Raw genomic sequence first — 72,089 nt, 5'->3', positions numbered from 1 at the left:
ATGATCTGAGCGTCATCATTCCGTAGTGACTCTCCTCGCCCGGCCACCACGCCCTCCTGTACTATTCGGCCCATAGAATGGAGGCCTCCCTGTAAAGAAAAATAGGAGGGAAGCAATATAAAAAAGGAGAAAGAAAAAAAAAGAGAAAATATATATACATTCATTCATAATCATGTGCATACATATCACTACACTAGGTTATACAATACTCACCAGATGATGGGCGTGACTTAAGTCAAGCCGCACGCAGAAATACTTGGATAGCTCCACGAAATTTGTGCAAGTCTAGGCAGGCTTCGATAGGCAAATTAGGATTTGATCTATGGGCACATGCCCCGCTACGGACTGCGGTCTACGGCATTATCAATGGGCACAGGCCCCGCTACGGACTGCGGTCTATGGGATCATCAATGGGCACATGCCTTGCTACGGACTGCGGTCTATGGCATTATCAATGGGCACAAGCCCCGCTACAAACTGCGGTCTATGACATTATCAATGGGCACAGGCCCCGCTACGGAATGCGGTCTACGGCATTATCAATGGGCACAGGCCCGCTACGGAATCCAGTCCACGGCATGAAGCGACTGCAGTCACAAACTCTCGGACGAGTGATAAAGCCCAAATATCAAAGCGACTGCGGTCAAAACCTCTTGGACGAGGTCTCAATTCCAACTCTTGGACGAGTGATAAAGCCCAGCTATCATCAACGAAGAGCACCTGCGATCGATGTAGAGATTAAGGTCGAACGGTTAATTTAGAGATATGCGAAACAAGCAAACGCCTGCGATCGATGTATAGATTAGGGTCAGATGTTCGATTTGGAGATCTGCAATACAAGGAAACGCCTGCGATCGATGTAGAGATTAGGGTCGAACGATGGATTTGGAGATATGCAAACGAAAGGACGCCTGTGATCGATGTATAGATTAGGGTCGGATGTTCGATTTGGAGGTCTTCAATACATGAAAACGCCTGCGATCGATGTAGAGATTAGGGTCGAACGATGGATGTGGAGATACGCAAATGAAAGAGTACCTGCGGTCGAGATAAAGACTAGGGTCACTAGAAAAAGCAACTTTACATGCGGTCGAGATAAAGACTAGGGTAACTAGAAAAAGCAACTTTACATGCGGTCGAGATAAAGACTAGGGTCGCTAGAAAAAGCAACTTTACCTGCGGTCGAGATAAAGACTAGGGTCGCTAGAAAAAGCAACTTTACCTGCGGTCGAGATAAAGACTAGGGTCGCTAGAAAAAGCAACTTTACCTGCGGTCGAGATAAAGACTATGGTCGCTAGAAAAAGCAACTTTACCTGCGGTCGAGATAAAGACTAGGGTCGCTAGAAAAAGCAACTTTACCTGCGGTCGAGATAAAGACTAGGGTCGTTAGAAAAAGCAACTTTACCTGCGGTCGAGATAAAGACTAGGGTCGCTAGAAAAAGCAACTTTACCTGCGGTCGATGTGAAGACTAGGGTCGCTAGAAAAAGCCATTTACTTGCGGTCGATTTAGACTAGGGTCGCTAGAAAAAGCTATTTACCTGCAGTCGATTTAGACTAGGGTCGCTAGAAAAAGCCATTTACCTGCGGTCGATTTAGACTAGGGTCACTAGAAAGAGCCATTTTACTTGCGGTCGATTTAGAGACTAGGGGCCCCAAAAGGAGCGTTCGCCGGCAGCCGATTCAGAGGCAAGGACGGGACAGCCAAAGTGAAGATTGAAGACAAGATAGGAACTTGCGTCATGGAGATCAGGTATTTCTCCTCCCACTCTATAGGTGTCTTTTACTTTAATATATTTCGCATTGCATGTGTTGAATTCACGAAAAGAGGTTTTCGAAAAAGCACACATGTCACTGCCAAAAATAGAAAGTAGGGGCAACTGTAGACACCGGGGTCGGAGGACCGATGAAGAAAAATTATAAAAAGGGATCCAAATCAGTCGATTGAAATAAATGATGAGTCAATAAAAAATAACAAATAAAAAAAAACGTTGTTCGAAGGAACCGTGGAGACCGGTTTGATCGAATTCGGAAATCGAATCGAGATGACGGATGAATCGGTTCCGCGAGTGAAATCTTAAATTGTCTCGCCGAGTTCGGGGTATTTCACGCCCTTTTCTTATTAATTTCATTACTAATAAAATCTCGGGACGATTGAGCGTTTTATTTTGGTATCCGAGCAATCCAAAAAATATATATGGTTTTGTAAAAAGATCGATTTTATAAAAGCTAATTTTATAAAATCGGTTTTGACGAAAATCATTTTCGATAAAAATCATTTTTTAGTTTTGGTTATTTTTAGGTGTATTTTATTTAGTTAAACTTTTTTATTTTTTTAGTATATATAAACGCGGCCCCGTCGGGGGCCGGTATTTACGTCACGGGCCGTTGGACGGCCCGTGACGGGGCTGGGCCGCCCAGGCCCAGCCCCCTGCACTTGGCATTCGGCCAAGTGCATTTTGCTGCACTTGGCCAAATGCCAAGTGCAATTTTAGTTTACAATTTATAAAAAAAAAAAAAAAATTAAAATCAAATAATTATAATAAGTATAATAATTATAATAATGAGTCATTAAGCCAAATTAGCTTACCCTTGGTTCCAAGTCAAGAGTAAGTTAATTTAGCTTTGCTTGGAGCCTACCCTTAGGCTCCAAGTAAAAAAAAAACCTTAATTTTGGGGCTCCATTTGCCTATAAATAGGATGGAGCCCAATGCATTTTGGGAGAAGAAAATTGGACCCGAACCCCTGGAAAAATTCAACGAGACCCGAATTCTCCAAAAAACATAAAAAACCGACTCAAAACACAATCAATCGACTTGATTTGGATCCCCATTACCGATTGAAGAGGTAATAATCTGAGGAACTAGACCCATTTAATTATTTATTGCATTTTTGTTGTTTAGATCTAGTTATTTACTTGTTTTTTACACTTTTATTGTTTAGATTTGTTAAGTTAATTTTTCATTTTGCATTTGAACAAGTATTTAGTTTTGGTTTTGAAATAAAAACTTCGTTCGGATCCCAATACGAACCGTGACCCGATTCAAGGGTAGTTCGGGATCCAAACGTCGTAGATCCGTTGTTCTATAAACATTTTGAACCGTTATTTTCAAGAAAACGTCGTTTTAGAATCCCCCGTTACAAACAATGACCCGATTTGGGATAGTTTGGGGGCTAAAATGATGAAATAGAGTAGATCTAAGGTTTTTCATCAAATCTGGAAAATATAGGAGCTGTTTCTGTAATTCTTCCGTTTCTGTCGGTAAAGGCAGTTTAGCGACGGATTTTCCGTCGGTAAAGCTGCTGGAATTCGAAAAAAATGCCTTTTAACCCCATTTTCTTAACCTTTTTGATATTTGGTCCCTGATATATGTATATATAATTATGTAATTATTTTATTAAAATTATTTTGGAGGTATATAACTAATAATTATTTATTATATATTTACTCATTTTGTGTTTGGGTATTATTTATATTATTCTAACTTTGTAAAAAAAAATATATATATATATATATATATATGTATATATAGGTTTTCTTTAAACTCATTTAAGCTATATCTAATTAGTATTTTTGTGGATTATTTGCTTGGCCCATTTGGGATAATTAATAAATGCTTTTGGGTTATTAGATATTATTTTGGGTATTGATATTGGGATGTACATTTGGGTGGGTTAATTTCCATATAGTTATTATGTAAAAAATTATTTTGGGGTTAAATGCTATTTTCTTATTTATGAACCTTGTTCATTCTTTTTTTTACATTTGTTTTATTAAAATAAAAGTGTATTACAGTAAAACCTCTATATAGGAATACTCTATATAAGAATAACCTCCAATTTGTTATAAAAAAATTCGGTCCCAACTTGGGCCGGTTATAAATAAGAATAACCTCCCAAATGTTAATTGTATACATAATCCAAGTCCCACCTTTAGAAACTATACCTCTATATAGGAATAATTATGTAAATAATGTATATATGTATTAAGGATTTAAACAAAATTTATTAAAAAATTTAAAAATTATTGAGATTAAATATGAGTTGGCACACAAATTCCAACTTTAACTATAAATTCTTACCATTTTCCCATAAAACTCTTTTCTTTATGTATTGGAAACTAAACTCAAAACTCTTCCAATTCTTTATTGTTGTTAAACAACGTTGCATAATTACTTTTTGAATAATAAAAATTAGAGAGTTCTTATTGTTGTTAAATTTATAAACTTTAAGTGTTGATTTTTTTTTTGGGTACCAAACTCTATATAAGAATAACCTCCCAATTGTTATACAAATTGTCCGGTCCCAAACGTATTCCTATATAGAGGTTTTACTGTATATCTAGTATTATTTTCATTACTATTTTTACCTATTAATAATCATAATATATATATCTTCTCTTTACCTCATTCTTAATCTATAGGTATAATTACCATTTTTGCTAAAAATGTATATATATGTATATATTCATTCTTTTCCTTTTGACATCTATATGTATATATTTCAAATGTTTTGGGTTGGATGAATTTGGATTTAATTTATTAATGGTTGTCATTATATTCAAATGAAGGATAATTAAGTGAAAAAGGAAAAATAAAAGACAAAAAGGAGTTTAACTTATTTGTGTAAATTAAAGCTTTTCTAGATATTCCCAAAGTGTAAATAATGTTTTCTTGTTGTTTTTAAATCGTTTCTAAAATATCACGTGTTGAAACCTTAATTCGTTCCAACGACGGATTAAGCGAACCTTGTAATTAAAATTGCTTTTGTGAATAATGAAGTTTTGAATTGTTTTCCTAACTAAATGGTTTTTGTACAAAATAAATTGACTTGTATGCTTCACCACGCTTTTAGATTAAAAACGTTTTCTCAACGTTTTCAAACGCTCGAGTCGTTCCAACGGCTATTCGAGTGAACGTCATTAACGGGGTTTTGAAACGTGCCTAAATCGTTCCAACGGCGATTAAGGTACGAACCATGTAAATAAACTCGTTTTTGGGGAATGAGATTAGCGTAGAGTTAGTGTATAGTCTAAAGCATAAAATCACACTGTGAATAAATCAATTCTTTCTTCTCCCCCTCTCTCCTATATACTTTAAATTTATGCAAAATGGGTGATTCTTTACTAAAATGGCTTTCGAATAACATGCTCAAAATGGTTTTCAAAGCGAGAAAGAAAAGGTTTCAAATGAATTTTAAACTTAAAGAAATATGCGATTAGTCCGTTATCGCCTAACACGTTGAGTAGGAGGCTGGTGGTTCATAACCGGGCGATGTCGGGGTGCCTAGTAGCCTTTCTCCGGAAAGGAGCTAGCCTTCTCGGCTCGTACCTAAGTTTCTCGAACCCTCACCGGTCTCCCGCAAGGGATCGGTGTTCATTTTCCCATTCGTGGGTGGCGACTCTTCCATACTCCGAGCTCCGGTCCTGCCGAGCAGCTTGATGCCACGATTGGTTGCTTTCGGTGCCAATCATCGCTTACGTCGCCATGAGGTGTCCACCCCCCGGTCCGCCCGGGCGAGGCCGTTCGGCACCTTGTCTAACAGGAGGGTAAGTAGGGTTAATCGCCTTGAATACAAGTGACTCAGATTAGGTTTTTATTCAATAGACCTAATATTCTATCTTCATTATTATCGTTCATACCATGTTCCTTCGGATAATTGCATCTAGTGAAAGATCAATTAGGAGTAGTTTAACTTAATTAGGGGTAGAGTAGCTTAATTAGGCATAGAATAACTTAGTTAGAATCAGATAACTTAGTTAGGATTAGTATAATTCAACCTAGGAGTAGATTAACTTAATCAAACAAACTCAAAACCCCCTAAGCCTAGATAACTCCTGAAACCAAGTAGCTCGATACTTGCAGAAATAAATCCTGTGGACGATAACCTGGACTTAACCAGAAATTTATTACTTGATAACGATGAGGTACACTTATCCCTTAGTGAGTCTTCATCCCAACTTAGGTGAGGGCGCATCAATCATGACCGTGCACACAGCTTTATCCGTAACCGATACGTACATGTAGAGGTCCTCACCTTTCATCGGCCGACTCATCATGGGCGGCTCCGTGAGAAACCGTTTGATCCCTTCAAAGGCCTTTTCACAATCTTCGCTCCATTCGAACGCCTTTTGCTTTTTGATGACCTCGTAAAAGGGCTGACATCTGCATGCTGAACAAGAGATAAACCTGCCCAAGGCTATGATCCGCCCATTAAGGCGTTGCACTTCTCTGATGTTCCGTGGTGCTTGCATTTCTAGGACAGCCTTAACCTTATCAGGATTTGGGCTAACTCCTTTTTGTTTGATCATGAACCCTAAGAATTTTCCATACGTCGCACCAAAAGTACACTTCTCTGGGTTCAACTTAATATTGTGGCGTCGGAGTACGTCCAGCACCTCATTCACATCATCCACGTGCTTTTCGACGGTTGTGCTTTTAATGATCATGTCATCCACATAGACTGAGTAGTTATCACCCTTGCTTTCCGCGAATATTTTGTTCATCATCCGCTGATAGGTAGCTCCTGGGTTCTTAAGCCCAAAGGGTATGACTTTGAAGCAATAAGTGGCTTGATGAGTCACGAACGAGGTTTTAATTCTATCCGAAGGCTCCATGGGAATTTGATGGTAACTTGACTTCACGTCTGTAAAGGAATACATTGCATGCCCGGCAGTTCCATCCACGAGTATGTCAATACATGGCAAAGGGTAGTTGTCCTTGGGACAAGCCTTGTTAAGATCTGTAAAGTCGATACACATGCGGTAGGATCCACCTGCTTTCTTCACCAGAACGACGTTCACCAACCATTGAGTATAAAGTACCTCCTCAATGGCATCCGCCCGTTGGAGCTTGGTGATCTCTTCTTCTATCATCGTCTGTCTTTCAAGCCCATGGTTCTTCGCTTCTGAGCTACGGGAATTGCATCTTTATCAATGTTAAGCTTGTGAGTGATCACGTCTGGACTGATCCCAGGGAGGATCTCATCCTTCCAAGCAAAGACATCTTCCGACTCATGGAGTACCTTGGTGATTGCGTCTTTAATTTCGCCCTTGAGCCCCTTGGCCATTCGCACCTGTTTTTCATCCGCCACGAGGTACATTTCTGTCTCGCCCAAGGCCATTGTGACGAGCTCCTCCTCATCCGCCTCCTTAGATTGAAGGCGAATCCTTAGTGAGGCTGAATACGTCTCCTGAGCCACCTTTTGGCTCCCTCTGATCATTACACCTCCTTTGGCCGTGGGGATGTAAAGCGTTAAGTGGCATATGGAGATAAGGGCTGCTGTTTCGGAGATAAAGGGCCGTCCAAGGATGATATTGTAGGCTAACTGACCATCCAAGACAGAAAATTCCAGTTCACCTTTCCCAACCTGATCATCGTCTGCAAGCTCGCAATCCAGAGTGACCTGGCCTTTTGTCTGGATGGTGTGTCCTGTCACTCCTAGGATATCTACCACAGTTGGCTCCACTTGGATCGGATCAATCATGAGTTTGGCAAAATCTCCTCTAGTGATGACATTGCACGAACTTCCAGTATCAATCATCACTCTTTTCATCTCCCAGCCTTCCACCATCATAGTGACGACCAATGCGTCCGCATGAGGACAGATCTCAGGACCTACATCAGCAAAGGGGCGATTTAACTATGTCCTGTCAAGAGCGGTGGTCTTTGCCTTCTTTAGCATTGGTTGATATCCAGGTCCGCCTGCTATGACATTAATGGTACCCTTTCCTTTCTTCTTTGGGTCCTCTCGGGATCTATCACCATCTCCCTTCTTGCCATCATTTTGGATGAACCGATCCAATTTGCTTCTCTCAATGAGACGCTCGATTTCCCGAGCCAACTCCCAACACGCATCGGTGTCATGGCCATTTTTCCTGTGATATTTACAATAATTTTTAGGATTTTTACCAGTATTAGTGTACTCCCCCCCTTTTGGTTCGGGGTATGAAATGCTCCGTTTGTGTTGACTGTTCTCGATCCACATAAGTACTTCACTTTTAGAAGCATTGAGAGGCGTGAAAGAGGTGACAAATGCCGATTTGTTCTTAGAACTTTTTCGCCGACCTCTAGAGGAGGAATCCTGGTGCTTGTCCTTTTCTCTATCTCGATGGCGAGAATCGCCTCTGTCCCTTCTATGAGGAGATAGAGATTCGCGGAGAATGTCATCCACCTCCATAAAGTCCTTGCAGCGCTCCATTAGTTCTGCCATGCTGGTAGGCTTTTTGCGAATTAGATCCTCCTGCAAACTCTTACAAGTGGTATTTTTTACCAGAGATTCCACTGCCATGGAGATATCTACATCCACAATTTGTATACACAATTTGTTGAAGGAGTTTATATAATCTCGAAGGGATTCATTCGCCTTCTACTTTAATTCAAAGAGCTTCCTGGATTTGACCACTGGAGGGATACAGCCAGCGAATTTAGCGCAAAATTCTCTGCTTAGTTGGTCCCAACTATCAATCGAGCCAGGAGGCAATGATTGGAACCATCCATAAGCGGGACCTCCTAACGTGGTGACAAACATTTTGCATAGCACTGGCTCGGTTGCACGATTGAGGCGAAGCAATATTCGGTATTTTCTAACATGTGCCTCCGGGTTGTCAGCACCTGTTTATATAGCGAGATTAGGTATTTTAAAATGCTTATCCGTCTCCTCCGCTTCAATCCAAGCCGTGAAGGGTGAATCACGATTGGCGAATGGGTTATGCCTGGCATTCTCCTCATTCATGCGGAGCACCGCTGCTCGAACTCTGTCATCAAAATTCTCCGGGTCCGCCCTTGGGCGACCCCTCCGTGGAGATCTGCTTGGGGAAGATGACGAACTGGATCCCGAAGACGGATCCGAGGGTGATTGTCTGTCATGTCCGCCTCCGCCTCCATGCCCGCCTCCACCGCCGCCCCCACCTCTTTCGCCTGGGGGAGCTTGACCGTTATCTCCTCCAGCGCCTCCTGAAGGAATATGCTCATTATTTCCCTGGTGTGGTGGTGGTGGTGGCAGCCCACTTGGATGCGGTGTGACTACTGGCCTTTTACTCTGCCTACGTCCAGTAGATGGGGGTGACCTACCTCTACGAGAAGATCTCGGTTTTCGGGGCGAAGGTGATTCAAACCGTCTACTTTTCTCCTTTCTATGCTTCTTATGCTTCCGCCCTTCTGATGCACCTATGGAGGGGTTTGTCCGTGGTCGCCTTGGGATATCTGACCCGCCTAGATTAATCCTCTGGCTAGTGGATCCGCCCGCCAAAGTTTGAGTGGTTCTTTGACTCCCTCCCGCGCCAGCAGGAAATAACTCTTGATTGATCGGTCGTTCTCCTAACGTCGTCGTGGTGGTTACCATGGATTCCGTATTATGGGCTTGGAGAAACGAAGAATTGTGGGCGTTTGGTCCCAGATTCATCTGAGGCCAAGAAGATATCGTAGATGAAGGCGCTAGGCTCCAAATCGGAGGAATGATCATGAACGACCTTAGGCGATCGCCCATTTCAGAGCCAAATCTTTCCCTTATGGCTTCCGCACACATGTTGATGAATGCGTCTGGGGGCATACTACTTTCAGCTTGTGTTGTGGGAACATTCGAATCAGTGCGGCCAGCACTCATTATTGGCGGTGTTTCAATCCCTGAGGAGGGGTTATGATCTCCATTTGTCATATTTCCTATAACCGTGAATGAAAACCCTTTATTTGTTAAAGGATTCCACGCTCACCGCACCAATTGATGACTTGGGGAAAAACGGGGAAAAACCTTGATCGGAGCACTTCCTTGGGAGGCACCGTTGGGATCGGCTAGGGACACTCCGATGCCAAAGTCAGTAATATTTCTGAGAATAAACTGTAAGCACGAAAGTAGAGAATCTGTAAGTGTACCTTGATTGCCTAAGGATGTAGGCTATATATAGCTTGGAAGTCGTAACCTTTGGGAACCAGAAGGTCTCCATTAATGCTCCATTAATGGTGGTTATGAGTTATCCTTAAACTGGCGGTTTAGCTAATTGATAGCTCATTAATGGCCTTTATGGCCGACTCGGCTTCAGCTGTTACAGTGACGAATCAAGTTGATGAGGAGATCCGCCTTATAGGTTCGCCAGCGGACCTCTTTGAGTGGGATCGTGGAGATCTGCCATCCGGATCTCTTTTGGGGATTAATACGCGGCATTCCATAGGTGAATATCCCTTTTGGTCCTTAGGATAATATCCCAATGTTATCAGATACGATGATAATGAAAATAGATTGTCTAAGCAATTTAATTAAAACCTAAGTCACTTGTGTCCGAGGCGATTAACCCGACCTATCCTCCTAAAGTCCCTAGTTCGTGATTCCCTTGTAAGGCCGAAACTAGCTCTAAGGCTCAACAATTTGGGCTTAATCTTCTATAGGGTCGTCAATCCTATAGGCACTGACTAGGTCAGATTCAGCTCGCAATATATGCCAACTTGATTTTGGGATTATCGAATGAGTTAAACCAATCAGACAAAGCGTAAGACAAAGATTAAAGCATTAAAACAATTGAATGAACAAGAACTATAATATATATCAAAGATGAAAGTATTGTCACGAAGTTACAATGAGCCTAGGATTCATAACATGTATCAGAGGCTAGACAGAATATAAAAGAAGAAAAATCCATTTCAGGGAACCTGTCTACCAATGCAGGCATCTTCCTAGGACTTAAGGGTGGAGCTTGAGCAATCCTCGATGAACGGAGCTTCGGAGGTGTCTTCAATGGAGGTTTGAAGGATATGGAGGAGGTGGAGAGGATTTCTCAAGATGAAAAGCTAAGAAAATTACAAAGATAAAAGATACTAATTTACATTGGAAAAACTCTATTTATAGGCGTGGCTCGGCCCCTTTTCTTCACCTATTTCGTGTCCTTATGCAGGTAGGAAGTCGTGGGGTCCATCGTGGCGTCGTGGGGGCGGAATTGGTCTTTTTGACCAATTCCCGCAGGTCTGCTCGCCGAGCAGGCACTGCTGCTCGGCGAGCAGGCGCTGCTCGTCGCGAGCAGGCCACCAGAGGGCCTGCTCGGCGAGCAGGCCACCAGAGGGCCTGCTCGGCGAGCAGGCACAGTGCCTAAGCAGTGCCTGGGCAGTGCCTGGGCAGTGCCTGGGCGGTGCCTGGGCAGCTCGCCGAGCAGCGCCTGGGCTGCTCACCGATGCTCAATTCACCGAGCGACTGGGCAATGCCTGGGCGGTGCCTGAACGGTGCCTGGGCGGTGCCTAAACAATGAAAAGTAAATAAAACATTTCCAATTTCTAACTAACTCACACAAAAAGCATTTAAATGCGAGAATTGCTCGCTTATTAACTAAATAACGCTAAAAACCGTTCTAAAACCGTACCCAAAGATAGGGGTTTTTGGCCCCTATCAGCAGTCCCTCAACCAATTGCTTTCTTGCTAATTTGGCCAGGAGGTCCATGCTTACATGACCAAGTCTCCTGTGCCATAGCTAGGAATTTTCTTCCTTTGACACTAAGCATACAGTTTTTGAAAACTTTTTTTCTAAGTTCAGCATAAAGACATTATCAATACGAGGGGCAGTTAAAATTAACTCATTTGTCTTACCCTTTTTGTTGTCTCCAAAACTTACACTTCCTCCTCGTTTACACACAAACGTGATGAACTGAGTTTCATCACCAGTCATATGCCTCGAGCATGCGTTGTCAATGTACCACATCTTTGACTTCTCAGCACACCTCAGGCTTACCTGCAATATAGCTAGTTGCTTTTAGGTACCCAATTCTTTTTGGGTCCTTGCTTGTTAGGTTCAACAGGTAAAGCATCATATTTCATTTTATGACGACATAGTTGGACAGTGTGTCCATTCTTTCCACAGAAGTCACAGCTGACCTTCCGTTTAGGATGTCTCACTGACTGGTCAGCACCCCAGTGCTGAGCGTGCCAGCACACCTTTGTGGTGTGTCCTTTCTTCCCACAGAAGTCACACTGGACATTCCGTTGAGGATTCCATCTTTGCTGACTAGTACTTCGGTACTCAGTGTTAAGAGGAATATTTCTTTTATTCGGAACCTTAAGTTGGTTCTGAATTGATGTGACATCCTTTCTCAGTTTCTTAGAATCTGATTGGACCTCAGAGACAAACTTTTGCATAATTTCTACATTACTATGCAAACTTGAAGTGTCCTGGAGAATATATTGAAGGTCACTCAGTTTGACCTCCTCAACCTCGTCACATCGCCTGCTGAGTGCTCTAACCTTTTTATTGCACTTTTTGACAAGTGTGTAGAGGTCACTCAGGGCATTAACCATTTCATTTCTGAGCAAGGGTAATGACATTACCTCAGTTGAGTGTTCCTCATCGTCAGATGCAATGGAGGGGTCAGCATGCTCAGAAACACATGGCTCAGCAAGTTCGTCAGCCATGAAACAAATCTTTGCTGACTCAGTGGCATCAGCTTCTGATGATGAAGACTCATCACTATCGCTTCAAGTTGCCACCATTGCCTTCTTGCTGTTCTTTCTTTCTTTCCTCAGCGTGGGAAAGCTTGACTTGATATGGCCAGTTTGATGACATTAAAAGCATGTAATGGGCTTTGAGTTGTCCTTCTTGTACTTGTTGTCGCTGGACTCAGCTTTGTACTTATCAAACTTCTTAAGGCTTCTTAGAATATTTGTCATTCTTTCTGAACAGCCTCTTCATCTTTCTAGTGAACATAGCCATTTCTTCATCGTTTGTTGAGCTCCCATCAGTGGAGTCAGCTTTCATGACAAGAGACTTTTGCTTCTTGTCTTCAGACTTCTCCTTCACCTCGAAGTTCTTCATTGATATCTCATGGGTCAGTAGCGAGCCAATGAGTTCATCATACTTGTAGGTGGTTAAGTCTTGAGCTTCCTCAACAGCAGTTTTCTTTGCTTGCCAGCTTTTAGGAAGACTCCTAAGAATCTTCTTGACTTGCTCTTCCTCAGTGAAGATCTTTCCAAGTCTATTGAGCTCGTTGATGATGTTTGTGAACCTTGCGTTCATGTCAGAGATTCATTCATCATCATTCATTTCAAGCAGCTCGTACAACCTCATGTGCTGGTTGACCTTGGATTCCTTCACCTTGTTGGTTCCTTCATAGGTGACCTCCAGCTTCTTCCAAATCTCCTGCGCTAACTCACAACCTGAAATCTTGTTGTATTCTGCAGCATCTAAAGCACATTGAAGCATGTTTATAGCCGAAGCATGATTTTTTAGCTTCTTGAGATCATCCTCTGTCCATTTAGTCTCAGCTTTGACAACCGTTTGGCCATCAATAGTTTCAACAGGAACAAATGGGCCTTGGACTATAGATAGCCATGCACTCATATTTGTTGCCTGAATGAAATTTTTCATTCTATTCTTCCAAAAGGTATAGTTAGACCCGAAGAATAGAGGAGGCCGAGTTATGGACAGACCCTCAGGCAAAATCTGAGTTGTCAGATTTCCTAGGAGAAACCGAGTGATGTTCTCAGCCATAGTGGGGATCAGCTCAAGGTAGTTAAACCTTGCACAGTGAGCTTTTAAGCTCTGATACCACTTGTTGGTCCCTTATAACGTGACAAGTTAGTTCCAAGGGGGGGATAGGAACTATTTAAAAATTTGTCCGTTGAGGCTGACTTCTTTTCTTATGAAAAGGTTTACACAGCGTCACTAAGTAGATTCAAGACACAAGCTTAGTCAACTTGTGACTAAGTCTGCTTCTTTACTTGAGTCAGGAAATAACACTTAGAGTCTATTCCTGAGCTCAGCTTCTTAGTAAACTTAACTCAGCGTGAGTTCTTTACTTAGTCAGTTTTATAGCAAGCAATATATATTAAAGGAGTTTAAGGGTTAGAAAGATGTTACTCAGCAGACTTATCCTGGTTCGGCCTCTCCGCCTACGTCCAGTCCCCGGAACTTGTTCCGAGCTTTTTGAATTCTCTACTGAGCTCTTTAAAGGTAGAGCACAAAACCTTTTACAGATAGAAGTTGAGTATAACAAAAGTACCTTCCTCTATACCTCTACTCACTCCTATATCTACGCTGAGTACTATAACCGAGTACTCAGCCTCTCCTTTCTATTCTTCTAGAAATGATAAAGTGTTTGTCCTAAACAACGATTGCTAAGACACTTTAGATGATTGAAAATCACTCTAGACTTTTACACAAAGATTAAGAATTGGTGTAAGGTATTTGCTTTGCTTTTCTCACAGAAACTTCAAGTATGAATTTGGTCAGCGTTTCGACTAGTTGAAGATCTGCATCGATTGAAGCAAATGGATGGCCTTTATATAGTGACACTTGAGGCACCTGGTTATTTCGAATTTCGAAATAACCGTTGGAGGGAAACGGCTTCCTGTGGTTGTCACTTTGGGCGTGCTCAGCGTTGTTGGCCAATAGGATTCTTGCATCTTCTGTCTTCGTCAGTCTTCGGCAGAATGTTTCGACATTTAAGGAAAAGTCCACGAGACAGCTTCCTGCGCCTTCTGAACTTTTCCCAAAGTAGAAATACTTTGTCTAGAAGTTGAACATTGTCTGCCGCTGTCCAGACTGCATTGTCGTCCAACTCAGCAGCTTCCACTTGAAGCTTTTGCCTCGAAGGCTTCTCGATCCTTCTCTTGCTGAGTCGTCGTTTTGCTTGATACGGCTTCGTTTTGAACTCTTGAGCCGAATGGTCTTGATGTGTTGATTTGGGCTTGACTTCCACTTTATGGGCCTTTGGGCTTTTTAATCTCAATGTCTTATAAACAATTAAACTCAACATTGAACAAACATATTAGTGTAATAAATCAAAGCATTTAAATATAATGTGTTAGAATATTTTTATCATCACTTAAATAATTTTGTCAAATCAAAATCATGTGGAAAGGTGTTTCAACACAGATTTCGTGCTATTTAAAGGAAGAAATGAAGATCAAAAGTCTTGAAATCATTAATGGAAGAGCCAACTTTTTACGAAAACAAAGAGATAGGGGGAGCGGCCGTTCTCGTGTAAACGGGTTAGGGGTATTATAGGAAAGTCACACAAAATCAGTCTAGATATGTAGTAGGTTGAGTAAATGGGTTAAATATGTAAACGAGTTACCTATTTCATATATTTTTCTTTTAATGTGGTTATGTTTACAATTAGATAAGTATTATACGTGGTTACTGATTCTAGTGAAATCTGAACTGGTCGGACCACATATATATATATATATATATATATATATATAAAATGTGGATGTTATTATTATAATTATTTTATTTCTATGATGCAGTTGCTGATTAATTAATTCATTTGTATATATGAATGGGGAGTATGACATGCTTTAATTCATTTTAGGAGTAAAATGTTTTTAAATAAAAAGATTAAATTAGATTATGTAATAATTAATGCTTGTTTTCCGAACAATCAATCTTAATCTTAAACGTTTTCAAAACTCACGTTTTAAAGTATGCTTCCACTTTAAATATTCTTTTATATATATATATATATATATATATATATATATATATATATATATATATATATATATATATATATATATATATATATATATGCATGTCTATAAAAAAATGATTTTTGCGGAGAGAATCTAGTGCTTATCTTAGTATATGATATATAGATAATATATTATATTAGAATTTTTTTTTTATAGGAATGCTAATATTTCATTAGATAATAAAATTGCAAGTACAAACAGACAATAGCAAGGAATAAAACCTCACATACGTATAGGCTAGGCCTAATACATGATCCACTAGGATAATGAAAAGACTAAAAACAGCAAAAAGAGCCATTAAAGGTGCAACAAAAACAACCAACAACAAGTAAATCATATATTCCTCGAAACTCCAAGCTCGCGGAAAAGCAATTGTAGTCCAATCTCCAACATTAGAACCATTCTGAACCTTCGGATCTGCGTCATTTCTTTTACAATCCCATAGATCTAGTGTTCTACGGATAAGATCTACCCTTTCCGCTCTTGCTAAATCAGAAAAGGTTACAAATGAAAGGATTAAGAGTAGCAAATGCAGTTCAAACGGGTTAGGAGATCCGGTAAAATATATGAAATCCAAACCTAGACTAAAACTAAATAACCAAAAACTAGAAAAACATAAATGTGGGAGGAGGAAGAAGGAATCCTCCTCAAAGGTTTAGGAACAAAAGATTTACAAAATATCACCGATTTCACCAAGCTCTGTTGTGGATCTAAGACTTTGAAGAACAAAGGAGTGCCTCTGGATCTCTGGTGCGTAAAAGTAAAGAAAGGAAAAGAAAAAAAGAAGAAAGAGGAGAACAAGAAAAAGTGAAGAAGGAAAGAAGAAGGGAAAGGGGGGAAGGCAAATGTGGGCGGTGGGCGGCGGGGATTAGGGAGAGAAGCCTAGTAAGAAGGCAGAGCTTCTCTCACTACACCTCCCTGGCATTGATGATAGTTATATTATATTAGAATTACTTTTACATTATGCGAATGTATTTATATATCTCATAACTGTTGTAATTTACTTTACCGTACTTTAAATTCCCACGCTACTTTCCACACATATCGATCATTAATTAAAATGGGTGATTCTTTAAACTTAAATGGCTATTAATTAAAATTCTTAAAATGGTTTTCAAAACGAGAAATAAAACGTTTTCAAATGTGAACTTAAAATAGTATGCAATTCACTCCACTGGAAAAATATAAGTTAAATGCCGAACTTGTATTCCACGTGTCTTAGAATGTTATTATATAATTCAAGAATAGATTAAAAATAAATTTATTATTTGCTCAACTATAAACATTGTATTCTCTAGTATTACAACCGCACACCCCGATCTTGATTGTTTTACTTGTTTTAAGACGCCTGCAATATATTTTTCGCATTTAACTTATTTTTTTCAACGGAATAATCAATTGATTACATTTTACGTGTTCAGAGGGATAATCGAACGTTTTTTACAAGTTCAGGAGCTATCAGGACACTTTGAAAGTTTAGAGGGCGAATCAAATTTTTAGGACAAGTTGAAGGGAAAATGATGTATTAAGCCATAAAATAATTAATAATTAATTTATTCATAGGTGCCAAATTGGCTAAAACAATAGAGAAACAGAAAATTAATTTAATCCAACAAAATTTAAGATCAAATGAATCTGAAATCTCCATGTTCATACTCCATCATATTGGTTTTTCTAATTCTCATCAGAAAATTCCAGCAACACCTCATCTTCACCACCCGCAGCCGCGCCGAAAATCCCTCAATTGTTGCCTCAGCATTCTTCCCCCAAGTCCCACCGACTCTTCATCAGAATCTCCAGCCACCGAAGCCTCCGCCACCGGAACAGAATCTTCATCAGAATTATTATGAGAATCTTCATCAGAATCATATGTTAGGGTTTCAATTTTTTCAACTATCTCCTTCAAGTTTTGATCAATTAACGATCCAAGATCATTCAAATCCAGACTGTTCAGATTGATCATACTTTTTCCGCCTAGGCTTTGGAACATCACCCGAGTTACCTCGTCTTCTCGGTTCTCCTTTCTCTGCTTCTCCAGCTGCTCATTCACTTTGCTGATTCTTTGCGGGAGAAAACTCTCTTGGTTGAGAATATTCTTGCTTTGCTTCATTTCCGGCATCGTTTTGAACTGAGAAACAAGTTGTTGAACTCCCTCTGGTGACGGCCAAACCTCCGGCTGAGAATCATAAGGGCTGTAAATGATTGCACAACCCGGAATTTCACAGAGAACAGTTAATTCATTCATCTTCTTCAATAAACCCTTCTGCCTCTTAATGAATGTTGTTTTTCTTGCTGAATCATTTGCTATGAAGGCATGGTTCAGCCTATTTCTCATTTTTTTTTTTTGCTAGAATGAAATTCAGAAAATGAAAGTTTTATTAATTAAAATATGTCATTCTTACAGTAAAAACATCCTTTAAATAGCCAAAAACTTAAAAACCTAAAAAACAGTAAATTCCAATTAATACTAAATTAATTCTAAATTGATAAGGCGTAAAAATATCCCGGGCGTTTATCAGCCAGGAGTAATTTTACCTCTGTCGGTCATAATGGTGCAATTTTACTCATAACGTCGACAGTCAAGAGCAATTTTATCCCCCTAATGTTGTCAAGTTGAGTTAATTGGAGAAATAAGCTTTCTTCTCGGTCATGAATCTTGTTATCTGCACTTCACTTCACATGTGAGTCATTTTATCATTCATTAGTAACAAGTCATAGACTTATAATTAGACGTGAAATTTTTAAAAAATATACTGTCTTTTGTACAAGTTGGACAAAAAAAATTAAAAATTTTCACCGAATTTATAAATATTAATCTCCAATTCCATTATTAAATTACAGAAAATATAAAATGTTTTTTTAAACAAACAAATATGCAATTGATGCATAAGGAACAATATATCTGCCAATGTTATGGGTAAAATTGCTCTTGGCTACCGACATTAGGGGTAAAATTGCTAATGGCTGTAAATGTTAGGGGTATTTTTGCACATTCTCCCATTTTAAATTAATTACAATTAATTGTGAATTACAACTGCACTTAATACTAATTTAATTCTAAATTAATTACAATTAATTCCAAATGCAATTGCAATTAGTACTAAATTAATTCTAAACTAATTACAACTAATTTGTAAACTTCAGTTGCAATTACTACTAATTAAATTAATTGCAATGAATTGTAAATTTCTGAATTTGACCCCAACATCTAAAATTCCACAACTTGTCCAAAATCATAAAATGCCACTGTATCAGATACTTAGTGCAATGGTCAATTTTAAATATTTTTCTTTGAACATTTTTGTATGTAATTATTTGCAGTGATTATAATTGAATGTACTTATGTACATACAATTGCCATGTGGTTGAATATTGCTTTTGATATTAGTCCTTTAATGTTGTTATGTTTATATTTAAACATGTATTATGCGTGATTACGGATTTCAGAGAAATAATTATCATCTATATAAGGTCCTGTTTGTTTGGAAAAAAATATTATGCAGGAAAATAGTTTTCCAATCTTTCGGTGTTTGTTTGGGCAGGCAAATAAGTCAAAGGAAAATAAGTGGTAAGTCAATGGAAAAAGAAGGAAGAAATAAGGAAAAATGTTTTACCCTTTTCAAAACATATTCGTTTAGAGAAAAATAGGGAAAACGTTAAAAAATGTAAAAATACAAAAATATGAAAAACAAAATAATATGAATAACGTGAAAACGTTACAAAACACGAGAATATAAAAAAAACCCGCAAAAAATATGAAAAAGTGAACAAACGTGAAAAACATAAAAAGTGCAAAAAACGTAAACACTTGAAAAAGCACAAAACATGAACAATACGAAAAAGTGAGAAAACACGAAATATACAAAAAACGTGAAAAAATACGATAACGCGAAAAATGCTAAAACATAAAAACGTGACAATAAGTGAAAAATGCGATAAACATGAAAAGACAAAAAAATGCAAACAAAACACGAAAATGTAAAAAACACGAAACTGTGAAAAATACGAAAAACATGAAAAAAAACATGAATAACATGAAAAAGTAACAAAACGCGAAAAATAAAAAACACACAAAAAAAAGAAAGCGTGAAAAAGGGAAAAACCGAAAAACTAAACGTGAAAACACGAAAAAATGAAGAAAAAAATGCAAAAAAAAAACATAATAACATTAATAACACGAGAAAATTTTACTCAATAATAATAATAATAATAACACGAGAAAACGTACAAAAAATGCCAAAAATATGAAAATGTGAAAAAAACGTTTTTCGTATTTTTAACATTAATTTTGTTTCACATTTTCGTGTTTTCCATTTTTTTCCATGTTTCCATGTTTTTAATATTTTTTTACTTTTCGTGATTTTCGCATTTTTTCAATTTTTGTGTTTTGAACAAATTTCCAATTTTTTTTTGTGTTTTTTCACGTTTTTAGTGGTTGGAAAATAATTCCCAGTGTTGTAGCCAAACACCGGAAAATATTTTCCTGTGTTGTTGCCAAATACAGGAAAATATTTTATTTTCCTGCAGAATATTTTCCCTGCATAAATTTTTCCAGAACACAATATTTGCCCCAAACAAACGGGACCTAAATGACTTAATAAATTTGTTGCTCACTATATTTGGTCCAAAACTTCAATTTTCTCCTAAACTTTTAAAAGTTTCAAATGACTCCCTATTCTTATCCAATGGCATTCAGTAACCCTTTATTTTTGTCCAATAAATTTATATTAACCCATATTATTATTATCCAATTATATTCAACACGCTCATGTTCTTGTCAACTTGCATTCAATGAGCTTTTGGTTTCGGTTTTGGCTTTTGAGTTATTGGGCTAGACTTAAACATTGGGACTTTAATTCTTTTAAGGCCTTTTAAGTTGTCTTCAATTTATGCTTAAGTTAAAATAAACACTTAACAAACACATTAACTTAAAAACAAGTTAATTCAATTCTGAAATTAAATAGTTTGGGGATCTAATTCCTTAATAGTTATTTTTATCATAATAAAAAAACTCAATGGGACTTGTGTTTCAACAGCGACCAAGAGTAGTCACGGTCTCAGCAATACATCTGGGAAAAATAGTTGAAGTTGTTATTTTTCTCTTTGATGACAGACGGTGTTTTGACATTGAAAATTTCTAGCATGTTGAGGCGGTCGGTAACTTGCATGACCCCGTGAGAATGTCGAAGTATGGGCCATATATTGTCTCTCGTCATGTCCCTCGTCATCACCCATCTCTTCGTTCTCTTTTTGGCCTCCACTGAATCCTTGCCCTTATTCTAGTACAGTGTCCAATGTGTTATGGGGCCTGCCGAGGGAGCCCATGTGGCGCTTACTTGTGCTCCCTGAAGTAAGTTATCCAAGAGAGTTAAGTCAACCTATCTGCAATAGGCACACATAATGGTTAGACATAAGCCCTATAGAGGCGATATAGCAATACATACACGATAAGAGCATAGGCAACCAGTACATTCACGCACAATCACAGTAGCATATAAGGCACATCAGAGTGAACAATACACGGACGATCTCATTCATAAATAAGCAACAATGTTACATCAGAGGTCCCATCCCGTAGTAGTAGGGGGGCAACTACTAGAGATGGTAGAAGGCCGACAACCAAGTGACTAGTCCGATATGACATGTCACTCCCTCCTATAGTGTTTCTTATACCATGTCAAGGTCTATGGCCAATGGCCATTACAATGTTCCATAGGGTATACTAGAGTCACTCTCTCCCCATTATTACATAGTGTGATTACAAAGACAGTCCCCCCTTACACTATCCCCCACTCAGAGTTTCGACGTCCCTATCGAACGGGTTTTGATGAAGTCTTCAATGTTGTGCTAGAAAGGTTGGAGGACAGTGGCTTTCTCCCAACTTATCTCTTCTACTCCTTGAGATCTCCACTTGACAAGGTACTCTGTGTGAGGGCATCGAGATGATGTTGTTGATGTGCGTTCTGCAAGGATCTCTTGCACTTCTTTGCTGGCAGGTGCTTTCTTTGTGATTGGAGGTCACTTTGATTTGTTGCGCTGATCATCTACTGTATCTGTTGAAACACTTTTCCACATGATTTTGATTTGACAAAATTATTTAAGTTAATCCATGATTAAGGGGCAATTAAATTTAAGTGTTTTGATTTAATTGTACTACTATGTTTGTTCAATGTTGAGTATAAGTATAAATGAAAACAGAAATAAAAAGTAAGACAGGACGAAGTCAGCATGAGAACACATCACAAGCTGAGTGGAGTGCAACTCAGCATAATAGAAGAAAAGTCATCTTCAGAACAAATGCTTAAAGATGAAGCTGGCCAAAGAAGCTGAGTGGAACGCAACTCAGTATCAAAGAAAAGAAGTCTTCCTCTAAACTAAAGCTTGCAGACGAAGCTGAATAAGGAAGCTGAGTAAGAATATGACTCAGAAACAAAGAACAAAAGCAACGTCAATAAAATCAAGCTGAGTACTCGTCAGGACATCGCGAATGATCCGTTTGCTAAAAGACAAGATCCGACATCTGTCTGCACCAATAATAGAAACCTTAGAATTACGCATAGAGTCAATTTCGAGATGCATGGGTCAACTGTTCATTAGCTAAAAGACGAACTGGCGCTAGAAGACGAACCTGCCAGAAGAAGACAAGCCTGACGCCTGCGAAATTCAGACGACAGGATTGGCCTGCAATTCTGAATGCTGACCAAGAGAATGACGCAATAGATCCGTTTGAATGTTGGGGTTTAGTGTCCTATAGACAATTGTTCTAGGATACAAACTTAATGTAAATGAATTGTTCTTTATATCATTTGTTTAATGAGATATATGTTTTATAACTATATAAAGGCAATCCCTTTTAAGCACTAAATAAAGTCTAATAAAAGGAAATCCGTAAGTTTATTTAAAGTGATTATAAAGTGTTCATATAAGCATGACGTGAGACAAAACTTTATAGTAAACTGATAAACTTAAAACCACCCCAAGTCAAGTGATATGTTTGGGATTGACATATCACTGTTGAGACTTGTATGTAACAATGTCTTCTGTCCGATAGAAAGCTGATCTCACAAGCTTCATATATACAGATATCTGGACAGTTACATAGATCCGATGAAACGTTGTTCATTAGGATTGGGGATCTGATTTGAGATAACAGGATGGGTAGATTCATCCTTGTCACCTGTTCATCTCATTGGTATTAATAGGTATAACTAATCCTCAGACTCAAAGGAATATTAATTGGTATTCTGGATTACGGAATGTGATGCTTTGACTCTGGTGTAACACGATCCTTAACAGAGATGACTCTGGGGTGTGAACATTAGACGTTGGGTATCACAGGAAGTAATTGTAGAGTCGTTATATATTGGATTGAGCATTTATCACTCCCGATAAATGGGAGATACATCCTTGGATCGCTTGTGGAAGACTCGACTCTAAATCCTTGCAAGGTGATAGCTTAAGAGTAAGAAATACAGATTTCACTTAACCTATCTTTTTGAGTTGACTCGGCCTGTACAAGTAAAACGAACGTCTCGCTATATGTGACTTGACATCACCCATAGTCATAAGATTCAGTTCAAGGATGTAGTTGATAAAGGATCGAATTATATTGTAACTAATACGGAAAGGTTAACGACAGAATCAACCTGTCTTCTTATAGCTCTAGGGGAATGATTACGGACTTGCTAATCACATACTCTGTACATCATTCCGTTATGCTAATCATATAATTCTTTCAAAATTAATTTAATAACGTTGCATACGACTAGAAGCAATAAGAACCTAATGGATCACACATAAGACTTGGAACCTAAAAGAGAGATAGATGTTAATTAATTGATAGAAGCCCAATTGAGCCCAATAAGGCCCATGGACATAAGAGGGTCGAAATTCATGTAGTAATATACATGAATAATTAATTTGATTTTGTTAATCATAATTAGATTAGGACTATGAATTAAATTAATTAAGAGATAATTAAGTTAGGAGTTTTAATTAGATTAATATACTCCTATTATTATCCAATAAGGTTATTATTATTATCCTTAATATATTAGATATACAGTGAGATAATAATTAGGAATTCTATTCCGAATGGAATTCCTATTCAGTAACCTAATTCTATCTAACTAGGGATTAGATACAAGAGATTATAAATACCCCTTCCCTTGAGATTTTCGAAATCCAAGCAAGCCATACCCTACTTGTGATTTTCGAAATTCACCTAGTCTAAGAGAGAGAAAATTCGACACCCCTAGTTCGAGGACGAGATTTCTCTACGGCTTCGTTTGATCAATTGATTTTCATCTATTTCTTTTATCCTTGATCTTGTGTTGATTAGTTAGAGGCAATCTACTTTGGTTGCTATTCAACGGTTGATACTAAATTAATCTTCCCGTGTTTTATTTCATGTTCGGGAACTCGAAGAAGAAAAACAAACAAAAGGGGAGAAATTCGTTTTACTACTCCTACATCAGGTCAGTTCACGATTGCGCGGATTTTCGGAGATTGAACCGTTGGATCGTCGCGATTTTTGGACAAGATCTTCTAGACATATTCTTCCACGTTTCCACCGAAGGGATTGTCGTTCGGAGGTCTGGAAGGTCTGTTTCGGATAGGGGCAGATTGGTAGACAGTTTCTATCTCTTTTGAAGTTGTGGGCACTTCGTTTGCAACGGTAGATAGAACTTCTAAAAGGTATTTCTTCTTATCCTTCTTTATATGAAATAACGGTTAACGGATCTTGTGGTTAAATGGAAATAGGTTAAAAAATTTATATTTCCGCTGCTATACCTTAGCCTAATTTCCAACAGTGGTATCAGAGACATCGTTAAATCCGTTATTTCATATATGAAAATTTAGAAGTTTTTCAATAGGATTGAATAAATATTTATAGTTAGGATTAATTAACAAATTGTTTTGATTAATTAATTCTAAGGATAAATAAGTTTTAATTAATTGTTAATTAAAATAGATTATGCGTATGTTCCTAATTATTTTGGTTGATAATCATGATAACGAAATCTATTAGTTTTATAGTTAGATTGATAAAATCAGTTTTATTAATTCTAAAGATAAAACGGAAATCTATAGTAGTTTTTCCTATTTTCTGAAAATCGTTTTAAAACCGTTTTAGAACTGATATATATATATATATATATATATATATATATATATATATATATATTTAAAATCGTTTTTATATTTAAATATATATGTTTCAGAAATTGATAGTTTTCTGTTTTGATTATCGAATGAAAATTTGTTTAAAAGTTTGTTTTACCAATTTGTAAATCAAAAGGTTAAATGAATTAAAATCAAAATAATTGGGACGTGCATAATTAAAGTTTTGTATAGTTATATTAATCTAAAGATTAATATAAAAGATACGAAACTATTAGAAGTAAAATTAGATGAAAGTTAATTTGATATGTTAATGTGATTAACATAAATATTACATAAGATAGTTATGTAATCAACCAATTAAATTTATTTAATTGAGTCTATGCATGTTTGGAGTTATGGACATATTTGAACCCTCTTTAGTCTTTTGGTATTTTTGAAATAGGGCCTGCGAGTCCTGCCTTTCTACTATCTATTGTAATTTCTCCTCTCATCTGATTCCCTTCAATTCAATTGAAGTTTTCTTTAGTAGTATAGAAATTAATATGTAATTTCAAGGCGCCATGGAGAAGACGGAGGACCTAAAGAGAAATATGTAATAGTTAGTATTTCCTTAGGTTTGCCCTTTTATTCCATCTCTGGCTCGACGGAATAATTTAGATGATATGTCCATAACGCCAATGTATGTGAATGTATGTGTCTGATGTATGCTAAAGCAAATCAAAACTAAGTTAGATTATGAGACCTAAAATAAAATCCCTCATTAAAAAGTTAAGTAAATAAACAAGTTATTAAAATCGGTTGCCCCTCCCTAATATTATAATTCAGCCGGCAGTGCTGAGGGCCTTTGGGTTGTTGAGTAAACTCAAGCTCGGGGTCCTTTCGGTAACACCTGAATTATCGAAAATCATTTTTCATGAATATGAGGTAATACTTAAATTAGATTATGATAATTGGATGAGTAAACTCATGTTATCATAAACTAATGGGCAAGACGGTTGGGATTAATATGAATAGCATATTAGTTACTAATGTGGTTAGTAACCCAATAACCTAGGAATCACATTAAAGATGTGATTGATTACATGAATCTACCTAATGAATGAGACTAGCTTGTTGAGTAAACTCAAGGCGAAATCTCAGGAGTTAGGATCCTAGCTCACTAAAGGATTTGTGAAATTCTTCGAATTAATATGGAGGGCTATTAATTTGGCAAAATAGTGGGAGCAATCTAAAATAGACTAAAAGGCCTATAATTTTAGATTGATATACTTTAAGCAAATGAATGACATACGTTTACTCTTTCTCACTCTCAGGTTTAATTAAACCCACTCTTATAATCATGACTAAAACCAATCTGCAAAACATTCTTACCGATAACAAATTGAATGGTTCAAACTTCACCGACTGGTTTCGTAACCTCAAAATTGTTTTGAAGTTCGATAAAATAGGGTATGTACTTGATACATCGATACCCCCTCTCCCTGCTGATGATGCTCCCATTGAGGAAATTGATGCTTACCAGAAGCATAAGGCTGATGATGATCATGTCGGATGCATCATACTTGCATCGATGACACCGGAATTACAAAGGCAACATGAGGAAATGGATGCCTATTCCCTCATCATGCACCTAAAGGAATTGTTTGGGAAACAAACCAGGTGCGAACGCTACGAGATATCCAAGTTGCTATATTGTAGTAGGATGCAAGAGGGCACATCTGTCATGACACATTGTGTCAAAATGATTGGCTACATTACCAAACTTTCTAGTATTGGATTTGCGATGGATAACGAATTAAGTATAGACTTAATTCTTCAATCCCTCCCAGAAAGTTATTCACAGTTCATTATGAACTATCATATGAATGACTTGCAAACCTCTCTTGAAGAGCTTGCAAATATGCTCAAGTCAGTTGAGCCCAATATGAAGAAAGACAAAGCCATACCGGCTCTTGTCATTGAGGGATCAAAGAAAAGGAAAGGGAGCTATCCCAATCCTAATTATCCCAAGAAAGGTAAGAAAGCCGTGCCCTACAAAGCTAAGGGAAAGGAAGTGAAGAAGCCCAAAGGAGAGTGCCACTTCTGTGGTAAAGACGGGCGTTGGAAGAGGAACTGCAAGGAGTACCTAGCCTCCCTCAAGAAGGGAAATGGCGGTGCTTCAACATCTGGTATGTTTTATATTGAAATAAATACAGTTTCACTGTTTGAATCTTGGGTATTAGATACCGGATGTGGATCTCATATTTGTACAAATATGCAGGAGCTAAATCAGACTAGGGAACTAAAGAAAGAAAGCATAAGCTTGCGAGTAGGAATTGGAGCAAGAGTTGTCGCCCTCGCAATTGGAGATTATGTTTTAAATTTGCCCTCTGGGCTTGTAATAGAATTAAGGAATTGTTTATACGTTCCTCAAATGTCTCGCAACATTATTTCTATTAGCCGTCTTGTTGACGACGGTTTTCATATTTCAATAAAAGACAAGAGTTGCAATTTTTATAAAGATTCGATCTTTTATCTTTCAGGAATTTCACAAAATGTGATTTATGTGTTAGATTACAAAATTCATGCTTTTGCAATTGATACCAAAAGACATAAGCTAGATAATTCAACTTACTTGTGGCATTGTTGTTTAGGCCACATAAACAAGAGACGCATGGTAAAGCTACATTCAGATGGGCTTATAGATCCAATCGATCCCGAATCATTGGAAACATGCGAATCATGTTTAAAAGGTAAAATGACAAAGACACCTTTTAGCAATAAAGGTGAGCGTGTATCAGACACCCTAGGACTCATTCATTCAGATGTATGTGGTCCTATGTCAGTCCAAGCAAGAGGAGGATTCAGATTCTTCATAAGCTTCATAGATGACCATACCCGATATGGTTACATCTACTTGATGAAGTACAAGTCATAAGCTTTTGAGAAATTCAAATGCTTCAAGAATGAAGTAGAAAATCAATTAGGAAAGAAAATAAAGACGCTTCGATCTGATCGAGGTGGCGAATATCTTTCAGATGATTTTCTGAATTATCTAACTGAATGTGGGATATGCTCATAATGGACACCTCCCTATACACCACAACACAATGGTGTGTCCGAGAGGAGAAACCGTACCCTATTAGATATGGTACGATCCATTATGAGCATGGCCTTACTTCCAAAGACGTTCTGGGGCTATGCCTTATAAACTGCCCTCTTCACCCTAAATCGAGTACCAACTAAATCCACTAGTTCCACACCATATGAATTGTTCGTTGGTAGGAAACCCGTGTTTTCATTTATGAGAATATGGGGTTGTTCAGCCTTTGTCAAACGCATTGCGTCCGACAAACTAGATTCGAAATCTGATAAATGTTTCTTCATTGGATACCCTAAGGAAACTATGGGATATTACTTCTATCATCCAGATGATCAGAAAGTAATCGTATCCAAGCCGCAACCTTCTTAGAGAAAGAGTTTCTCGAAGAAACACAAAAGGGAAGCATGATTGAACTTGACGAAGTTCAAGAAGAAGAAACACCGACTGAAACAACAGAGGCGGTTGAGGTACCCGAAGGAGTCCCATTAGATGAGACTCTAGTGCCACCTATTTGTAGATCACAAAGAGTTCGTGAACTCCCAGTTAGATATGGTTTTCTAGTGGGAGAAGATGATGAGGTTCCCGTGTTAGACGACGAACCCGAAAACTACGAAGATGCTCTTACTAGTCTAGATTCTAAAGCATGGCTTGAGGCCATGGATTCTGAAATGGATTCCATGTATACTAACCAAGTGTGGACTTTGGTTGATCCACCCGAAGGGATAATACCTATTGGGTGCAGGTGGATCTTTAAAAAGAAGACAGACATGGATGGAAAGGTTAGCACCTACAAAGCTAGGTTAGTAGCGAAAGGATATCGTTAGAAGCAAGGAATTGATTATGATGAAACTTTCTCTCCTGTGGCTATGTCCAAATCAATCAGAATCATGCTTGCAATTACCGCTCACTACGATTATGAGATTTGGCAAATGGATGTGAAAACAGCTTTCCTAAACGGAAACCTGCTTGAGGATGTATATATGATGCAGCCTGAAGGTTTCATATCGAAGGATGCAAATAAAGTTTGCAAACTTCAGAGATCCATTTATGGACTCAAGCAAGCATCTAGAAGCTGGAATAAGCGTTTTGATGAAACCATAAAACAATTTAGTTTCGAACAAAATTGCGAAGAAGCATGCATTTACAAGAAAGCAAGTGGGAGCTCTATAGCATTTCTCATACTATATGTGGACGATATATTATTAATGGGAAATGACGTTGCTCTCTTACAGTCAGTGAAAGTATGGTTATTTGATAACTTCTCAATGAAAGACCTTGGTGAAGCAGCTTATATACTTGGTATAAAGATCTATAGAGATAGATCGAAAAGACTGCTTGGTCTTTCACAGGCTACATACATTGAAAAGGTGCTAAATCGGTTTAGCATGCTTGAATCGAAACGAGGTAACTTACCCCTGTTACATGGAGTAAAGTTAAACAATCATCAATGTCCTAAAACCGATGATGATAAACGACGCATGGCTGTAGTCTCGTACGCCAGCACAATCGGTTCGATTATGTATGCTATGCTATGCACTAGACCTGACGTAGCGTTCGCGTTATCTGTAACGAGTCGTTACCAAGGGAATCCGGGAGACGAGCATTGGATTGCCGTCAAGAACATTCTTAAGTACTTGAGAAGAACTAAAGATATGTTCCTAGTGTACGGAGAAGGTGATCTGAAAATAGAAGGATTTTCAGACGCAAGTCATCTCACAAATGAGAATATTATAAATCCCAATCAGGATACCTGTTTATCTTGAATGGGGGCGCGGTCAGTTGGAAGAGTTCCAAGAAGGGAAGCGTAGCTTTCTCTACGACCGAGTCAGAGTATATCGCAGCTACGGAAGCAGCAAAGGAAGCGGTTTGGATTAGAAAGTTCATTACAGAACTAGGTGTGGTGCCTGACATTGTCAATCCCATTACACTATACTGTGATAACAATGGAGCCATTGCGCAAGCAAAGGAACCACGGTCTCATAATGCATCCAAGCATTACCTTAAGCGATACCACATCATTAGAGAGATTGTGGCTAGAGGAGATGTGAGAATAGAAAGAGTACCTACAAAGGACAACGTTGCAGATCCGTTGACAAAGCCTTTAACCCAGAGAATACATGATCGTCATTTAACTTCTACTGGGATAAGTTTTAGAAACAATTGGCTTTAGTCCAAGTGGGAGTATGTTGGGGTTTAGTGTCTTATAGACAATTGTTCTAGGATACAAACTTAATTTAAATGAATTGTTCTTTATATCATTTGTTTAATGAGATATATGTTTTATAACTATATAAAGGCAATCCATTTTAAGCACTAAATAAAGTCTAATAAAAGGAAATCCGTAAGTTTATTTAAAGTGATTATAAAGTGTTCATACAAGCATGAAGTGAGACAAAACTTTATAGTAAACTGATAAACTTAAAACCACCCCAAGTCAAGTGATATGTTTGGGATTGACATATCACTGTTGAGACTTGTATGTAACAATGTCTTCTGTCCGACAGAAAGCTGATCTCACAAGCTTCATATATACAGATATCTGGACAGTTACATAGATCCGATGAAACGTTGTTCATTAGGATTGGGGATCCAATTTGAGATAACAGGATGGGTAGATTCATCCTTGTCACCTGTTCATCTCATTGGTATTAATAGGTATAACTAATCCTCAGACTCAAAGGAATATTAATTGGTATTCTGGATTACGGAATGTGATGCTTTGACTCTGGTGTAACACGATCCTTAATAGAGATGACTCTAGGGTGTGAACAGTAGACGTTGGGTATCACAGGAAGTAATTGTGGAGTCGTTATATATTGGATTGAGCATTTATCACTCCCGATAAATGGGAGATACATCCATGGATCGCTTGTGGAAGACTCGACTCTAAATCCTTGCAAGGTGATAGCTTAAGAGTAAGAAATACAGATTTCACTTAACCTATCTTTTTGAGCTGACTCGGCCTGTACAAGTAAAACGAACGTCTCACTATATATGACTTGACATCACCCATAGTCATAAGATTCAGTTCAAGGATGTAGTTGATAAAGGATCGAATTATACTGTAACTAATACGGAAAGGTTAACGACAGAATCAACCTGTCTTCTTATAGCTCTGGGGGAATGATTACGGACTTGCTAATCACATACTCTGTACATCATTCCGTTATGCAAAGATTAAATATAATTCTTTGAAAATTAATTTAATAACGTTGCATACGGCTAGAAGCAATAAGAACCTAATGGATCACACATAAGACTTGGAACCTAAAAGAGAGATAGATGTTAATTAATTGATAGAAGCCCAATTGAGCCCAATAAGGCCCATGGATATAAGGGGGTCGAAATTCATGTAGTAATATACATGAATAATTAATTTGATTTTGTTAATCCTAATTAGATTAGGAATATGAATTAAATTAATTAAGAGATAATTAAGTTAGGAGTTTTAATTAGATTAATATACTCCTATTATTATCCAATAAGGTTATTATTATTATCCTTAATATATTAGATATACAGTGAGATAATAATTAGGAATTCGATTCCGAATGGAATTCCTATTCAGTAACCTAATTCTATCTAACTAGGGATTAGATACAAGAGATTATAAATACCCCTTCCCTTGAGATTTTCGAAATCCAAGCAAGCCATACCCTACTTGTGATTTTCGAAATTCACCTAGTCCAAGAGAGAGAAAATTCGACACCCCTAGTTCGAGGACGAGATTTCTCTACGGCTTCGTTTGATCAATTGATTTTCATCTATTTCTTTTATCCTTGATCTTGTGTTGATTAGTTAGAGGCAATCTACTTTGGTTGCTATTCAACGGTTGATACTAAATTAATCTTCCCGTGTTTTATTTCGTGTTTGGGAACTCGAAGAAGAAAAACAAACAAAAGGGGAGAAATTCGTTTTACTACTCCTACATCAGGCCAGTTCACGATTTCGCGGATTCCCGGAGATTGAACCGTCAAATTGTCGCGATTTTTGGACATGAGCTTCTAGACATGTTCTTCCACGTTTCCACCGAAGGGATTGTCGTTCGGAGGTCTGGAAGGTCTGTTTCGTATAGGGGCAGATTGGTAGACAGTTTCTATCTCTTTTAAAGTTGTGGGCACTTCGTTTGCAACGGTAGATAGAACTTCTAAAAGATATTTCTTCTTATCCTTCTTTATATGAAATAACGGTTAACGGATCTTGTTGTTAAATGGAAATAGGTTAAAAAATTTATATTTCCGCTTCTATACCTTAGCCTAATTTCCAACATTGAATCCAACGGATACTTTCAGATTCAAATCATTAGAGCTTCAGAATCAACTATAAAAGGACAAGTCCATCACTTGGACTAATTGCCGAAAAATACAAGAGAAAAAAAGCATACATACAAAGCACATTCAAACAAGAAAAAGATCTTACACCAAATTTCCATTTCTGTGTAAAAGCTAGATTGAATTTGTATTCATCTAAAGTGTTCTTCATTTAGAAAGAACAAGTTTGTATCAATTGTAAAAATTGAGAGAGTTGTGCTGAGTACTCGGTTTTAAGTACTCAGCGGTAGAGAATCTGAGGGTTTGGTTATAGCGCTTAGTAGGAGTTGAGTAGACGAATAGAGGAAGGTACTCTTTCATATTCAACTGCCTTGTAAACGATTTGTGCTCTACCTTTAAAGAGCTCAGTATTGGATTGAAAAAGCCCGAAGGGATTCTGGGGACTAGACGTAGGCGGAGAGGCCGAACTAGGATAAATCTTACTGAGTAATTTCAAACCCTCCTTCTCAATATATTTGTATGTGTTGCTTGATTAAATTGCTTAGGATATAAATTGTAAAAGCTAACACTGAGTAATCTTGGTGCTGAGTTGGAAGCTGACCTCAAGTGTTAATTCCCAACTCACAAGTAAAACAGTTCTAGTCAGCATCTGACTAAAGCTGTCTTACATCTCTCGGCCGTGCTGACCTAACCTAAGTTAAGTAACTTAAAGAATCAATTAAGTCAACATAATTAAGTGAAAAAGTTACATTAGTTCCTAACCCCCCTGGAACTAATCACACGGGACCAACAAGTGGTATCAGAGCTCAGTAGCTCACTACTCAAAGATATAACTATCTTGAGCTGATCTCGATAAATGGCTGAGAACAGCACTCGTTTCCTTCCAGGAAATCAAACAACACAGATACTCGCTGAGGGATTATCAATTAGTCGGCCACCCTTGTTTTTCGGATCAAATTATACATTTTGGAAAAACAGGATGAAGAACTTTATTCAAGCTACAAACATGAGTGCGTGGCTTGCAATAGTTCAAGGCCCATATGTGCCTTACAAAACAGTAGACAACGAAAAAGTTGTCAAAAGTGAAACTGAATGGTCAGAAGATGACCTTAGAAAATTACAAAATAATGCTTCGGCTATCAATATGCTTCACTGTGCTTTAGATGCTGCAGAGTACAATAAGATTTCAGGTTGCGAGTCAGCACAGGAAATATGGAAGAAGCTAGAAGTGACCTATGAAGGTACCAGCAATGTCAAGGAATCAAAGGTGAACCAACATATGAGACTATATGAGCTGTTCGAGATGAATGACAATGAAGACATCTCGGAAATGAATGCTAGATTCACCAACATCATAAATGAGCTGAAAAGACTCGGCAAGAACTTCACAAAAGAAGAGCAAATGAAGAAGATCTTGAGAAGTCTACCCAAGAGCTGGCAATCTAAGAAAACAGCTGTGGAGGAAGCTCAAGACTTGACCACGTACAAATATGATGAGCTGATCAGATCTCTGCTGACCCATGAGATCTCAATGAAGAACTTTGAAGCTAAAGAAAAGTCAGAAGACAAGAAACAAAAATCATTTGTCATGAAAGCTGACTCAACCGAAGCTGACTCATCAGATGATGAGGAGATGGCCATGTTTACCAGGAAAATGAAGAAGCTGTTCAGAAAGAATGATAAAGAACAGCAAAAGGCCATTCAGACGAAGTGATAGGTACAAAGCTGAGTCCAGCGACAAATACAAAAAGGACAGCTCCAAGCCTGTCACGTGCTTTGAGTGCCACCAAACTAGGCACATTAAATCAAGATGTCCAAATCTGAAGAAAGAAAAGAAAGGTAGCAGAAAAGCTATGGTGGCCATATGGAGTGACAGTGATGAGTCAACCTCATCAGAAGCTGATGCAAATGAGATAGCAAATATATGCTTCATGGCCGATGACGTTGCTGACCAATGCCAATCTGAGCAATCTGACCTCTCAGATGATACTGACCAAGAGGACCACTCCAATGAGGTAACATCTCTTCTCTTACTCAGAAATGAAATGGTTAACGCCATGAGTGATTTATACACACTGACTAAAAAATGTAACAAGAAAATAAAGGCACTCAGCAGGCGATGTGATGAGATTGAAGAGGTCAAACTGAGTGACCTCCGATATCTTCTCCAAGACAACACCAGGCAAGATGAAAATCTAAAAGTCATGCATGGTTTTGTCTCGGAAGTCCAAACTGAGTCATAGAAGCTGAGAAAGGATATCACAACCATACAGAACCAGCTGAGTAAATCGGCTAAGAAAGGGTTCTATCCCAATGCTGAGTATCAAGGTACTGGTCAGCATAAACGGTTCACTTAGTGTGACTGTTGTGGGAAAAGAGGACACACCATAGATGTGTGTTGGTATACTCGGCGGAATGTCCAATGCGACTTCTGCGGAAAGAAAGGCCATACCACTAAGGTATGTTGGCATGCTCAGCACAATCGTGCTGACCAGAAACAAAATCACCCTAAAAGGGTAACCTATTGTGACTTCTGTGGTAAAGCTGGCCACACCATAAACATATGTCATCACAAATTAAAATATGATGTTTCACCTGTTCATGCTAACCAACGAGGACCCAAAAATAATTGGGTACCTAAAGATGAATAGTCCAAATTGCAGGTGAGCCTGAGGTGCGTGGAGAAGTCAAAGCTTTGGTATATTGACAGTGCATGCTCGAGGCATATGACCGATGATGAAACCCAATTCATCACACTTGAGCATAAACGAGGTGGAAGTGTAAGCTTCGGAGACAATAAGAAGGGTAAGATAATCGGTTCAGGTACTATCGGAGGTAACCCTACTATTGAGTCAGTCTCCTTAGTCAGGGGTCTCAAATATAACCTATTGAGCGTGGCTCAGCTGTGTGACAGTGGTAGAAAGGTTGTATTTGATGCCACTGAGTGTCATATACTCGAGAGAAAAACAAACAATTTGATTTTAACTGCCCCTCATGTTGACAATGTCTACATGTTGAGTTTAGAAAAGAATTTTTCAAAAAATATATGCTTAGTGTCAAAGGAGGACAACTCCTGGCTATGGCATATGAGACTTGTTCATGTAAGCATGGACCTCCTTGCCAAACTAGCAAGAAAACAATTAGTTGAGGGATTACCCAAACTTAGATTTGAGAAAGATCAATTATGTAATGCTTGTCAGCAAGGTAAACAAACTAAAGAGTCTTTTCAAAATAAAAATATTGTCTCAACCAAGCGTCAATTGGAATTACTACATTTGGACCTTTTCGGACCTGTCCAGCCACTCAGCTTGGACGGTAAGAAATTTTCCTTAGTCATTGTAGACGATTTCTCTCGGTATACTTGGATCATCTTGCTGAATAGCAAGGATGAAACATTTGAGATGTTTTCCACATTAGTCAAAAGGCTTGAAACTGACAAAGACCTAAAAGTAGCTCATATTAGAAGCGATAATGGCGGAGAATTCAAAAACCAACAATTTGACGAATTCTGTGAAGTCAGTGGCATTGACCATAATTTTTCTACTCCTAGGACTCCTCAACAAAATGGGGTTGTTGAAAGGAAGAACAGAACAATAGTTGAAATTGCTAGGACAATGTTGAGCGAAAATAGGCTTCCAAAGTATTTCTGGGGTGAAGCTGTCCACACAGCATGCTATATACTCAATAGGGCTTTAGTAAGACCTATACTCAAGAAAACCCCTTATGAACTTTGGAAAGGACGAAAGCCCAACATTGACTACTTTCGTGCCTTTGGGTGTAAATGTTTTATACTCAACACAAAAGAAAACCTTACTAAATTTGACGCTAAAGCTGACGAAGCGATCTTTCTAGGGTACTCAACTAACAGTAAAGCATATAGGGTGTATAAGAAAGGATCTCAGGTTGTAGAAGAGTCTATACATGTTGAGTTCAACGAAACTGACCCTGCAGGAAAGACAACTCAGTCCGTCGAAGATGACCCAGGCTCAGCTTCCGCTGACCAAAATGGAGCTGCTGAGTCGTCACCACAAAGGATGACCAAAGGTAAACACGAACCCGAAATTACCTTTGCTGACCAATCTACTCCTGCAGATATTGTAGAAACACCTTATCCTGACAACTCAACATTACCTAAAGAAATCAAAATTCCAAGAGGACATTCGGAGAAGTCCATTCTTGATGCTGCTGAAAACAAGCTGATGACGAGAGATCAGCTTAGAAAGTATCTCAGTAATGTTGCATTCGTCTCAGTACATGAGCCAAAGAACTTCTCAGAAGCTGAGCACGACGAACACTGGATCAATGCTATGCAAGAAGAGCTTGATCAATTCAAGAGAAATGAGGTATGGGATTTAGTACCAAAACCTAGGAATCAAAATACCATAGGAACTAAGTGGGTCTTTAGAAACAAACTAGATGAGCATGGCAATGTAGTTAGGAACAAAGCCCGACTTGTAGCCCAAGGCTATAGTCAGCAAGAGGGCATTGGCTATGGTGAGACCTTTGCTCCCGTTGCCAGGTTAGAGGCTATATGTATATTATGTGCATATGCTAGTTTCATGAACTTCAAACTATATCAAATGGATGTCAAAAGTGCTTTTCTTAATGGATTTATAAATGAAGAGGTATATGTTAGTCAGCCTCCAGGGTTTGAAGATCCAAAATTTCCAAACCACGTTTATAAACTCAAGAAGGCCCTATACGGCCTGAAACAAGCACCACGTGCTTGGTACGAGAGGTTGACCAGTTTCCTGCTGACCAGGAACTATGTCAGAGGCAGAGCTGACACAACCTTATTCATTAAGAAAAAGGGTAAAAATACCCTGCTGGCACAAATTTACGTAGATGATATAATCTTTGGTGCTGCTGATGAATCTATGTGCAAAAAATTTAGTAAACAGATGCAAACTGAGTTCGAAATGTCAATGATAGGGGAACTCAACTTCTTCCTTGGACTACAAATAAAGCAAGGGAAGAACGACATCTTCATCAGTCAGTCTAAGTATGCCAAAGAAATGTTAAAGAAATTCAATATGGAAGAATGTAAGCCCATATCTACCCCAATGGGTACTGACATTGTCATGTGTGCTGACGAAAAAGGTAAGTCAGTAGATAGTAAGTTATATCGAGGTATGATTGGCTCCCTACTTTATCTTACTGCTAGTAGGCCTGCCATTCAGTACTCAGTATGTTATTGCGCAAGATATCAAGCTGACCCCAGGGAATCTCACCTTATAGCTGTAAAAAGAATTTTTAGATATTTGCAGAGCTCAGTTAATGCAGGTTTATGGTATCCAAATACAAATGACTTCACACTCATTGGATACACTAATGCTGACTATGGATGAGATAAGCTAGAGCGTAAGAGTACTTCAAGAGGGTGTCACTTCCTTGGAAGCTGTCTAGTATCTTGGTTCAGCAAGAAGTAATCATCAGTGGCCCTGTCAACAACTGAAGCTGAGTACATTGCTGCTGGAAGCTGTGTGGCCCAGGTCCTATGGATTAAGCAACAGCTGGAGGATTATGGAATACAAACTGACACAATTGAAGTCAAATGCGACAATAAGAGTGCTATTGACTTGTCCAAAAATCCAATCCAACACAGCAGGATGAAGCATATCAGCATTCGACATCACTTCATTAGAGATCATGTACTCAAAGGGGAGATAAAGCTGACCTATGTACCAACAGATGAACATCTTGCGGATATCTTTTCGAAGCATCTGGCTCGTGAGCAATTCAACATACTAAGGGAAGCTATCGGTATGTCTAATCCTCTTCAATAAAATTCTATGTTTAAATTGAATGTTGAGTGATTACTATGCTGAGTGATATGTGCTAAATTAGTAACTATTGTTTGCTGAACTAAATATGAACTATATCACCCTATGCTGAGTAGACATACATATTGAGTGATTATCATAAACTGAGTTACTAAGCACACGAACATTCCTTCTACGAAAAACTGACTTCCTAGAATCTCAAACGATTAGGATTCTTGAAACTGAGTAAAACTCTCATGTACAATAAATGCTAGCACGCGCATTAATAGCCACCTAGGATCAACGTATCATATCAACTCGACATTTCTATAAATAGTGGGCGAATTCCCACTTGTCTCTCTTTACATCTGAAATTTCTAGCATTCAAAATCTCTCTCTCTCTTTTAAATCCCAAAATCCTCTCAAAGTCTCTCAACAAAAATCATGTCTGGCGATTCCCAGAATATCTCCGGTGCCGATTACGACCAAAATCGCTCTGATGAAAACCCTCTGTCACCTGCTCAGCAGGACTATGACGAGACTTCTACTGAGTCTTATGGACATGGTCAGCATGACCAAACTAAGGGTTCAACTCCAAGCAAGAACCCCCAAGCTGACCAGGCCACTCCGTCGAAGAAACAAAAGAAAAAGAAACAACCTAAGGAAAAGGTATTTCTTCAAGTTTACAACAGCGTATAGAATTATGAGGTACTCCGGTGCTGCTGGTTCTCTAAGGGATTCGTAGAGGCTGAGCAACCCTTCTGTGAGTGGATCTCTAAAAATGGCTGGTCTGAATACTTCTCTCTCCCCGGAAATACCTTCCCACAGCTAGTAAGGGAATTTTACTCAAACCTCAGGGTTAACAAGGACAATGTTGACCATCTGGTAACCAGTGTCAAAGGCAAGAAAATAACGATTACTCCGTCCTATCTTGCAACTTTGCTAAAGCTGCCAGCCAAAGGTAAAGAACTCAGGTCCACAAACGCTAAACTTGACTATCCGGTTGAGTTCTGTAAATCGAAGGACCACAAAGGAGAAATAGCTAGCACGTGTATGGGTCAGAATCAAAAAATGGCTCATTACATCCTGACCAACTTCATATTCCCTAAGGTCAACTCCTCCTGATCAGCCTCCAATTTCGAGCAAAACTTCATCTGGCACATGCTGACCTACAAACCACTCAACATGCCCGTATTTCTTGTCGGTGCATTCCAACGGAGCACAGGGAAACTCAGGATGGGCTCCCTCATCACGAAAATTCTCTAGGACCACCAGGTGAGCACTGTCGGGGAAATAGAAATATGGGGTACAGAAATAACAGCGGCCCTGCTGTTCGGATTAGCATACAATCAACCCCTCAAGTCTAAGTGTTGAGCGATTTCCGTAAGTGCACGGTATACGCTTGTAGTAATAAAAGATATCGAACCCACAGGGAACACTTTTTAACTAAAACTTTATTTAATTCGGTTTAGTCACGTGTTTAGGTTTAACAAAAGAATATCGTTTAATTGATTGAATTGGTTTTGGTAAATTAGGATTAGATAGAAGGATTATATTGATTTTAGAGAACAGTTCTGTCTTGGGATTTTGATTACAAGACAGATACTACCGTAATTGGAATAAATAGAAGGTATTAAACTTATTTTCATAAAGCAAAGAAAGCAACTTTAACTTTGTAAAGATTATAGACATGTAATAATATAGCGATTTATTCAATTAAATGGCTTTGAACCGTAGAAATCCCCCTGATGTTGAGGTGATTCCTACCTTAATCAAACTAGTATTTTATGTCTGATAAGCCGCGATCAGCGATCATGTCATCCATAAAAACTAAATCTGTCAAGTGTTCAACAAAGTTCTTATATGAATAAGATGGAATAGAATGTTTTAATAAAAACACCAGTTTATCATTTTGAAAATCATTTTATTAGAACAATATCAACATAACAATAGTAAGAATGTATTGAATAAATAAGTATATCATTAATGAAATGTGAATCTTCACAAGTTAACAGAGAAGTAGAAACTTGGATAGCATTGTAACGAAAACTTTGAGATCCGGGTTGTCAATCTTTCTCTCAAACTCCGTAGGTGCGTCAAACCTCATGCGCTTCAGCCATCAATTCTTCTCGCTGGATCTTTGAAATAGAGACTGCTAGGTCCACTACCAGAATGAAAACTAAACTAATACTGTTTTATAATTAATCTAATAACAATTCGTGTACGGCACGATTGTTTACAAAGAAATGAAATCTAACTTTCTGATTCTTTTCTGAATCAGAAACTCAACATAATAACTTTCTTCTCTAATTTCTCTAACTTTTTCCAACTTTGATTTCTGAAATGGATCACTTATTTATAGTTGTTGAAGGGTTGTAAATGATGGGTCATGTCCGCTGGTGAAGGGTTGCTTTTATCCGAACGAACAGACGCGTTTTTCCGATTTAAAACATGTGTTTTGTGTGCAGAATGGTTCGCTGTCGCGACTGAGATTCTGAAAATCTCAGTCACGACAGGGGGTATAGGGACGAGTGAAAACTTCGTTTTTCTCCCGAGTTAGCTTCCGTAAGTCGCGACTGAGATTATGAAAATCTCAGTCGCGACAGAGAGATATTTTCCCTGTCTCTCGACTGCTTTTCGTCCTCCTTGAGCGTTCTTCTGGCTGATATGCGTTCTCGGTACGTTTTTTAGGTTTTTCCTCCATTTTAGCTCCTTTTTCGCTCCGTTTTCGCTCCTATTTGGATTTAACCAAATAATTAAGTACCTTGCATCAAAGAAGTAAATAAAGACGTAAAAGTATTCCAAATGAACATAATTAGCACGATTTCAATGTAAATTTAACGTATTTATATATGATATTTTAGGTATATTTTGGGCTTAACAAACTCCCACACTTAAGCTTTTGCTAGTCCCGAGCAAAATTTCACTGAATTTATCTTTTAATCAATCTCTTTATAAATAGAACATATATCCATATATTCCTCTTTAAATTAGCTAAACCGAAAGATAAACTTTTCATGGTAAATTTATACGCAAAGTATCAAACTAGCTAGTGTAAAAGAGATATATCATTCGTATTGTATTTCAATTTTTATATTGAAGTATTCGGGACGGTGTAAGCACGCATGTTTTTGAATCTTTCGTCTCAAGGCATTTCTAAGCATAAAATTTCCTTTCCCAAACCTAAACTATTACAAATATGGATTTATTAAGGACTTAGGTTTAATATATTTGCTTAGTTACGCCCAAGATAAGGGTGGTCTCGATCGTAACTTTATACGCATTTTATTTGCTTTCGTGTTCGTTTAAGAGGTACCGACCATGCCATGGGTGGACGCAATCATTACTTAAAACTTTAAACACGTTTAATTTTGCTTTAATTTTGAACGTTCCTTTCATACCTCGACCGTGATAAGGGTGGTCGCAATCGTGGCCAAAAGTAAACGGTACTTAATGTTCTTCCCTTTCATACCTCGATTGTGATAAGGTTGGTCTCAATCGTGGCCAAAAGTTAAGAATATGACTACTTGATTAAATTAACACGAGTTATAAAAATGAAAATTATAAATTGGGAAAAGAAAAATAGCACATTCATCCTATATTGACTTGAAATTCAATATGTATTATGGCTAAAGTTTCCTTAAAAACTTCAATTGGTTTTTAATGTAAGACGAAAATCATACCGAGCTAAAAAGCTAAAGTTGTTAGTTTGATTTATGCCTATAAACCTAATTGAAAATTGAAAATAAGATTTATATTTATCATGAATTCATGATATAAAGTAGAGATTTGAAACTAAAGAAATTTTACTTATATACATTTACTCGAGACGTTTTTTGATAAAATCGTATCGGAGATTTGTAAAAATATAGCCCGTATAGAAATATTATTTCTAACAATAATGATAACCTTAAAATATGCGTATAGAAATATTATTTCTAACAATAATGATAACCTTAAAATATGCTTAACATTATTTTGAAAGTTAAATTGTTTGAAACATATGAAATCAAAAAATATATGTTTATGAAAAATAGCTATTAGTTTTGAAAAGTGTTGCACATTATACGAAAATGTTGCATTTCTTGTTTGAAAATGTTGCATATTATATTTTACTTAAACTTGAGTAACAACATGCATTTATACTTAAATAAATAGCATTCATTCTCATTCGCTGCATTCATTCGTACTTAAAAATAAAATGAATATGAAATATCTCCTCCCACACTTAATTTGGACCATGTCCTCATTGGTGCAAAAAGTGATAAAACACGAAAAATAGTACGAAATAAACCATACGAATTAGAATTTGAAGATAATAGAGTACCATAACAGTCAAACATAATAATAAAGAAAATTGTACCAAACATAATTTTAAATATTGTACCAAATTGAACAAGACATAATAATAATAATAACGGAAATGAGTTAAAGATAGAAAGGATAAAACCTATCAAGGTGAAGGTGGTGGAGAAGGCGTAGTCTCAACTCCTTGGCGTCGGAAGAAAGAGAGCAACCGGCGACGAGTAGATTTGTGCTCACGACTCAATGTAGTGATCCTTGAACGCATTTCGGCATTGTTGGCAACGACTTCATCTAACCGTAAATTCATGTGACGGTTATGCTCGTTCATTTGTGTCAAAACACGTTGCCATCCAACTTGTTCTTCTTCATTTGGTTCCACATTAGCTTGCTTGGTGGCATTAACATCAACATTCTCCTCCTCCTCTTCCTCTTCCTCTTCATCAAATTCCTCTTCATCAAATTCCTCTTCATCTTCCTCATCATCATCTTGGGCACCTAAACCTTGAGAACCCGAGGCTTCACTACTCATGGTAGCAAAAACACGTCTTGTACGAGCTTCATAAGAGATAAAGGCGGGTGGTCCCATTTTCTTCAATAAATTGGCCCTTTGAAGTGCCGTGAGATCCAAGAAAGGTAAACCAACATGGGGCATATTTTGATAATCTACTAATTCACCCCGAGCACCCAAAACAATGCCGGTAATTAAATTACCCATAGGCACTTGCTTATTGCGGGACTTGGAAGCTCGAACTGAATTAGTAAATATCATCTCAATACTATCAATGGTCAAACTCTTAAAAATACTATCCAACACAAACAAATCACGAACTTGCACCTTTGAACTTTCAACCCGACCAAATAAGGAAAATGATAAAAACTTGTGAAAGAAGAAAATACAATCATCCTTAAGTAGCTTACTAGATGTATTCTTTGGATTAAAAACATCTAAACCGGTTAAAGATTTCCAAACCGTGTTTGAATTAAAAGGCTTTGGTTTGGAATAAAAATTCCGAGTAGGAAAACCAAACCAACGGTTCATGGCCGCATACCCAACATCATAACGAACTCCATCATTCCGAAAAGAGATAACTCCGTGTCGGTGTCAAGAAAAAGCATGTCGACGAACTCTATTTGGCTAGTAGAAAATCGGCGATATTTGCGTCCTTCGGCTTCCGTCGTAATATCGAATGGTGCTCCATATTGAACCCGTAATCTATTGACTTCGATGGCTTTAGTTTTGTTAGCAACGGTCTTTTGTCTAGGCATTTTGTTTGTGAAATTTGGTGAATGAGATGAAGAAAATATGAAAGGATGAAAGGAAAAGTAAAAGATAATGGTGGTGATTTAGGGAAGAAGAAGATGAATAGGGTAAAGATTTATGGGGAAGATGAGTGAATCTTGGTATTGGGAAGAGAAAAGATGATTGATTGGTGTAAAAAGAGGTGATTTAAATAGGTGTAAGTAATAGGTATTGATTAGGATAGGTGGATGGGTAATTAATTTAGAGTAGGAATAGGAAAAGAAGTAAAATTTCGCCCAAATCCCGTGAATGGAAGTCGTAAGTCGCGACTGAGATTTTCAAAATCTCAGTCGCGACAGCAAGTATGTAGAGGGGTCGAAATTTCACTGAAAGTTGTCCTCTTGCTGTCTCAACTGAGAATTCGAAAACTCAACTGAGATTTTGGAAATTCTGGGTAAAATTGGGACTGTTTTTGATGATTTTAGCACTTCTAACCAATTCCTCTTAGAATTAAGTGACATTAACTTGAATATTAATCCCTGAAACTGAGATAAACAAAACTGAAACATTAAATTAAAGGAAAACCAAAGGTTGTTCCTTAAAGAAAAGAAATTAAGGAAAGAATTAATGCATTTTTATTAATCATAATCACCTATTAATTACTTATCAAACATATGTACACAAAAACAGAAATAAATCTATATACATGAACATCAAACATATGTACAGAATTACAATCAAACATTATAAATTTAAACAGTATCCCTATGAATTAGAATATGTTTTATGCTGCCCTTTCTAATTGTTATTGAACAAAAACTTCTCTTTATGTGAGAGAAAGAAACTGTGGACCGACACGAAAAACTCGTTTTACGATTCCCTCACTTTTCGAGAATTCGTAATCAAGTATGGGAAAAGTCTCTTTATTAGTCCAAGGAATAGAAACTGATCCTTTGGTTCCTAGGATTATTCCACATATAATATTCCCAAACCCTATTGTCCGATTCTTCGAACGGGAAGCGGCAACTAATCCCTCCATCAAAATCTTTGAGGAATTAACTATGTTGCCTTGGAAAATATCACCTAGCACATATAAATCAGTATTCTGGACAATACTGCTTCTGACTCGACCAAATAAACTATGATAGAGAAATTTGTGCAAAAACAGAATGCAGTTAGAATTTATTAATTTGTTGTAGGCAAGACGTGGATTGAATCTCCAAAATCCTGTCAACATTCTCCAAATATCAGTATAAGTCATATCTCTACCAGGATGATGTGGAGTGGTGTCCCGTGGCGGAAAACAAAACCAATTATGAAGTTCAGGATATCTAAAAGTGAATATCTTACCCTCACAATGAAAACTAAGATGAACAGGCCTCTTATTGACGAAACGAACAGTAGACAGAAACTCTAATACCCAGTTTCCAATAATAGGAAACTTTACTGATGCAAACTTGGTCCATCCCAAATTTGTCAGATAGTGATTCATGTCATCGCTTATCCCGAGTTCTTCATTCAGGAACTCATCCAGATACATCATGCCACAAAATTGTGCATATCTAAACTATAAATAACGTTTCCCCTCATCATGATTGTAGATTGGAAACCATGCTCCATAGCGAGAAGAGATATCAACTCTCTTGCTTCGAGCAGAAGTGTTCTTCCTAACATTTTCTAGAGATTTGGTCATGTTTGTGAGATAAGATGGTGTCTGTAGGATTTAAGAATTGATGAAAGAAATTCAGAATTCTGAAAGAGATTAAATAAAATGAAAGAATTCAGAACCTACAGGAATATAAAAGATATATAAGTGAAAGGTTGTGTTTGTTAAAAATAAAAGATATCCAAGTGATACCTCTTGGATTTAACTGACTGAAATTTTAAAGAAAGAAGAATGTAATCCCTTACAGTTATTTCAGATGCAAAAAAGACAGAAAATATCAACTGAGATTTTCGGAATCTCAACTGAGATTTCCAAATCCTGAAACATGGAGAATCTCAACTGAGATTTCTAGATATATATTTTTCTCAAAAACACTTAACACTTTATGAAAATAGATTTCAAAACATGACTAAATTTGATTTTTATTTTACAAAACTTATTTGTACAAAAAAACCAGAAATAAAAATTAAAAAATGAAAAATAAAAATAAAAATAAATTAAACTAAAAATAAAAATAAAAATTATGAACGAAAGATAAGAAAAACTAAAAATTAAAAATATGAAAACGAAATAAATTAATGTTCATAGAACAAAAGATATCTTATTGAAAATTATGCGTGTCATGGTCGAGAAATTGGAATATCAATCGCGACACATCTTGCCCATTGGCAAGGAATGCTTTGCATTGGTCCTCCCTAGTTTTATAGAGAATTGTAAAATCTCAGTTGAGAATTAAAAATTCTCAGTAAGTTCAGAAATTTATAAAACTTCAAATAAAGATCACTGTAGAGATTTGTTTAAAAAATCTCTATACAATCAGAAACTTAAATTATGTGTGATTTTAATTCAATTGAGATTTCTTGAAATCTAAAAACACTTTCCTCATAAATTATAAAAATTGAAGATACAAAGCATATTTTCAATATCTTTCAATGAATTTTTTTTTATTTCTAATCTAATCATTATTGCTAAACTAAAGATGAATATATAACTTTAATTAAAAATGAAAATGTAAAGATTAAAATACAAAAATTAAAAACAACTAAAAAAAATATGATAAACCTTAAGAATTCGCAAGGAGAATCAAAATTATGGACAAAATTAATTACCTGGACCGATTTAAAATAATGGTCATGTCCATTCTAACTTACCTGGAATAAGAATTTTTTTTTATGTTTTCTACGTTTTCTCAATTTAAGGATCTACTGATTTCGGTTGAATGTCCGAACTTCTGGTTCTGGCCTCGAACAAAAACTACGCACATTAACTGAAACTGTTGAAACTATGGTAAAAATCAACAATTCCTTCCTGGGGGATAAGATAATTTCAAGGACTGTATTCCCCATTCCTACTTCCTAATATATCTGTCTGATAAAAGTTGATCGGCTATTTCTTGGAGAGATAAATGTAGGTGTTTAAGGAAATTATATGATAAAAGAAGAAATTATGTGGGTGTAATGTAGGAATTGAATAATTTTTGTACAAAGAGAAATGATGTTTTAGTGAAAGGTTAGTGTATAGAAAAGAGGTAAATGTGTTTGGGAAGAGGTAAATTTTCTGGAAGAATCATCTGTCACGTCTGACATCCTGTTTCATAAAATTTTCTTTTCCTTCTGATGTATCTGTACTGGATTTCTTTTCTGTAGACTCCTTCTGAAAATTTATATTGATGATCAAATCTCCAGTCTATCTTTGAAAAAAACTTGAATTTTTTTTATCTGCAAACATCTAAATGCAAACGTTAAATAACAACGAGGATTTAGTCCTAGTGACCATCCTCAATAAAAAAAAAACTAGAAAATAAATAACTAAATATATTGTAAACCAAGGTTCGGAATAAAACACGAAAAATATAAAGTTTTGTTAAAAAATTTGGCGTTCCCCGGCAACGGCGCCAAAAACTTGTTGAGCGATTTCCGCAAGTGCACGGTATACGCTTGTAGTAATAAAAGATATCGAACCCACAGGGAACGCTTTTTAACTAAAACTTTATTTAATTCGGTTTAGTCACGTGTTTAGGTTTAACAAAAGAATATCGTTTAATTGATTGAATTGGTTTTGGTAAATTAGGATTAGATAGAAGGATTATATTGAGTTTAGAGAACAGTTCTGTCTTGGGATTTTGATTACAAGACAGATACTACCGTAATTGGAATAAATAGAAGGTATAAAACTTATTTTCATAAAGCAAAGAAAGCAACTTTAACTTTGTAAAGATTATAGACATGTAATAATATAGCGATTTATTCAATTAAATGGCTTTGAACCGTAGAAATCCCCCTGATGTTGAGGTGATTCCTACCTTAATCAAACTAGTATTTTATGTCTGATAAGCCGTGATCAGCGATCATGTCATCCATAAAAACTAAATCTGTCAAGTGTTCAACAAAGTTCTTATATGAATAAGATGGAATAGAACGTTTTAATAAAAACACCAGTTTATCATTTTGAAAATCATTTTGTCAGAACAATATCAAAATAACAACAGTAAGAATGTATTGAATAAATAAGTATATCATTAATGAAATGTGAATCTTCACAAGTTAACAGAGAAGTAGAAACTTGGATAGCATTGTAACGAAAACTTTGAGATCCGGGTTGTCAATCTTTCTCTCAAACTCCGTAGGTGCGTCAAACCTCATGCGCTTCAGCCGTCAATTCTTCTCGCTGGATCTTCGGAATAGAGATTGCTAGGTCCACTACCAGAATGAAAACTAAACTAATACTGTTTTTATAATTAATCTAATAACAATTCGTGTACGACACGATTGTTTACACAGAAATGAAATCTAACTTTCTGATTCTTTTCTGAATCAGAAACTCAACATAATAACTTTCTTCTCTAATTTCTCTAACTTTTTTCCAACTTTGATTTCTGAAATGGATCACTTATTTATAGTTGTTGAAGGGTTGTAAATGATGGGTCGTGTCCGCTGGTGAAGGGTTGCTTTTATCCGAACGAACAGACGCGTTTTTCCGATTTAAAACATGTGTTTTGTGTGCAGAATGGTTCGCTGTCGCGACTGAGATTCTGAAAATCTCAGTCGCGACAGGGGATATAGGGATGAGTGAAAACTTCGTTTTTCTCCCGAGCTGGCTTCCGTAAGTCGCGACTAAGATTATGAAAATCTCAGTCGCGATAGAGAGATATTTTCCCTGTCTCTCGACTGCTTTTCGTCCTCCTTGAGCGTTCTTCTGGCTGATATGCGTTCTCGGTACGTTTTTTAGGTTTTTCCTCCATTTTAGCTCCTTTTTCGCTCCGTTTTCGCTCCTATTTGGATTTAACCAAATAATTAAGTACCTTGCATCAAAGAAGTAAATAAAGACGTAAAAGTATTCCAAATGAACATAATTAGCACGATTTCAATGTAAATTTAACGTATTTATATATGATATTTTAGGTATATTTTGGGCTTAACACTAAGAAAGGAAAGGGGGTTATTGAAGAAAATGAGGAAGAAGTTAATGCTGAGGAAGGAGCACAAGCTATGCCGACCAAGAAAGGAAAGAAAGTGGTGGTAAGCAAGGAACCTGCTGATCGCACAAGAGAGGATAAGAAGAGGAAAGCTGACCAAACCTCTCCCAAAGATATTAATTTAGCTCCAAAGAAGATTCGGTTTGTATCCAGTGCGAAGAAAGCTGATGCTGAGCAAGGTCAGGAGGAACCTAAGTCAGCAGAAAAATAGAAAAGGCCAGTTGTGCCTGAAGAAGAAAGTGAGGAAACACCTGAGCAACCTTTGAAAAAGAAGAAGAAGATTTCAGGGTTAATGCCAATTGATGCACCTCCTCTTGACTTTTTAATCTCTGAAGACTCACACTTTGTGAGAAGTCAAGAAATTGATCTTGAGAAAACACCTACTGATCAAGAAGAAGAACTGGGTAATATTGGAGGTCAGTTTGATGTTGAAAGGACAGATGATGTTGAGCCATGTGAGGAAGTTAATGCTTAGCAAAATCAAACAGTTGATGCTGAGCACACTGTGAATCTAACTATGCCAAGTAAGACAGTTGATGCTGAGTCCACAGCAAAAGACAAAGCTGTGAGAGATCTCAATGCTGACCTTGGGCTGAACTCCTCTTCTGAGTCCCTTGACTCTATTGCTGCTGATCCCTCTCCTCCAACTCATAAGAATATCAACGGCAAACGACTCAAACAAAAGGCTCAAAAATCTCCAGTCATTGACATTCTGGATGATTCTCCACTAAGAGGTCCGATTACTGCCCTCACAAAACTCCAGTTTCAATTCTTCACTGAACCAACTCCGGATCAACCTACGGAAAAGCAAGCCTCTATTTCTCAAGCTGAGGAACAAACCGACCCCAAAGCTCCTCAAGGTCATGTTTCTGCCGAGAAAGTGCTCGAAGTTCCTGCTACTCAAGACAAAGAGTTAGCACAGGAAAATCCTGCTCACACTAGTGGAAAAAAGGCCATTTGCATCGGCCGTTTAGGGCCTTTTGCATCGGCCATAGCGCGATGCAAAAGCCCTCGACGCAAATGCAATTGCATCGGCTGCTGGCCGATGAAAATGAGGTGATCATTTGCGTCGACCCCTTAAAGACACCGATGCAAATGGGCACCTCTATTGCATCGGCCCTTTGTAAAGGGCCGATGCAAATGATGTGCAAGCACGTGAAATGGTACAATCATTTGCATCGGCCCCTTTTAACGGCCGATGCAAATGATTCTTTATTTGCATCGGTCCTTACAGGGGCCGATGCAAATGATCATATTATTTGCATCGGCCATATTTAAGGGGCCGACGCAAATGATGCATTTTTTATTAAAAAAAAATAAAATAAAAATATTTGGATTGAATGGAGCTCTATATTACACATTAGTGCAGTCAACAAAAATTGAAATCAAGCCTAGATGCAAGAACATAGCAGACATGCACAGGATGATGCTCCCAAGCAGCTCCAAACGGAAACCTAACCACTCATTTGATCCATTCTTGTGAAAATCCATACGTAAGTTGCCATTAACTCTGTTAACATTCTCCTGAGAGAACATTTGCTGCTTTCTGAAAGACCGAATTGTCATCAAGATATCCGAAAGTCCCCCTTATGTTAGCAGCATGTCCATCAACCATCTCTTCTCTTGATAGCCCAAAATCAGCTACCTAATTGAAGATTATCACAATAAGGATAAGCATTTTTTGGTTTATCAGCAAGAATTTGACATTTTACAAGACATACCCTGACTTTCATAGACTGATCTAACAAAATGTTAGATGATTTGATATCCCTATGAATAACAGGAGGAACTTCCTGAACCAAAAAGCATTAGCAAATTCAGTGAATCGATCGGTAGTAGGTAATAGAAGTGCGCAGAAACACATTTTGCAATTGTGTATCTAAAACGAAATTATACCCCATCATGAAGATACTCCAAACCCCTTGCTACATCTAATGCAATATGAACTCTTAAATCCCAGCTTACTGGATTTTTTCATTACCTGCAAGAACCAGAAAAATAATGTCACTTTTCAACAACCAAAACACAAGGGGGCCAAATGCGTCACCGACACCCTTCTAAAAAAAAGTTAGATATGTTTATTCTGAGTTTGAATTTTCAAACCGTGGTCTAAACGCATACATCAATGACAATCTCAACATATAAATTGAAGCTAAAAAAACTCCATAAAATGAGACAGTGCGTGAATGAACATAACAAAAGTTTCATATTCGTTGCGACCTCTAACTCTACAAAAATAAGGTTCTTTGATTACTGAATAAAATAAAATTGTTATGATACAGAAAGTTGAATGCTCACTTACTGTACAAATGAGAAGCTAAACTGCCTTTACTCATATAGACATATATAAGCATGTGCTGCCCTTTTTCTGCACAATATCCAACCAAATTCACCAGGTTCCTATGATGCAACCTTCCCAATAGCATGACCTGAAAACGATCAAAAATTAAAAACCACAGACATGATCAGAAACGGTGCAAAACTCAGTCAAGGCCTGGACATTTAATAAAAGCCAATGATTCAGACACCAGATTTAATGTGAACTGATACAATGTCATAATCCAGAACATTATATTACTTTCAAGTGCCATCTCGCCTTAATAGGAATGACCATCAATAAAAGTCATGTAATAAAATACCAGAACTTAGAAGTAACAAGAAAAAACAAGAAAACGAAGAGAACCTGAACTTCTGCAATCGCATGAAGTGCTATAGTGGTCTTCCCACTACTTTCTGGATAACCAAATTAAAATAAAAAGTTCAATCATGCTCTCACAACACTACAAAATAGATTTTCGTTTTAATATGTGGACCAATTTAATTTAATTGAATGCTTAAAATTAATAAAATAAAATAGGAAAAACCTTTGTAATCTGCAGCCCAAGTATGATAAACCAGACACCAAACAGAAGCCCAACTCCCTTCCAGTAAACATTTTCAATTACTGATATCTGCGTTGCATACAACAATTTCAATCACTTTCAATCAATTTCAATTAATTTTCTGATTTTATGTCTTACCTTTGAATTATTTCTTAGTGTTTCTGGGGAAGATTTCGAAACCACCACTTCAAATTTGGATTCCAAGCATCTAGCAGCATCCTCCTGAGATATTGGAAACAAAAAATTTAGGTTCTAATCATAGAAGTTAGCTGATTTTTCGATTCTAATCAAACACTTATACAAAAAGATAATCAAACAGACACTAAAAAGTAAAGAAATTCAAGATTAAAAGACAAGTTTGAGACCATTTTTTTTTGTTACAGTTTCTTTGTTCCAAGTTTTAATAGCTCTCAAGAAAGCCTTTGTTGACATAACTGCATACACAAACAATTGAGTTAAATCAGTAACTACACTACTAATTATTAGAAAATTAAGGAAGAAATGAATTAAGGTCATACAAATGAAGATGATAATTAGCAAGACTGTAATCATAAATACATTAAATTAGGATAGGATAGGATCCATAACATAACTTAAAGATAAGAGCATTCCCATTTTAAAGATAAATTCCACTTGACCTGGAATTTGGATTGGCAACTACTCTTTATGATGATGTTTTCATCATTGCCCATAACAAGGAACTAATTCATGTTCATCACACTAGTCTCTATTCTGATCCTGAGCTCTTAAGAAAAACTTTAACACATCCAATTTTTATCAACAAAGCCTCAGCTAGGCTCCTAAAATGAAAAACCCCAACCAACACCTATGTTGTTATTACTCACTTATTAATGCTCTAAAACAGGAACTCCTTGCCATTAATCCAGTCAATTTAAACATAACATAACATAATGTTAAACTAATTTAATATTCAACTAAACCAAGAGAAGATACCACCTGACACAAATTAAGCTCATTATCAGCTGCTAAACAATACTAATAAATCTAGTCTTCCAAAATCATAGTCAAATCCCACCAATTCAACTTACAAAAATTCAGTGTACAATGAAAAAGCCATAGATGTATAGTAGGTTCGTGGAATACAAAATTCACATTTCATAAGAACTGCTCATTTCAAAGGAGGAATTCAAATTTGGTTTTGATCCATAATGCATACCTTCGAGACAACATGAAATGTATCCAGTAACAGCTCTAGAACCTCTCTAGCAGCAGCCGCTTCCAATCTCTGCTGCAATCCATTCCTCAAAGCTACAAGCGACGAATCCACGCTTCCTCGAAATCCCTCAATCTTCTCCCGGAGCTCCAGTAACAGGGCTCGCATGCGCACCACGGCAACGTCGACATCGACAAGCTTGGTACTGAGATTGACGAAATCAGCATAGTCACGATTGAAGAATGTCGAAGGGGACAAAGGTACACAGCTCAGAGATGTAGGATTCAGAGTCGAAAGTTGGGGAAAGTAAGAGGTTAGGTTTGAACCAAAGAGGGTGGGAGTCGAGAGGGTCGGAGAAGAAATCCGTGGCGGATCTCGGCGGTGGAGTTGGAACGGAATCCACCATTTGGAGTGTTGGATTAGATTTGTTAGTTAAGTACAGATCCCGCCATGGAAGGGAGCTGAGTTTCCATCTTGTGAAAAGGAGAGGAGGGAGATAGGAGGCGGCTGCAAATAAGTACATTAACCCTAAAATCCAAATTTTATACTAACACTATTTGCATCGCCTTTTATAAACGGCCGATGCAAATAAATCGTTACTTCTTAAGGGGCCGATGCAAATAGTTCAATTACTATTTGCATCGGTCCTTTGAAAAGGACCGATAAAAATAATACGTTTATTTGCATCGGTCCTTAATAAGGGCCGATGCAAATGAACCTTTTGCATCGGCCCTAAATAAAAGGCCGATGCAAATGAACCTTTTGCATCGGCCCCAAATAAAAGGCCGATGCAAATGAACCTTTTGCATCGCGTTTTGTAAGGGCCGATGCAAATGCGTCGATGCAAATGGTCATTTTTCCACTAGTGTCAAGTCAGCACTGACCTACCTCAACCTTCTGAAACTAATCAGCTTCAGGCTGACTCTGAACAAGTCAATATCTCTGCCGATCCACCTCTTCCACATCCTTCAATGTAGAATGCAAATCAGTCAGTTCCTGCTGCTGACCTGAACAAAAGACCAGCTGCTGACCACGCTGGCACATCTAACTCTGGACTACATTAACCACCTCCTCCATTCGGTACCATTCCAATTCCGGCCTCTGAACCACAAACTGATGAATCCTATGCTTTCTTGCATGCCACTGAGTCTGGACGAAGAATCATCGACTCAGCTCAGGCCCTACTTTAGGATATTAATCAGCCTCATGCCGATGCTGCTGGGTCTGCCCATGTTGAGCCAACACAACTTTCCTCTGTCACTCAACTTTTAACTGAAATCAAGGGTCTCAAAGACTTGATGAGTGTCATGACATCCTTCGCATCTCAACAACCCAAGCAAGATTCAATAGTGAAGCTGGCTGAACTCCAGCTGACAATGGTCAACCATATGAATTCTATCCAGGGCCAACTCAATAATTTGTCAGCTGCGAACTCAATCTATGCAACCTCTGCTGAGGTTAATCAACTCTTCACCCAGCTAAGTACTGAGCTGACCGGGACTCGTGATTTAATCTCCTCCTCCTCCCAGTGTTCCATTGAGCAAATTAGTGAAGCCGTTCGCCTAATCAACTTGAGTAAAGAAGAAATAGATACTGACCAAGTAAAGACAAATGAGATTCTGCAGTACTCTCAAGCCACACTTAAACATGTCCGGCATACCAATGCTCAACGTCGGTTCTATGATGCCGCATTGCTCAAAATGTACCATCAATCATATGCCAAGCTGACTGAATCTATTACTTGGATCGGGAAATCACAGGAGTATCTTCTCAGCATGCTCAGTGCCACCATTCGAATACCCGCTTCCACTCTAGATGATGGCATGGTAGTCTTTGACGGTCTTCGGGAGAGTACGAGTCAACTCCAAGCATACTCATCAAAACTAACTCGTGTTGTTCTTCGTGAGACATTTATTCCCCCTTCATCTGATGCTGGCAAAATGGGGGAGAAAGAAATGCGAGCTGCTGCAACTCAGCAGACAATGGGTGGAGCATCTGGTTCCGGAACTCAGAGTCAGCAACAAAGAAACGCCAAAGGCAAAGGAATTGCTAACCAAGCTCAAGTCAACAGAAAGAAATAGATTGGCTAGTCTTAGTTTTTGACTTGTAGTTTTATCTGGCGTGTTCTATTTTGTTAATGCTGACCATCTATATATATTTATGCATCCTTTATTCGAATTGACAAATCTTATGTGATGCTTACTTACTTATTGTGCTTTGTGCTGATCTGTCTTAAATGAACAAACAAACAAAATTAAAAGGAACATACTCAGTACACATTAGCTCTAATACATCCTTTCATAACTCTGATACCTAAACTGACTGTGTATCAAACTGAGTAAACATATGTGTCAAGCATTGAACTCTTCTGAAAGCTGACCTAGGCTCATCTGAATTAGATCTTGGAAGGTCTAGAATTGAACTAAGTCAGTATAGGCATGTCTTAATTTTACTCGATTAAATCTTAGAAGGTTTAGAGTTAAGTTAAGTCAATAGATGCAACCCTTACGGGGGAGTAACTTCAGAAGTATAAAAAGAATTTCAATCATGGGGAATCTCAATACTGAGTTCCACAATTAAATATTTTGCCAACATCAAAATGGGGGAGTTTGTTGAAACACCTTTCCACATGATTTTGATTTGACAAAATTATTTAAGTTAATCCATGATTAAGGGGCAATAAATTTAAGTGCTTTGATTTAATTGTACTAATATGTTTGTTCAATGTTGAGTATAAGTATAAATGAAAACAGAAATAAAAAGTAAGACAGGACGAAGTCAGCATGAGAACACAGCACAAGCTGAGTGGAGTGCAACTCAGCATAATAGAAGAAAAGTCATCTTCAGAACAAATGCTTAAAGATGAAGCTGACCAAAGAAGCTGAGTGGAACGCAACTCAGTATCAAAGAAGAGAAGTCTTCCTCTAAACTAAAGCTTGCAGACGAAGCTGACCACGGAAGCTGAGTAAGAATATGACTCAGAAACAAAGAACAAAAGCAACGTCAATAAAGTCAAGCTGAGTACTCGTCAGGATATCACGAATGATCCGTTTGCTAAAAGACAAGATCCGACATCTGTCTGCACCAATAATAGAAACCTTGGAATTACGCACAGAGTCAATTTCGAGATGCATTGGTCAACTGTTCGTTAGCTAAAAGACGAACTGGCGCTAGAAGATGAACCTACCGGAAGAAGACAAGACTGACGCCTGCGAAATTCAAATGACAGGATTGGCCTGCAATTCTGAATGCTGACCAAGAGAATGACGCAATAGATCCGTTTGAATCCAACGAATACTTTCAGATTCAAATCATTAGAGCTTCAGAATCAACTATAAAAGGACAAGTCCATCACTTGGACTAATTGCCGAAAAATACAAGAGAAAAAGAGCATACATACAAAGCACATTCAAACAAGAAAAGGATCTTATACCAAATTTCCATTTCTGTGTAAAAGCTAGATTGAATTTGTATTCATCTAAAGTGTTCTTCATTTAGAAAGAACAAGTTTGTATCAATTGTAAAAATTGAGAGAGTTGTGCTGAGTACTCGGTTTTAAGTACTCAACGGTACAGAATCTGAGTGTTTGGTTATAGCGCTCAGTAGGAGTTGAGTAGACGAATAGAGGAAAGTACTCTTGCATATTCAACTGCCTTGTAAACGGTTTGTGCTCTACCTTTAAAGAGCTCGGTATTGGATTGAAAAAGCTCCGTAGTATGATCTCCGTAGTCAGGTGCACGAACAGCTATCGAGCCAAAACCGGTGCTAGCCGAAGAACGAAGAAGAACTGGAGAGATTATGTAATTCGCCAATAAAGCTTCTCCACCTTGAATTAGTGGCTGCGGAAATTGATTGCTTTCCAAAGCAATAAACAATGTTGGTCGAATATGTGTATATTAATTAGGGTTTTAAAGTGTTTTAATTTATATATATAGTGTATTTCTAAACCTAATTGGTTTAGGGTTAATTGGTTAATTATAAAACTAATCCAATCCTAATCTAATTACATAAATAAATACCAATAATATTTATTCTATGCAATTAGTTGTGATTAGATTAAATTTAATTACCCCAATTAAATGAATAACACTAATTAATAAATTGACGTATTAATCTAATTAATTATTCACTGAATGCAATTTCATTAATTTACAAATTAATTAATTACATCCCGTAAACTAATTAATCAATTAAATACCCAACACTTAAAACCATTAATCAATTACCTTGATACAAAGTACCAATTAATCAATTAATTAACCACCAATTAATTACCTTGACATTTTACTGTCAATCAATTAATTAATTTCATCTCTCCAATGTACCGTTCTATAAGTTCTAACTTAGATGTTCGATGTGCACGATCCTATGGGACTGTCCTTAGTTAGCAGTGGGCTCACGGCCCACAGACAGTAAGTGGGTTCTAGCAAACCATTACTGTCCCTAACCAAGACAGAGTTTCAGCAGTCTAAAGATGAAGAGACCCTGTAGTTATCTCTTAACTTCTTTTACCATTTGATATCGATATTATAAACTAGAGGCATGGCGGCTGTCATCCTCTCTGTTGTTTATGATATTTCTTGATCTTAAGTAGATTAATGAATCAGATAAGTAAACTACTTATCAGGGTGTGGCCACTCACTTATCAAGTGGCCTGTGATATCATCTCACTATTACGTGAGTGGTAATTCCATCACTTCACTATCAATGCCAATGTGTTCACCTGTTCACCCAATCATACCCGTATTTGGCATCCTGTTACAGACCTGTTGGGCGTATGTCAAAGTGAACCGGATCCCACATTGATATTATAATGAAATCTGGTCTGAAGACAGTTAGAGACCTACTTAAGAAAACTAATGACACAACCACCATGTAGTTTTCTCAGGCGGATCGATCCAGTCACATGTATACAACATGTACCCATATTCACAACTGACTTATCAAGTGCTATGGGTAGTATCAATTACTACCATACAGTCGTCGAATATACAAGTCTGTGGTCCTAATCATTCCCATGATAGAATAGACTTGGGATATGGTTTTACGATTATCAATCAATGGATTCTCTATTCATATTATAGAACAAGATATAAATGAACTAGATTAATGCCTTTATTAATGTAACACAAATAGTGTATCTATGCAAGAATAATCAAAAAGCATAATACAATATACATGAACCAATGCCTAAGAACTAGGGCACACCAACAGTCTCCCACTTGGACTAGTTCCAAGCAGGCATTGCCCTGATCCCTATAGATCTAGTATGACCATCATGTAGGCGCTGTGCAAGTGCCTTGGTAAACGGATCTGCGACATTGTTCTCGGTGTCAACTCTCTGTAATGTAATGTCACCTCTCGCCTGGATCTCCCGGATGAGGTGAAACTTTCTAAGTACATGTTTGGATCTCTTGTGTGATCGGGGCTCGAGTGCTTGTGCTATGGCGCCGTTGTTATCACAGAAAACATCAACTGCACCTAGGATAGTAGGAACTACACCTAAGTCAGTTATGAACTTCTTGATCCAAACTGCTTCCTTTGCAGCGTCGCATGCAGCTATGTACTCAGCTTCCGTTGTAGAATCGGCAATGGTAGGCTGCTTTGAGGATCTCCAACTAATGGCACCGCCATTCAGGAGAAAAACATAACCAGACTGTGATTGTTTCTGGTCCTCATCAGTCTCGAAACTTGCATCAGTGTAACCTGATACTGCCAGCTCCTCTTGCCCACCAAAAACTAAAAAGAGATCCTTGGTACGCTTAAGGTACTTTAGGATAGCCTTAACTGCCTTCCAGTGCTCCTCACTGGGATCTGACTGGTACCGGCTAGTCATGCTAAGTACAAATGCAACATCTGGCCTTGTACATAACATAGAGTACATGATAGATCCTATAGCTGACGCATATGTGACCTTTTCCATGTTCTCTCTGTCCTGTTTTGTCTGAGGACAATCTTTCTTACCAAGTTTAAACCCATGGCGCATAGGCATGAATCCTTTCTTAGCCTGGTCCATGCTGAATCTTCTAAGAACTTTGTCTATGTACGTTGCCTGACTCAAGCCTAAAAGTCCGTTGGATCTATCTCTGTAGATCCTGATCCCTAAGATCGTTTCGGCTTCTCCTAAGTCTTTCATTGCGAAGCATTTACTCAACCACTGCTTCACGCCTTGCAGTGTTGGTATATCGCCTCCAATGAGCAGTATGTCATCGACATACAATATCAGGAAAGTGGATATGCTCCCACTGAATTTTATATACACACAAGGTTCATCAGGATTCTGCACGAAACCATATTCAGTTATGGCTTCATTGAATCTCTGATTCCAAGACCTAGATGCTTGCTTCAATCCATAAATGGATCTTTGAAGCTACATACTCGGTTAGGATACTTCGGATCGATAAAACCCTCTGGTTGTGTCATGTAGACATCCTCCAGTAACTTCCCATTCAGGAAAGCAATTTTAACATCCATCTGCCATATCTCATAGTTATACCATGCAGCTATGGCCAGTACTATCCTAATGGATTTGAACATAGCAACTGGTGAAAAGGTTTCATCATAGTCAATTCCTTGGATTTGTCTATAACCTTTTGCCATCAGTCGCCCCTTGAAGGTGTTATCGGCTTTTAATTTGAAACACCACTTGCAGCCAATTGTTTTAACACCCGGAGGTGGATCCACCAAGTTCCACACTTGGTTATCACGCATAGACTGCATTTCAGCCTCCATAGCTTTACGCCATTGATCTGATTGTGGGCTTTCAATAGCCTCTTGATAAGTCTTGGGCTCATCCTGGTCATCGACCATTATGTCCCCATCATCAGTCATGACAAAACCGTACCTTTCGGGTTGATGACGTGTCCTATCAGACCTTCTAGGTTGCTGTGTAACTGGTTCAGCCTCCTCAATTTCTTGAGGACCTAAATCAGTTACCTGAGCATCCTCAGCATCTGCTGTAAGAGTCGGTGAGTCTTGAATCTCAGCGAGATCAATATTGCTCCCACTGTCTACTTTGGAAAGGAATTCCTTTTCCAAAAAGACTGCAAACCTAGCCACGAATGTTTTATTCTCGGCTGGGTTGTAGAAGTAATAACCCTTAGTTTCCTTAGGGTAACCCACGAACTGGCATTTGACAGATTTGGACTCCAGTTTGCCACTCATCAATTTCTTGACATGTGCATCACAGCCCCAAATCTTCATGAAGGAAACGTTGGGCTTTCGGCCCGTCCATAATTCATATGGTGTTCCTTCAACTGCCTTGCTCGGTGTATTATTAATTATATGAGCAGCAGTTTCCAAAGCAAATCCCCAAAAGGAGATAGGGAGAGAAGCTTGACTCATCATTGAGCGGACCATGTCAAGCAGGGTCCTGTTCCTCCTTTCTAACACTCCATTCCATTGGGGTGTACCAGGAGGAGTGAGTTGGGATACAATCCCACACTCTCTCAAGAATGAGACAAACTCTTGGCTCAAGTATTCGCCCCCTCTATCAGACCGAAGCGCTTTTACTTTCTTACCAAGTTGATTTTCTACTTCATTTTTAAAATCTTTGAATCTCAGAAGAGTTTCAGATTTATGTTTCATCAGATACACATACCCATACCGGCTATAGTCATATGTGAAGGTAACAAAGTACAGAAAACCAGATCTAGCACTAGTGCTCATTGGACCGCATACATCTGAGTGTATCAGTTCCAATAGCTCCGTGGCCCTTACACCAGTTTTGGTGAAAGGCGCCTTTGTCATCTTCCCTCTTAAACAAGATTCACACGTGTCATAAGACTGCATGTCAAATGACCCTAGCGCTCCACTAGAGTGAAGCCTAGTTATGCGTTTCTCATTTATGTGGCCAAGACGACAGTGCCAGATATATGTAGGATTCAGTTCATTAGTCTTAATCCTTTTAGCGTTTATGTTATAGATTGATTCACTACGTTTTAGATCAAGGATATACAAACCATTTTCTAGAAATGCGGTTCCATAAACAATATTGCCACGATGTATAGAAATCCTACCACGTCCAATATTAAAATTAAAACCGGAAATATCCAACATAGAAACTGAGATAATGTTCCTGCGCATTGCAGGTACAAAACAACAATCTCTAAGTTCTAAAACTAAACCAGTAGGCATCTCTAAAGTGTAATCTCCGATCTCCAAGGCCTCTACACGAGCACCATTGCCGAATCGAAGATCCACTTCACCAGATCCTAACAACCTCCTATTTCTCAGTCCCTGCACATTTGAACAAATGTGAGTACCACATCCAGTGTCTAAAACCCAAGATGTAGAAATAGCCAGATTTATCTCAACAATATAAATGCCAGAACCAGAAGCTTTAGCCTTCTGTTTCTCCCTTAGCTTCGGACACGTGTTCTTCCAATGTCCCTTCTCATTACACTCGTGACAGATATCATCTGCCAAGGCCAACCTACCTTTAGGAGCTGCCGCCTTCCTTGTCTTTGACTTGGCCTTTTGGGCGTTCGCCTTGGACTTGGACTTGGCATTTCCCTTAGGTGTGTTCCCTTTGTTGGCTGGTAAGGTAGCAATCAGTACAGATCCCTTCCACTCATGTCTACAAACCTTTTGTGAGTTCATAGGACAGTCAAGGAAATCAGTCCCTGAAAGTTTTTCCTTTTCCAGGAGTGGTCTGAGTGAGTTGTTGCTTGTTGCATTCATTATTTCTTTTATGTAACTTGGTGATTTTTATCTACGTGGAAAAATTACATTAGAGTTAGAATAAAGGGCTTCAGCCAAAGATCAAATTAATAATCCATTTTAATTTGTTATTGGTGATATTTATTTGGCTGTCTTGACCAAGATCCACAATCCATCAATAATAGACCGAGCTAGGGCTCCGCCGTCGACCATTGACGATTTGGTAGGATAAACTATCCAATCCTCCGCAAGGACTCTTGGTTTGATGGGCTTTGTGACACTTAGCCCATCTGTGCTTAGGGCCCGCTCTGAGCTAATGCTACCCACGTTGAGTCCAACCACCATACACGTGTTATCCATACCGAAGTATCCTAACCCTCGACGGCCCACTAATTACTACAGCATACCTGCTAGGGCACGTCATACACTGTAGCACTACCTGGGAGGAAGAGGTGTGAATCTGGAAAGCACTTTTAAGCGACTCAATATTTCATTATCCGGATTAATTAAGTGATACGACTTTAACATATAATTATCGCGGGTGATGATCTGGTGATCGTTGCTACTTATATTTCATTGTTATACTAAGCAATTGTATAATCAAAATAAACATAGAGACTCTATGGGCCTTATAATACATCCTAGTGAAACTAGATACACTATCTAATCTTCACGGGCTTGCTTCAAGTCTCATTGGGCTCCCACCATAGGCTTGGACCATCTGGGCTTCTTCACGACCAATTACAATTTTATAAAATAGAACCTATTCTAAAATTACATTAATGAAAGAATGGCACGCAAGCCATATTTCCCAAAATAAATTAAATTACAAACTGACTTTAATTTAGGGCCCATAGAACTCTATAACACGTTGCTGCACAGTAAGACATACAAATATAATGCATGATCATGGCATTCCAAAATCATCTAATAAAGTTAAGCCGAGTTACTTAGGGTGAAATCGCCAATTTTTACCATATGTGACTAAGGCCCATAAAGGCCCAAACGGTTAACATCTATTTAAATACAAAATTACAATTTTGCTCCCACTGAATTTTAGGGTCGTCACATATCTAAAATTTAGCTCTCCCAATTTAAACCGGTGTCACGGTCTATTGGGCCAATTTCACAAATTAACCATATTCAATTTTATACAAATTACCAATTCGATCAAAAATTAAATATGCATGCCAATCAAAAATGTTTTAATACGAATTACTTTTTATTCAAAACACGTTTAATAAATTAAACGGTATTAGGACCCTGATTTTATTAAAATTACCCGAGAAAAATTTAAAACAAAAATCAGTCCCGTCTAATCCAAAATTAAAACATAATTTTAAATTTTCAACGGACTCGGGACAGCGACGGGGCTGCTGTCCGCAGACAGCATCAGTGCTGCTGTCCGCCCAACAGCAGCCGCGGGGCTGCTGTTCGCGGACAGCAGTCCCGCGACTGTTGTTCCGTGTCCGTTAAGTATTTTTTTTTCATATATATAATCTATAATTTTATTTACTGTTTTAAAACTAAATTTCAGCACAACTAAACACAAAATAAACAGAAAATATATATTCCAAAACTTCCTAAACTAATTACTAAACATAGGAATTTTCAAAACTGATTTGGAAAAATAATAAAAACCAAATCTTATTAATTTTCAATCAATCAAAACGGGCTAAACCATGGCTCTGATACCACTGTTAGGGATTATAGCCAGTTAATCAACTGTAGCGCAGCGGAATTGCGGTTTAAAATTTATTTCTAATCCCTTTTAGTTTGATCTTTGTTCGTTAACCATTGATTGAATAAAACCTTTTGGATCCATTTAAGGGTAAAAACTTACCCGGATTGTCTCTTCTAGAGACGGCTGAAGAATCCACAAAGTAGTATGATCTCCGTAGTCAGATGCACAAATAGCTATCGAGCCAAAACCGGTGCTAGCCGAAGAACGAAGAAGAACTGGAGAGATTATGTAATTCGCCAATAAAGCTTCTCCACCTTGAATTAGTGGCTGCTGAAATTGATTGCTTTCCAAAGCAATAAACAATGTTGGTCAAATATGTGTATATTAATTAGGGTTTTAGAGTGTTTTAATTTATATATATAGTGTATTTCTAAACCTAATTGGTTTAGGGTTAATTGGTTAATTATAAAACTAATCCAATCCTAATCTAATTATATAAATAAATACCAATAATATTTATTCTATGCAATTAGTTGTGATTAGATTAAATTTAATTACTCCAATTAAATGAATAACACTAATTAATAAATTGACGTATTAATCTAATTAATTATTCACTGAATGCAATTTCATTAATTTACAAATTAATTAATTACATCTCGTAAACTAATTAATCAATTAAATACCCAACACTTAAAACCATTAATCAATTACCTTGATACAAAGTACCAATTAATCAATTAATTAACCACCAATTAATTACCTTGACATTTTACTGTCAATCAATTAATTAATTTCATCTCTCCAATGTACCGTTCTATAAGTTCTAACTCAGATGTTCGATGTGCACGATCCTATGGGACTGTCCTTAGTTAGCAGTGGGCTCACGGCCCACAGACAGTAAGTGGGTTCTAGCAAACCATTACTGTCCCTAACCAAGACAAAGTTTTAGCAGTCTAAAGATGCAGAGACCCTGTAGTTATCTCTTAACTTCTTTTACCATTTGATATCGATATTATAAACTAGAGGCATGGCGGCTGTCATCCTCTCTGTTGTTTATGATATTTCTTGATCTTAAGTAGATTAATGAATGAGATAAGTAAACTACTTATCAGGGTATGGCCACACACTTATCAATCTCACTTATCAAGTGGCCTGTGATATCATCTCACTATTACGTGAGTGGTAATTCCATCACTTCACTATCAATGCCAATGTGTTCACCTGTTCACCCAATCATACCCGTATTTGGCATCCTGTTACAGACCTGTTGGGCATATGTCAAAGTGAACCGGATCCCACATTGATATTATAATGAAATCTGGTCTGAAGACAGTTAGAGACCTACTTAAGAAAACTAATGACACAACCACCATGTAGTTTTCTCAGGCGGATCGATCCAGTCACATGTATACAACATGTACCCATATTCACAACTGACTTATCAAGTGCTATGGCTAGTATCAATTACTACCATACAGTCGTTGAATATACAAGTCTGTGGTCCTAATCATTCCCATGATAGAATAGACTTGGGATATGGTTTTACGATTATCAATCAATGGATTCTCTATTCATATTATAGCACAAGATATAAATGAACTAGATTAATGCCTTTATTAATGTAACACAAATAGTGTATCTATGCAAGAATAATCAAAAAGCATAATACAATATACATGAACCAATGCCTAAGAACTAGGGCACACCAACACCTCATACTTTCTGATAAGTCTTCTATCTCTGTTACGTAGGCAGCGAAGTTGTTCAAGTCGAAGTTTGAGCAGGACCATGTCTTCCACTTGGAACTCTTATGGATGTCGGCTTGTATCCGCCCATTTCTCCATCCTTCTTGATGCTTTCGTCAAATGCGCTTTAGCAATATCCTCATTCTGTTTCCACTCCTTGGTGAATACGTATGCTTTTGGAATCTTGCATGTATATGGTATGTCAACTGAATGAGGCACCAACGGCTATTGACCTGTACCAATTTCAAAAGGCGATTTATTAGTTGCAGAACTTTTCTAGCTATTAAAGTAGAATTGCGCCACATCCATCAAGGAAGGGCAATTTCATTGACTGGCATTGACAAAGTGGTGAAGGTACTCTTCCAGTATGCTGTTAAATCGTTCTGTTTGACCATCAGTCTGAGGGTGATAACTAGTGGACATGTCGAGGCTCGACCCTAAGAGTCCAAATAATTTAGCCCAAAAACTTCCCATAAACCAGCCATCTCTGTCATTGACAATACTCTTTGGGATTCCCCAATATTTGACTACCTACTTGAAGAAAGCCTGTGCAGTCACTTCTACGGTCAAGTACTTTGGCATCAAAATGAAGGTTCCATATTTGGAAAACCTGTCAACCACCATCAAGATGGAGTCAAAGTCGCCCACTCGAGGGAGGCTAGAGATGAAGTCGAGGGAGACACTTTGCCACGGTCGGCCTGGTACTGGTAGAGGTTGCAACAGTCTTGCAGGTTTCTTTCTTTCAGCCTTATCTTGTTGGCAAATTAGGCAGGTTTTTGTATATTCTCTCACATCATCTTCCATCCTTGGCCAGTAATAATTTCGTTGGAGGAAAGCTAGCATGTGATGCCACCTGGATGGCCTGCCCATAGTGTGTCATGACATTCCTTAAATGTCTTCCTCAGATTAGTAGTAGTTGGTACATAAACCCTTTCCTTGATTGTTATTAACAAGTCGTCGCTCATCCAGAACTGTCTGGTTATCCCTTACTTTGATAGATTGATGATAGCAGTTGCCTGAAGATCTTTCTGTAGGTTTTCTCGGGTTTGTTATCGTAGTGGGGATGATAGTTGACTACTGGATAGAGAGGCTATTATTGTCAACTCTAACTTCTGACTTAATCCAACTGCACCTTAGTTTATTTTCCCTGAGTGATACTCCAGTACAAAGTTGAATTCTGCTCACAAGCTTTGCCATCATGCCTTTTTGGATGTCAATCCCTATTGGGTCAGAAAATGACTAATCACTGAGTTGTCTGTCTTCACCATGAACCTGGATCCCAACAAATAGTGGCACCAAACTCGCAGATAATGCACGACTGCTAGTAGCTCTTTCTCATATGTAGAATATCGTCGTTCTGCATTATTGAGCTTCCTACTTTCAAAAGCTATTGCTCGACCCTCTTGAATTATTGTGCAAAATCTGATGCATCAGTGTGAACTTCGAATGACTTGCCAATGTCCGGGATGGCTAACACAGGGTCTGTAGTGACGGCTTGTTTTAATTTTTCGAAGGCCTTTTGACACTGGTGCGTCCACTTCCATTGCTTATCTTTCTTTAGCAGGTCAGTAAGGTCAACAACTGTCTCTGAGTAATTTTTAATGAACTTCCGATAATAGTTAGCCAGTCCCAAGAAGGATCTCAATTTTGTTGCGTTCGTAGGAGTTTTCCAGTTAATTATGGCTCGTACTTTTCCCTTGTCCATGCATATTTGCCCTTCCTCTATGATGTGACTAAGGAACTTGATACTCGTCTGACCAAATGCACATTTAGATAACTTGATGAAGAGTTGATTCTCCCGTAATTTTTGGAAAACTAGTCTCAAGTGTTCCTAATGTTCATTGAGGGTAGAATTGTATATGATGATGTAATCCGGGTAGATCACCACAAACTTGTCAAGATAGTCCCTGAATACCTGATTCATTAAAGTACAAAAGTTGTTGGAGCATTTGTTAGTCCAAAAGGCATAACAAGATATTCGAAGGATTCATACCGAGTTACATAAGCAGTTTTTGGTACGTCCTCATCCTTTACCCGGAGTTGGTAATACCCGAAACATAGGTCCAACTTAGTGAAGCATTTGGCTCCACCGAGCTGATCGAACAAGTCAGATATTACAGGAATTGGATATTTGTAAGGCACAATAATCTTATCGAGTGCTCGATAATCAACACAAACTTCCATCTATTTTCTTCTAGAACAGTACTTTGGCACCGTATGGGGCCTTTGATGGTCGGATGAAACATGTCTTCAATAATTCATCTTCAATACGGGGCTTTTGTTGGGGCCTTCGTACCTGGGAGTAGATCTACGGCATGATCAACATCTCATTGTGGAGGTAATGTTTGTGGTAACGTCTCTGGCATGACGTCTTGGAACTCCTTCATCACTCCTTCGAGTACTCGAGGGATGATGACACTACCTTCTCAATCGTCACCGTTAGGGACAATTAGATATAACATCCCCCCCCCCCTCTTTATTCCCTTCTTGAACTATATTGCTGAGATGCACTTCTTCTCTCGGATTGTGCTCATCGTTACCGGTATGATGCACAGATCCTGGTTCATGAAAAGAAGGCAACTTGCTGACACCATGGGTACTGTGAAGCTTTGTTTCAGAAACTCCAACCCCAACACTACATCAAAGTCATCCATTGGTGTTATTGTGAACCCTATCGTGCCTATCTAGGGTCCCAATTTGCAAGGTATATGTTGGGCCGTTCCACTAATCGACTGAGCTGGGGAGTTCACAGCCTTGATCTTCCCTATCTCCCTCAACACATGGAGTCCTAAGAGGGAGGATTCGTTGTCTGTTATGAAGTTAGCAAGGCTCTCATGTTCTTGCCATTGATTACCATTTCTACGTACATGAGTCCATTCTCTAAACTGTCTCCTGTCTCCTTTATTTGTTTCGCTAGAGCTCCAATGAACTGAATGGATCCCATTATCGAGGGTTCTGAATGTTCACGTTCACTTTCTCTTACGACACTCGCTTCTTCCTCAGTCGTATGTAGTGTGGCCAGAGCTGATCTCTTTGGGCAATCCGCTGCCTTGCACGATCCTATACAAAGGAAGCATGTCATCAGCTTCAGTGTGTATGACTGACTTCTTTGTGTAAAGCTTTTTTGGGTTTGTGTGTTGGTACTTGTCATCCTTGGTGGGAGATTTCTCCTTTCTGAGTTGTTTCCTAGGTAGGGTCAACGCTTAGAATTATTGGCATTCCATGATCGCTCAGAGTTACTGACTTTCCACGGTCGCCTTTCATTTTCGAATGAGGAGTAGTTACGATCACCTCCCCACTCCATGGTCTGTTCCATTTATTAGTCTTAGAATCTGAGTCTACTCCAAAAGGGAACTCCCTCTTTATGTTATTCCCAAAGTCATCTATGATTTCAGCTGCTGTAATTATTTTGAATTGATCCGCCAAAAGTCGCACCAAACGGAGCGTTTGCTCAAAATGAGCGATTGGCGGGTCAATTTAGCCTTGAGAGTAATGCTATTTGGAGTTTTCGTGCATGCGCATGGATAAGTTCGGGCGAAAGTTACATCATGGGACATCGAGCAACAGTGCGGAAGCGTGCAGGGCAAAACAGCTTGTCGGACTGGCCTTTTTAGGCCAGCTCGCCGAGCAGGCCTCCAGGGGCCTGCTCGGGCGAGCTGGACATGCCAGCTCGAGCGAGCTGGCTATGCCAGCTCGTCGAGCAGGCCATGCCAGCTTGCGGCGAGCTGGCCAGGCCACCTCACCGAGGAGGCCTCCAGGAGCCTGCTCGGGTGAGCTGGGGGCCAGCTCGCCGCGAGCTGGCCATGCAGGGCCAGCACACCGAGCAGCGGGCCCTGCTCGGCGAGCTGACCTGCGGGAATTAGTCAAAAATATCAGTTTTTCCCCCACGACTCCACGACCGGTCCCACGAGTTCCCACCTGCATAAGGACACGAAATAGGTCAAAAAGAGGGCCCGAGCTACATCTATAAATAGAACTTTTCCATTGTAAATTAGATATCTTTTATCTTTGTAATTTTCTTAGCTTTCACCTTGAGAAATCCTCTCCACCTCCTCCATATCCTTCAAACCTCCATTGAAGACACCTCCGAAGCTCCGCTCACCGAAGATTACTCAAGCTCCATCCTTAAGTCCTAGGAAGACGCCTGCATTGGTAGACAGGTTCCCTGAAAGGGATTTTTCTTCTTTTATACTCTGTCTAGCCTATGATCCATGTTATGAATCCTAGGCTCATTGTATCTTCGTGACAATACTTTTCATCTTTGATATATATTATAGTTTTGTTTATTCTATTGTTTTATTGCTTTAATCTTTGTCTTACGCTTTGTCTGATTGGTTTAACTCATTCGATAATCCCAAAATTAAGTTGGCACATATTGCGAGCTGAATCTGACCTAGTCAGTGCCTATAGGATTGACGACCCTATAGAAGATTAAGACCAAATTGCTGAGCCTTAGAGCTAGTTTCGGCCTTACAAGGGAATCATGAACTAGGGACCTCAGGAGGATAGGTAGGGTTAATCGCCTCGGACACAAGTGACTTCGATTAGGTTTTAATTCCGTTGTCTAAGCAATCTATTTTCATTATCATCGTATCCCTTCATGTTCCTTCGGAAATTAAATTGGTAAAAGATCACCTAGGAGTAGTTTAACTTAATTAGGGGTAGAGTAACTTAATTAGGCGTAGAATAACTTAGTTAGAATTAGATAACTTAGCTAGGAGTAGTATAATTCAACCTAGGAGTAGATTAACTTAAGCAAAAGCAAACTCAAAACCCCCAAAGCCTAGATAACACCTGAAACCAAGTAGCTTGATACTTGCAGAAATAAATCCTGTGGACGATACCTGGACTTATCCAGAATTTTATTACTTGATAACGACGGGGTACACTTATCCCTTAGTGAGTCTTCTCTGAAGGCGCATCAAGTTTTTGGCGCCGTTGCCGGGGATTTATTTCTTCTGCAATATCGAACCAAAGGTCGATTTTTTAGTTTAGGCATTCGTTTGTGAATATCCTTTGTCTATATCATTTATACTTGTTTATACATAATTCTTTATACTCTTTTATACTTGTTAAAATTTTGTATTCATAGCTGTAAAAACTGGCTTATCAACTTTTGTGCTAGAACTTTACTTTTTCTCAGCATTCTCTTATCAATGAATTGGCAAGAAAGAGTCGAGTGGCAAGCTCAAAAGTTTACTATACCATCAAGACAATACATTCGTACCTTGGAGAATGAGGCTCCCAATCCCTCCATGGCCGACTTAAATAAGAAAATGGATATCTTGATGGCGAAACTGAGCATCAACACAAATGAAAGTGTAAGTTTTGTGGGTAATCACCAAAGGTATAATTCTAACCCCAATTCTTACAGCTTTTATGATAGTGATTGGAAGAGACCTCAACACTCAAATCGATCCTACGGGAACCCTAACATATTGAGGTCTCCAAATAGGTTTGTTAATGAGCACAGGGAAAACGAATTGGGGATGTTTCCTTATGAACAAGCAAGTCAAGTTCCTCCACAACCCTCTAACTCACAAGATGAGGTGTTGTCCCTTTTGAAAGAAATATCAGCCCGACTTACAATCAATGAGGAGGTTTGCAAGGACTTGAGCAACCAATTGGCTCAAATAAACCATGAGATGCAAGAGCAATCCCGAGATGCTCTCTCATGTATAAAGGAAAACATAGAAATCCCACAAAGGGAATCAGCTCAAGCCATCTCCTTGAGGAACGACAAAAAGGTAGAACCAAGCCCACTGTCACATGCATCACTCAAGGTAAGTGAGGAACCGGAAGCAGTAAGCAACCCCGGTTCAAAACCAAAAATCCTAAATCATGTGATAGAAATAAATGATCAGATCGAAGCTTGTGTATATGAACTACCTTTTCCTCAAAAGTTAGAAAAGTTTGGATTTACTCCTTGTTCAGAAGTTTTCATTCTCTTCGACCTACCAAGAGAATCCAAAAGGGAGCAAACCAAACGTTTTCATAATCTGTTTAAATTTGGCCTCTTGTTTTTATTTAACTCATTTGAGGCTCCTAATCCGTTTTGTATGTACGGATTATTTGTTAAGGAATTCGAGTTCCTAACGCGGATAGAAGCTTATACTTAGGAAGGAACTCTACGTCGAGCTAACCGACTATAAAAGTAGCGCTTCTTGGGAGGCAACCCAAGTTTGAATACAACTTTCAGGTTTTTACTTTTTAATAAATTTTATAGATATACTTTTAGGTTTGTTTAGTTTTCTTTTACGTTTTCTTTAAGTGCTCGGGTTAAAAAAAAATCGTAATTTCGCCCCGGGAGGCCCAGCTCGCCGAGCTGGGCACCCCAGCTCGGGCAAGCTGGGCACTGCCGCCCAGCAGCCCGCTGGGCACTGCCGCGCAGCCCGCCGGGCACCCCATCTCGGGCGACATAAGCAACAGTTCGGGATTTTTTTTCCCGAACGGAGCTGGGAAAAAAAATAATTAGATAAATAAATAAAAAAAAAAAATGGCACCGTAAATCATCAAGTTTTTGGCGATTGCGATAAAATCAGTAAGTTGTCTTCTCCACCCTAACTTTTTGCACATGCGTTTGATGGTTTTAGATGCACTGTTGGAACTTATTGCATGATTTAAGTGTGAGGAGGAGGGGTAGACAAACTTACAAAATTTTGTATAATTTTTAAATTTTTGTTGCGTCGTGTCTAGCTTAGTTAAACGCTTTTGAGTTTTATTTATGTTTCTGCATGCTTAGGACCTAAAACCGTGAACCTCCTTCAAATCTAAACTTCGTTATTTGTCCTTTAAGGGCTGAGAACCGAATCTAAGATTGCATGACAACTAGTTTAGGTGTAGGACACAATCCTTATATCTGTAAAAGCATGAGCTAAAGTTTGCATTTAGACCCTACTTTTGAAGAAATGCTAAAATCATTTACTTAGGTAGATAACTTAAGAATTGAAGGCATGTGATGTTAAACTTGAGTTTGGGGAGAACCAGTAAGCACAAAATTGAAACCCAAGAACTGTGAGTTGAATTTGAGCCCAAGAGCGAACATCAAAAAGCTCTTTTTCTTGACATTTTTGTGTGAATGCTTTGACTTGTGGAAAGATTACAGATTTTGCACCTAATACTGAGTTGAACCTGCATGCAATGATTTGAGATGGTAAGCGATGAAATCAGCCTCATTAGAATTAACCCTTTTCTTTACCTTATTTTCTCTTTTTCATCCACTCTAGGAAGCCCCTTTGAGCCTGTATTTTTGTAGTTTGTAGATTTTTCTTTCGTTCTAACCCAATTTTTGCAAACCATCACTTGCTTTGTTACTTCACCCGAGTTTTTGCAAAGCTCACATTGAGCCTTTGTTTTCTTCTAGCGCTTTATCTTTGTTTATGGCATCATAGTAGCAAGCCAAAAGGCTAAGAAGTGAATGAGCATTACTATCCAAAAAAAAAACAAAAAAAGAAAAACAGAAAAAGAAAAGAAAAGAGACGAACAAAAGAAGGAGAACTCTATCTCCCAGTTCTTAAAATTGGAACGTCTCAGAAAAAATATATGTAAATAAAAAGCTGAATCACTT

At 38.1% G+C, this 72,089-nt stretch overlaps 1 protein-coding gene across 1 annotated transcript; it reads right to left on the bottom strand.

The window, feature by feature from the left end:
- Positions 1–49,690: 49,690 nt before the first annotated feature.
- On the bottom strand, positions 49,691–52,951 carry LOC136206547 (calcium/calmodulin-regulated receptor-like kinase 1). The gene is given in 8 exon segments (XM_065997638.1): positions 49,691–50,018; positions 50,095–50,166; positions 50,270–50,354; positions 50,672–50,802; positions 51,238–51,324; positions 51,394–51,477; positions 51,621–51,689; positions 52,433–52,951. Coding segments are annotated over 7 exon segments (594 nt in total). The 5' UTR covers positions 51,624–51,689; positions 52,433–52,951; the 3' UTR covers positions 49,691–49,886.
- Between the last annotated feature and the right edge of the window lie 19,138 nt (positions 52,952–72,089).

Source organism: Euphorbia lathyris, chromosome 9 (genome assembly GCF_963576675.1).
Source record: "Euphorbia lathyris chromosome 9, ddEupLath1.1, whole genome shotgun sequence".
Taxonomy (NCBI): domain Eukaryota; kingdom Viridiplantae; phylum Streptophyta; class Magnoliopsida; order Malpighiales; family Euphorbiaceae; genus Euphorbia; species Euphorbia lathyris.
The sequence above is the reverse complement of the archived record's forward strand: the minus strand, read 5'-3'. Positions and strand labels throughout refer to the sequence as shown.